At 38.8% G+C, this 72,089-nt stretch overlaps 1 long non-coding RNA gene across 1 annotated transcript; it reads right to left on the bottom strand.

The window, feature by feature from the left end:
- Positions 1–37,793: 37,793 nt before the first annotated feature.
- Positions 37,794–49,406, bottom strand: LOC309633459. Its single transcript, XR_014247547.1, has 2 exons — positions 49,100–49,406; positions 37,794–49,061 (listed from the first exon to the last, which is right to left on the bottom strand). It is a non-coding gene; the product is annotated as an uncharacterized lncRNA (long non-coding RNA).
- Between the last annotated feature and the right edge of the window lie 22,683 nt (positions 49,407–72,089).

Genomic DNA, 72,089 nt, shown 5'->3' on the forward strand with positions numbered 1-72,089 from the left:
GATGTGCTTGGCTGCTTCACTTTAAAAAGAATTAAAAAACTTAAAAAAAAAAAAAACCTTGGAGAAAATGATTTTTCCAAATTGCAAGCAACTAATGTTAAGGATGCAACCAATGTGACATTTCATTAAAATAGAAGGAAATTATAACAAGAAATGAAAATATTTCATGACCATGCAGAAAAAGATTCATGTACAAATACTTCCAAAACTAATTTTTATAAAAAATATTTTCTGGCCATTAGAAAGCAAGTTACGGTCTCAGTTGAAGAGAGATTGGAACAAATGGAGTCACACGCTGCTATTTTCAGTTTTCTGGATCATATCCCAGCATTGATGATTTTAAAGAGAAGAGTCTAAGAGATATTCTATGACTCTTGATACTACTTTAAAATACTTTGAAAATCCAGTAAGAGTGATGGACATGTATATCTTGTAACTAAACTCTTTTATCATGTTTTTGTGATAATAGTTTATCAACCAGCATTCTAATGTTTGAACATGATTTATTAATTTTCATACTCACTTCTGAATCTAAGTATTGCTTTAAATTTTGATGAAAAATTCCATTTGCTACTGTCTCAGAGCAAATGCTAATGAATAAAAAACGATTTAACAACTACAGGGACTCAAGAAAGGTCATGTGATTTGGCTGTCACTAGAGCCCAACCACGTGGAAACCATGACTAGAACAACATAATGAGTGAATCTGTAGAAAATTTATGAGATAAATATGTAATTTAAAAAATAAATGCTGGGGCTTCCTTGTTGGCACAGTGGTTAAGAATCCGCCTGCCAAGGCAGAGGACACGGGTTCGAGCCCTGGTCCGGGAAGATCCCACATGCCTCAGAGCAACTAAGCCTGTGCACCACAACTACTGAGCCTGTGCTCTAGAGCCTGCGAGCCACAACTACTGAGCCCATGTGCCACAACTACTGAAGCCTGCACGCCTAGAGCCCGTGCTCCACAGCAAGAGAAGCCACCGCAATAAGAAGCCTGTGCACCGCAACGAAGAGTAGCCCCCGCTCGCCGCAACTAGAGAAAGCCTGCGCACAGCAACGAAAACCCAACGCAGCCCAAAATAAATTAAGAAAAGAAATTAAAAAAAAAAGAGCCCTCTTTAAAAAATAAATAAATAAATAAAATAATAAATGCTGATATTTTTGTGTTTTATGACCCACCTAAACATTGCTGGCCCACCCACCGAACACCTAGATATGCACCATAAAATTTATTGATTTATTTTTATTTATTTTTTAAATTAGTATACATATTTTTATTGGAGTATAGTTGCTTTACAATGTTGTGTTAGTTTCTGCTGTACAGGGAAGTGAATCAGCTATAGGTAAACATATTGCACAATAAAATTTAAATTCAGTTTTCTTTGAGATTTTGCCCAGTCTTATTACAAACCACGGTTTTACATGTATTTTTCAATGTTGTTGTTAAGAAGATATACTTTTCTACATTTGTGACTCATTTCTGTTTTGTAAATAAGTTCATTTGTACCATTTTTTAGATTCCACATATACTGTACCCCTGAAACTAACACAACATTGTAAAGCAACTATACTCCAATAAAAATTTTAAAAAAGAGAAGATATACTTGTTAAAGTAGGAGAATAGAATATATTAAATGTTTTATTTAACAGCTTGTTAGCTTGCTGTCAAACTTAAATATTTAGACATGTGATGTGTGGGCCCCCAAGGGTCCCCTCAGCTCTCAGGGTTGCGTTGGCATGCTGACCTCATCTTCAAGGCTTATTATGAGGAACTTGGATGAGAGGAAAGTGGCAGCTTGTTGATGACGGAGGAAGTGATGTGCCTTCTCCTGCTGTTCCTAGGAAGTGGGGTTACTTCTCCACACTCGAACGTCTCACTATTTCCTTTCTACTTTAATGCTGTCTGCCTTCTTGACTGAAAAAGTGTGTTTTTTTTTTTTCTGATTTTTATTGGAGTCTAGTTGATTACAATGTTGCGTTAGTTTCTGCTGTACAGCAAAGTGATTCAGTTATACATACACATCTATCCACTCTTTTTTAGATTCTCATATAGGCCATTACAGAGTACTGAGTAGAGTTCCCTGTGCTATACAGTAGGTCCTTAGTAGTTACCTATTTTACATATAGTAGTGTGTATGTGTCAATCCCAGTCTCCCAATGTATCCCTCCCCCGCTTACCCCCGGTAAGGTAAGGGTTTTGGTCTTGAATGAACGCACCTTTGTAGAAAATCGAAAGAAATTTGCATGTGGATTTTTCCTCCATGCTTCCAGGGAGGATAAATGCCTAACCATCTAGGAGAATCAGCCCCCTGTTACCATCCAGACCTATTAAATTTAACAATTTATTGAAAAGAAGGCTATGCTGTTATATTTAAGCAGCTATTCCATATCTTACATGCAAAAGTTGTTAAAAATAACAAAGGACTATTATCTTGAATGTGACAAACCAAATCATGTCTTAAAATGTGATTAATTCCATGAGCTTGGACCTTTTAAGTCCATGTGGTAAGCAGTATTCCTTGGGAACTTTCTCCGCATGTGTCCAACGACGTAAACAAAAAGTTAAAATACAGCTTACACTCTCCCGGGCATTCATTAGCATAGCAAAGGAAGCAGGAACTAACCACATTTTACATAAAAAGACTTTAGCAATCTGTGTCTGCTTGCATTAGCATTATTCAATCTGCGGTGCCACTATAGAAATGATTTATTTATAGGCCTATCACCAAAATGTGTTCTTCATTAATTCATATTTTTCTCAGCCTCACATTACTTCTTGAACCCATCCAGGTGGTTTTTAAATGCTGAGGGTAATTTAAGACTGAGCAAAGTCACACACCCCTGTTTATCAGGGCTTAAGAATTATTGAATGGAAATGTCCTTATGGCTCATTTGATATTTTGTCCGTTTGTTTGCCTTTAATTAACCTGAAGAATACCACAAATGTGAGCTTGGCTGGACCGTGGGAGTTGAAATCCGCATTGGGAAGGGAATAAACCTTGAATGCCTTGCCAAAGATATTTAGAAGTGTATTTCTCTCAAGATTAAAGCTGAAAATCCAGAATAACTGCAGTTTATTCCAACAATACAGTTCGGTGAAACTGTGTTATATTGAACATTTCCTTCTGTATGACATTCATTAAAATAGAAAAGGCCTCATCTAAAGCCTCGTAAAGTGACGTTTCCTCTATATAATATTTTCCTGTATGTAACGTTCAAAAAGGGCCATGCCCTGGAAAACATTACAAAGGGCTTTTCCTGTAGAGTCTGTGCTTGTTGTTAAATTTATTTTGGGTTGCCCTTTCGGTTAGCATTTCATAGCTCTTCACAGATTCAGTCAATATATAATGGGGAAGAAAGCCCCACGGTTTGCCTTTAATTCTATTAATAGGAAGCAGCAGGAGAAAGTTGACATTCCTCGGTTGGAGGTTCTTGAGCACATTCTTTGCTTCTGATAAAGCTTGTCACATCTTCCATTTTTTTTCCAGGGAAATGTGTTGCCTATGCTGTTCTCTGCAACTCATGGAATGTTTGGAAATGATCTGATCACCAGAAAATCTTGTTCGTAAAAAAAAAAGTGACTCCCCTCCCTTCTGGAGAGCAACTTTACCCCTACCTGTGTTTCCATATTGCATTATACGAGCAAAGCCGCCATTTACAAGATGATAACTGATTTGGGTTGCTATGGTATGATTTATCGATATTTGTTATTTTTCAGCCTAGCAAATGAGTCCATTAGATGACGAAAATGTTTTTCTACATCATCAGAGCCCTCTGAAGTTTCTAGTAACATTATATACATATACTATAGTATATGTACATATATACAGCGAAATTTGTGCAGAGGTAACTTGTCCTCTACTACTCTAGTATTTTGTGGTTTGTTTTAAGCTGATGTTAACCCCAAAGTACTCATTTATTTGAAAATATGTTTTGAGTGCCTACTATGTGCTATGCTAGACCCAAGGCAGAAGAGTGACACGGATCTCATTTGCCTGAGTATTTGGACAGTTAACAGGGGCTTGCAATAGAACCTGAAGAGGGTCGACATCAGCAGAGGCACAGGTTGCTATGCGGACAAATAGCAGGGTGATCTGACCTCCTTTATGGGGGGATGGGTATGGTGGGTGGCGTTGAATCTGACACCTGAAGGATGGTAGGGACAAGCTAAGGGACGGGGAGGGTTGAAGGTTGGGAAGATTCTCAGACAGAGGGAACGGCACTTGCAAAGGCTCAGAGGCCAGAGAGAATGTTCAAGGAACCAACCGTTTGAGGCCAGGTGTGAGGGAGAAAGGGGCAAACACGATGCCAGGTTGTCTGTGTCTTCTCAGCATGTTTCAGGCAGAGCAAACGACCTCTACAGGGAGCTAAAGTAAACCACCGTGAAAAGGTACATCTGAGAAGCCAATTATAGATTTCGAATTTAACTGCATCTCGCACATACAAATTGATTGCGTAGGCAACCTTGCCAGGCCTGAAATTTAGACTTGCTCAGTGCAAGAAGAGATTTTTCCACGGTTTCTAATTGATAATCTGGGTGCCAAGAGGAGTTTATTCCTGCTAAAGGTTGTACTATTGAGTCTTCTTGGGGCTATGCTGGCCTGGACACACGTTTGGAAGCGGAAAAGGCGCCTTCAGGATAATAGCTCCAGGCCTGCCGCAGAATGTTTGTGCTCGCCTCCAGGCCCGGAGCGCAAGCGCTGCCCTGTGATCCCTGCTGGCCTCAGTCCCTCCTGCCAGGTGAGAGGGCTCCTACCAGCGGCTTCCTTAGTGAGGAGGGGAAGGGGGTCACCCAGAGATTCGGGGCTTCCTTCATCCCCAGGAAGCAGTGAGACAGAGAATAGAATCCATGTGCGTCCCCGTGTGCAGGTTTTATTTTTTCCCCTTTCTTGTAATTATTCATTATTTTTTTCAAAGTTAGCTATTTTTATCATGAAGCCTTTCTCTTTCAAAAATGACCTGTGATCTAAAAAGATGATACAAATGAACTTATTTACAAAGCAGAAACAGACTCACAGAGTTCGAAAACAAACTTATGGTTACCAAAGGGGAAAGGAGGGGAGGAGGGATAAATCAGGAGGTAGGGATTAATAGATACACATGACTTTATATAAAATAGATAATCAACAAGGACCTACTGTATAGCACAGGGAACTCTATTCAGTGTTCTGTAATGACCTATATGGGAAAAGAATCTGAAAAAGAATTGATATATGAATATATATAACTGAATCACTTTGTTATACACCTGAAACTAACACAACATTGTAAATCAACTATACCCCAATATAAAATAGAAATTAAATTTAAAAAATGACCTGTGATCATTTTTACCAGATGTCCCCTGTTGACATTAGTTTCTTTTTAAGGTTCTCATCACAAGAAAAAATATTTGTAACTCTGAATTGTGATGGTTGTTAACAGGACTTATTGTGGTGACCATTTCACAATGTGTACAAATATTGAATCGTTTTGTTGTACACCTGAAACTAATATAATGTTATATGTCAATTATACCTCAATAAAAAATAGCAGTGATAAAAGCAAATGCTTTCCAAAAACTATGAACAGAAAACAAAAAACCATGTTCTTCTAAATGTCCCCCGTCTTTCTTCCCATAGGTACCACCATTAACAATTTTTTTGTGTATATACTTCTAGAACTTGTTCCTTTCTATGCCCAGGTAGTTCTGTGGTGGGTACTGTGATGGGCCCAGATGTCCCCTTCAGGACTGAAGGACTTATTCCCTCACTTGTGGCGGGGTGCATCCGGCAGACGGAGAGTAGATTGGTGGTTGCCAGAGGCGGGATTGGGGGCCAGGGAGCGGGGAAAATGGGTGAAGGGGGTCAAAAAGTACAAGCTTCCAGTTATGAGATAAATTAGTCCCGGGGGTGTCACGTACAGCTTGGCGACTATGGTTAATAATACTGTATTGTAGATTGGGAAGTCGCTAAAGCGTAGGTCTTAAAATCTCTCATCACAAGAAAAAACATTTGTAACTATGTCAGGTGATGGGTGTTACCTAGACATTGTGGCCATCATTTTGCAAGATATACATATAGCAAATCATTATGTTGTACCCCTGAAACTAAGGCAATGTTATATGTCAATTATATCTCAATGAAACTGGAAAAAAAATTTAAAAATGAACAGTACGATGGCAGGAATCAGAAATGAAATTTTACAGCTTCTATTTTTCCTTTTAAGTTAAATGACTCACAATGGATACAACATCAGCAACTTGATGAACTGCAGGTTGGGGATCCTTGCAGGATGGATTTCCAGGGAAGCTGGCTCTAAAGCAGAGAGTAGTCCTGCAGGGTATTTTTTAAAGTGTGTCCTTCAGAGCAGCGCCTGTAGGAGGAGGTGAAGGAAGCAGACATGAGAGAGGACAAAGCTGGGCTGCAGTGAAATTCAAATGAAAGGCCTCAGCCGATCCCACGGGGAACCCTGGAGCTGTAATGCCCCACCGAGGTGGTCGCATGATGCTGGACCCTCACATCCTGGCATCAGATGCAGACCCCCTGGGAAGGGAACATGAACTTGGGCGAGCTGTCTCCTCTTTCTTTTAAGAGCAGAAAAGGAGTAGAGGTCATTGCCACTCTGGTCAAAAGCCCCGGAGGTGGTAGCCGCGACAGCACTGCTCTGGTGTCCACAGTGGGCGTATCACTTAGGGCAGTGCCATTGGAGACACTGTGACAGAAAAGGCTGGCAAGGCTCCTTGGGGACAGCTGCTGGTGACTGTAGCCCAGCAAGGAGAGGCTGTGTTATCTCGCCCATCGTGACCTCCAGGCCTTCCTCTCAAGGAGCTTGCCAGGAGCTTCTGCTGGCAGGACAGAGGAGGGGATTGATAACAAAAACAGCAAACAGACAACGTCTGCTGGGAGCTTTCGCAAGCCGGCTTCAACAGGCATTAACTCAATCCTTGCACCAAGTCTCAGAATAATAGTACTATTATTATCATCATATCCCAGATATGGAAACTGAGGCAAAAAGATGTTAAACTCATTCAAAGTCACAAAGCAAATATACAGCAGAGCTGGGATTTGAACACCTAAGCGCTCAGTGGCTTTATGCAAAAAGTCACTCTGGGGACATCATCCTTTGTATGGTTGGCTAAAGGGCTGAGCGTAAGAGAAATGACTGAAGATCACATTTTGATTGGACGGTCATGTCTGGCCATTGGGAATACATCTATGGCATAAGGCTAAGAATTTTATTGTTTCAAGGAAACAAAGGAATGGAGAAGGGGCTTTCTCTGTGAAAGCCCATGGTTTTCCTTTTATCATGTAATTTGGGCTGTGTGGATCTCAGAATGCATTCCAAGTAGTTTTGGATTTAGGGCTGACTTTGTCAGTGGGAATCATGTGCAAGGTCTGATGTGAGGGTTCTCTTGCCTCCAGAGGTTTCTACCCCTACCTGACAGTGCTTGAAATTCCAATATTAGGTACTCATTCCTTTGAATGTTGAAGAGTTTTTATTTTACAGGATGCTCTTTTAAAGTATACACATCCCTTTTGAAGGATACATTTAAATCCCTTGAAGGGATGGCAAATACATGTCACTATATCCTGAAGAGTGTTTCCACAGTATGGAAGGTTAAGGAAAGCAGGAAAGGGAAGAGAAATACAGAAAAGTGTTTCCCTAAGAGGGTGTCAGTGAAAAATTGCTTCTTCAAGTCCCTGAATTTATATGCGATGGCCTGATGACACATTCTCATAGAACTGTGATCAGTAATGTAAGTAAGTGTTACTGGGTGGGTTCTTTTATTCCAAATGATTCATTGTTTAGGATGGTGACTGGCTATTTCAAGAAAAGTTAATTATTTAAAAACATTGTTCACAATGGCTAGTATCTTCATACTTTTCTGAAACTGTCCTGTGTCCCAGATAATGGTGAAAAGAGAGCTTATTTGAACACTTATCAGGCAGCACATTAGATTATCATGGAGGATACAGTAAAACACCATAAGATAAAGTGTCTGTCTTTGAAACAATCAAACATCCCTTTAGATGTGGCAGTTGTGTTTGTAGGTCCACCGTGAAGACTGTTGATGTCTGATCGGTGCTGTATTTTCAGCAACGTTTGATGGATCACCGAATTCATTATTTTCTATTACTCTGATTGTCAAGTTACAATTAAGAAAAAAAATCACAGTTAAGATCCGACAGCACAAATAAGTATAAACAAATCACACCCAATGTGTTAGGAGCTCATATTCTGGGATAATTGATTAAGATGTGCAAAGAAAATAATTATAAGAGAATCATGGCCTGGATAAAAATAATATATCAAAAATATAAGGCCCTGAGTATTTATGAATAATGCAAAAAGTCTGTATTTTTGTATTGGCCTTTTGGGTTTTTCAAGAGGTGGTGAGAAATCACGAGACTGATAGCCGAGACCTTGAGTTTCCTCTTCTGTGAAACATGTGGGCTAACGGTACCTTTTGTACACGTGTCGGGGTTATTGCGAGAATCGAAGGAGGTTGTGTGTGCCAGGCCTTCTAAGCTATAACGGGTGAGATGTCATCATGGCAAGTTTGCTCAGAAAAGGTGGGTGGGGAGACAGAGGTTTCACGTCCTCATCACCTGTGTTCACGTGTCAGAAGACAGCGTGGTTAAGTGCACAAAGTGTGGGCTGTGTTGGAAAGTCACTTAATTGCAATGGGGACCTGCCTTTTTCCGTGCAGTGGATCCAAGTGCTTATACAGATTTTCAATCCTCCCCCACCCCAAAGTGTTAAGAACCACAGTCTGGGAGAAGGTATTTTCTGTATACTTTTCCAAATGATCTGAGAGTAGAAGAAACAGTTTCTTTACGGAAATTTCATCAATTAGAGTTGATGGAGCACAGACTAAGTACCGATGGGATGGAGCTCTGTTTAGAACACTGATCCTTCACCAGAATCTCATCCATCAGGGCTGCATACCTTAAGTTAACTGATTCACTTTAGATCTGACTTGCAATTTCAGATAATGCATTAATTGCATGTCATGGCATAAAGTGTCACAACAGTAATATTTGCATGGAATTTGGGCGTGTCTACATGGATCTTGGTGAAAAATTAATTCCATTTTCTTTGCATAATTATGATAGGGGAAACAAAATATAAAGAATTAAAAGAGCAGATATTAAATATTAAATTTTAAAACACTTCCAAGTGAAATATTTTCAAAAAATTTTAATGAGAAAATTGAGCTTGCTTTTATTCATTAGGCTTAACGCTTGAAATGACTACGTGAAATTGATCAAAACTTGTAGATGACGATCTCTTCAATTTTTAGTATTTCTCATGGATGAGAAGCTTATTTCAAAATAACTTGTGAAATGATTTATCAACCAATCAAAAATTTACGAGTTGAAATTATATTTTAAAGTGTCTAATAGATTTTGCTCTTTTTTTTTTCCTATTGAAAATATCTAAGGCTAATGTGCATGAATTCTAAATCTAATGGGACTTTTTTGTTTTGCTTTTATTTTATTTTATTTTGGCCCCGCCAGGCAGCATGTGCGATCTTAGTTCCCCGACCAGGGATCGACCCCGAGCCCACTGCAGTGGAAGCGCGGAGCTCTAACCACTGGACCGCCAGGGAATTCCCCCAATGGAACATTTTCATACCAAGTATTTCAAACTAATGAAGCTCTAACTTTGGGAAAGTGTGTGTGTCGTCAGAGTCGTCATCGTGCAGCCAGACTTGCACAGCCCTAAATGTGCATCAGCCAGCAACGGGCACAGGAATTCAATCCGTGTGAAGCTCAGCGTCAGGACCCCCACCTGTCCTGGAGCCTGCAGGAGCCCTGTCCTGCCTTCCTGGCCTGACATCTCCAGTGCCCATGCCGACTGGCTCCTGAGCCCCGTGCTGCTTCCCTGAGCCCTTCCACTTGGACAGAGGGATACGAGTTTCTCCGGCAGCTGCATGGCCCTTGTTCAGATGGCTGAAGTGGACATGCAGGTGGCAGAACACCCGAGGAGGGACAGGAAGTGCTGAGATGATGGTCATTCTCTGGCTGCCTCTGGGGACAAGTTGGGACCACGTAAGCTGCCAACCCTGGATGAGGCCCTTGATGCTGGAAACTGTGGCTTGGGGACTTTAAACACTCCAGGGGGCTCTGCTCCCCCAGGGCTGAGGGGACCAGTGTCTCCATTCAGGTCACACTAGCAGGAAAGTTCTGGACTGGGATTCTTTCAAACTTTGGTGTGCGTCAGAGTCACCTGAAAGTCTTGTGGGAGCACAGCTGCTGGGTCCCATCCCCAGCGTCTGGTCCAGTAGGTTTGGGGTGTAGCTTGAGAATCTACATTTCTTTTCTCTCTTTTTTTTTTTTTGGCCGCACCATGCGGCTTGCGGGATCTTCGTTCCCTGACCGGGGATTGAACTTGCGCCCTCCGCAGTGAAAGCGCAAAGTCCTAACCACTGGACTGCCAGGGAAGTCCCAAGAATCTGCATTTCTAAGATGCGTCCAGGTGATGTTGACACTGTTGGTGGGGAACCATACTTTGTGAACTACTGCTCTAGAGTATGGGATTTCTAACAGGATTTTATGTAATTCCCCACTTCTCTTCAATACATTTCTAGAATCCATCTTTTAAAACATCTATCCCTCTGTCTTTAAGAATATTTATAGTGTCCAAAAGTTTCTGGCCATTCACAGACTTTAAGATGTGCGGTTTTGAAAATCTGAGAGCAGCCCAAATAAAAGAATTCTTAATTTTGCCAAAACACAAAATTATGTTTCATGTTAAATAACCACTGTGTGTATGAGCTGGCAGTCAGGAGCTGGTGAGTGATTCCTCAAAGGTCAGTGTCAAAACTCAAACCATCCTTGTGTGCTACTCAAGGCTATTGTACCCTTTAAGTGAATAATTACATATTCTCATGCTGGGGTCGCAAACTCAAATGCCTGAAGGATTCAGGGAAGCAGTTGCACATAAGTGGAGAGAGCCGGGTGGGGAATGTGGTGACCTGATGGGCTCGTGTCCATCCAAGGACAGAACCTTCCAGAGCTCTAGCTGACGGATGCCAGGTAGGAAGTTGGGGCAGCTTTGAAATCCGGATCTTTACATGAAACCTCTCCCTGCCTTTTCATGTCAGCCTCTAGAAGGCCCAGTAAAACACATTTGTAAGCCAATTCTAAATTTACTTTTACCATCCAAAAATACCCCACCATTTGAGCAGTACTGAAGAGTTTGGAAACCTAGCTTTTATGAATGTCAAGGGCTCACAGTTCAACATTTTAAAAGAGTTTAGTTTAAATCTCTGCCTGCCCTTTACAGCAATTTTATTGTAATGAAGGAAAAGAAAGGTACTACGGACTTTCATTCTTGGGACAGGACGCTTCTCACAGGAAAACTCAAACGGACTTGAGAAAGGATGAATTCCATGCCACGAGTATGTGTTCTGGTGCCAAACAGAGACTGTATTCTCTGTGCTGTGCCTTATCATTAGTCACATTCTTTTACTAGCCTGAAAATCGTTTTGGGAAACAAACCTCCGGTTGTTGAAAGCAGAGATAATTTTCCTAAAGTGAAACAATTTGCCATTCAAATGTTTTTATCCGAGGACCAAAGTTACCGTATGACAGCTGAGGTGTTTATGACCCACTTCCAGTTATCTGGGACCAGGCTGCTGGATTTTCATATTAATTCTCCTCTCCTTTGCTTACCCTTTGACTATTTTGTTGCTCGTGCCCCTGCCAATCGTAAGCCCGGCCGATGGAACGGTAGGATGTGGTTTTACTAGCAATTCTTTTAAGAGTTAGGCTGAGAGGCTCTTGGAATCGAAGCCTTAATTGGAAGTTAGGGTTTTGGCATTTTTTCATTTGTACATTTTCCTGCCAATCCTGCTTTCACTGAAGTAGCTGGGGCTAACTAGGATTTGCGTTTCTTCTCTTTCCAAAACACCCAGGATTTTTGGTGTTTTGCCTTGAGAGGAAAAAATGTCAATCTTTTATAGGAAAAGGATAAACACCAGCCATCAGTGAGAGCTAAGTCAAGGGTTGGCGCATGGAAGAGCCAACCAGTGGCCTCCTTGATAAATCACCTCGCATCTCTGGGCCTAGAAAATGAATGGGTTGGATGGGCAAAATCAGTGATTTTCCCACTGTGCTTTGGGGAGCCGCAGGGTTTCTACCAGCTGCCTCGGAGGAGCCGGGGAAGGGGGGGGCATCACCTCTGCCACTTCATCGGGAGCAAGTCTGCTTCTATCTGAATGAAAGTTTATGCTGCAGACAGTTTGAAAACCACAATTGTCAATAACCATTTTAGAACAATTCAAGAAGTCCTCTTCACTCCTCACGGAACTGCCGTGCTCCCATCTTCCCGGGCCCTGTTTTTATGCCACATCCCCTCCAGGAATGCTCGCCTCCCCTTTGGCTGACCAGCCAATCCCTATTCATTTTGAACGTTAGGTAAACATGCCTCGCGTCTTAAATACGCTTAGTTCTTTGAGAGCAGGAATTCCGTTTACGCGACCCCAAAGGTCCTAAAGCACACAATAGAAACATACTCGTTGCTGCATTAAGATCTATTTTTATAGTTTAATCAATGAACAGATTGGTATTATTATTAGCCTACGCACCCAGGTAGGCAAGAGACAATTTTATTTTCCTCTAATGCGTATACATTTCTATTTAGAGTCCCCGCTTCTGCCACGGTGAGAGAAATTTAGCCTTAGTCATTCTGGGGTTCCTCCCCACCCAGGGCTGCATCTAAGTTCCTCGAGTTTACTTAGTGCTGACCGTGGGGAGGTGTGAGCGCTGTAGCCCCTGTACAGGTTTCAGGTTGTTACAGAGACAACCCCAGTTCCCACCCACGTGATCCTGTCACATGGTCTCCTCTTTCTCTGGTCGTATTCACGTCTGTACCCCCCCTACCCCCCAGAGATCATGTCTCTTCTCCCCTCAGGCCAGGCTTTGAAAATCAGGTTTTAGGTGGACTTCCTGGCGGTCCAGTGGTTAAGACTCGTGGTTCCGCTGCAGGGGTCGCGGGTTTGATCCCTGGTCCGGGAACTCAGATCCCAAAAGCTGCGTGATATGGCAAAAAAAAAAAAAAAAAAAAAAGAAAAAGAAACCAAAAGAACAAACAAAAAATCATTAAAATCTTGTTTAAGGGAGAAGCACTGTTCCTTTAAACTGAAATTTTTGCCGTGGAAACTCCCCCAGTACTTGTCTTTCTGTCCCACCAGCACTTCAGCTCACACACCAAAGCCATGAAGACTCCTCTGCTTCTGCTTTCAGCCCTGTGAGGCCTCCCACCCTAGTGACCAGCACACAATGTCCTGGATTCCTGAGTAAAGGATGGATGAGGTGTGGGTGGGGATAGAGAACAAGAAACATCCACCCAGAGCAAAAAACTAATTGGACCGCAAGCCTTGAGCTAAACAGCTTGCAAAAACTGTGATGGTCTTAGAGGCCAGGGTTTTATCTTAAATATCCAAATGAATTCTATAGTCATAAAACATTCATAAAACATACATACTCAATGTAAAAATGCTTCAAGATACTTTCAATAAAAAATTACACATGCCTACAATCTTGAAGCAAAAAGGAAGCATCTAGAAAGATGCTACGTGTTGCGTTATGCATCCCAGGGTGCCCTCGCGCATTTCAGACAGAGATATGGGAGCAATCTCAAGAAAACCCCAGTCCAGGTTACATGTGGCAATAGTGTTGGGAGGAAAGTGGTGAAATATGACACCAAACACATGAAAGAACGGCCATGATCGCCAGGAAGAGAATTAATAAACCATGAGACTAATTTTAGGAACGATATCAAAACCAAGATCATTCTTAGCTTCCAAAGATAAAAGAGAGGTACTCTTTTCATGTAAGCTTTTATTTTCTCTCCTCTCCATGAAACATCTTTGCTGCAAGCTGTCAGCGAACCTTCTATTATAATGAAAGTTACTTTATTTACTCTTGCAGTAATGTAAAAAAGCAAGCTTTTAGAAGAAAATTATACCTCCTGATTTTTAGTACAGAATTGAAATGAGATGATATCAATGAAGGAATTAAAAGTATTCCTGATTTCAGAATACCCAGATATAATATGCACTTGCCTTGAAAATCACAGTGAAAGGGAAATATAAACGAGGAGAACGGGACACTTTAAAAAATAATTAAGGCCTTACTCTGACTTGATTGCCTTTATCTTAAAACCACGTTATTTTCTAGCAAAGGATAATCAGACTTGCTGCTAAAAATAATGTGAAGAGTCCACATTCCAGAGAGTTTGCCTAAGACAGTGAGGAAGTTCTATGGCTTCTGAGACTTGTAGGCAGAGGTAAACCTAAGAAAGCGGGATTTATGTAACAAATAGAAACCAGCCAGCACTTACGTGTGGATGAGAGAGAAGCAGCTCATTAGTAAGCCTGGAACGTCTGGTTTCAAAGGCACAAAGAAAACAGTGAGACCCATTGCCTTCAGAAGGCTCCGAACTACCAGAAATAGTGATTACTTGTGTCCCATCGTTCTGGAGCAAGTAGATGGCTTTCTGAAAAAAAATCAACCAAGTCTATTTCATAAGTCTTTTCGTGCTAAGATAGAAGAGGAAAATGCCTTCCCAGGGTGAGTACTTGTAGAGGGAAGGTGGAGGCCTGGAGCCAGTCAAGCATTGAGAAGGCTGTGATGGGCGAAGACCCAGGTTCACTGACAGCTCCGTGGGACAAAACCTTCTCAGGCGCATTTCCATGAAGAAGACGAATATGAAAGAACCAAAGCATGGAGTTAAGCCTCTCTGTTTCAAAATAAAATGTTGAGTCTCCAAAAAGGCTAAAGTTTTCTTCTCTGAGTTGAGACAGACATTCACGTTACAGCCAGCCCGAAGTTCTCCTAAAGGTTTCTTAAACTGTATTTTGGTTAAGGACCAGCTCCAGCGATACTGGTGCTCAGGGGTTTTTGTTTGTTTGTTTGCTAGCAGTGAATAGACTTAGGTTTACGTCTCTGTCCTGACTCTCTCTGGGTGTGCTGTTGGCAGATGCTTCTACAGAGCGTGGAAGATGGAGGGCTGCCTTTACCAGTCAAATCTTTTCTAAACGAAACTGTGCCGAATTCAAACAACTCTCAGAGTTCAGGGCTCCACGAAGAGTTCTAGGTAGGTATCAATCGTAAATGGGGAAAAGAGTGAAGAAAGGAGTAAAAGGAAAAAAAAAAACCCAACTCTGAGGAGCTGGCATATTATCCCTTTGAATTAACCATAGCTAATAGAGCAGACAAATCAGTGTTTTCTCCCCACAGCTTGGGATCGCCTGCATCTTTCCTCATCATGATATTGTTTTGCAGTGAAGTAGTGTGACACGACACACTAGTTAAAAGCGACAACAGATAGGTTTTCCCAACTCTTCTCTTTATCACTGAATCATGGTAACCTGTGAGCTCAACCTCAGTTGAACATTAGCCACAAGCGTTGGGGATCCTAACGATTACTTTGTAAAAGGGATTTAATAACATGTTATCTAACTGAAGCCAGGTGACCGGACTGTACAATCACCCATGACCCCTTTTGGTACCAAAGGTCGGCATCTATTTTTTTCAAATGCTGTGATTAACTCTGTGGGAAGAAACTTAAACAAGAAAGGTCCTAGAAAGTAGTACATTCTTCTTAATACTTAAGGGTATGAAGCTAATGTAGGTTGCAGGGTCAGTGCAGGTGGAGGGGAGAACACATTTTTTCTTGTGTTCTAAGGGTTGGAGATATGGTGAACAAAACACAGAAACCTCGCTTTTACGGAGTGTACATCACACACACACATGCACACATGCACACACGTATTAAATACTCCAGAGATAAATAAATCGAAATAAAGGAATAGAGAGTGATGGCAGGAGTGATATTTCAGATACAGTGTGTGTGTGGGGGTCTCTCTCAGGAGGTGACATTTGAGCAGAGACTTAGATGAAGGGGAGGGGGAGACCGTCAAGTTCTAGGAGAAGGATGTTCCAGGCTGGAGAACTGAGATGTACAAAACCCCTGAGAAACCCTGCTGGGCTGGGGGAGCGGAACCATTTACTGATCCGGGAAAGGCTGGAAGAGGAGCAGGGCAGGCCAGGATCCAGGAATCAGGAGTCCTGCTGTTAACATCTGATGTTTGAGAGGCCCCTTAGGCATCCAAGGGAAGGTGTTGAATAGGCAGCTGGAAATCTGAGTCTGGTATTTGGGGGAAAGGCTGAAGCTGAAGATAAAAATTAGGGCATCACTAATGTGGAGATCATACTTCAAGCCACAGGATTAGATGATTTGTTGGGAGTAAGGCAGAAAGAAAACAGTGGAGAGTCCAAGACTGCGTCCCCAGGGGCACCCACATCTGGAGGCAGAGAGACAAATGTGTGCAGAGAAGACACAGGTGAATGGCCTGCTTTCAGGTAGTAGGTCTGTATAATCCAGGGGAAATAGCTGGGATTTAATCGTGAGGATTTCATTAGCAGTAGTGAATTCAAAACCTCAGAAGCCCTTTACAGGGATTCCTTTTCAAATATATCAATCAAATGATAACCTCATTAAAAACAAATCCCAAGTGGTCCACTGACCTAGCATGATATGACATAGAGCTATCTCAGAGTTGGAAAGAACTTAGCAGTAGTCTGCAGAGTTGCAGGATAACATCAAGATGACACTAAAAGCACTTTTTATGTGAATATTAAAAGATTAATGTATACATGCAAGTAATAAAGTTGGGATCCACAATTTCCCTCCTTAGCCAGGTGAGTTAAGATCTCTTGAATTGTGTTTTTTAAAATTATTTTTATTTTTAAGCATATATTTTTTAAATTAATTAATTAATTTTTGGCTGCGTTGGGTCTTTGTTGCTGTGCGTGGGCTTTCTCTAGTTGTGGCGAGTGGGGGCTACTCTTCGTTGCGGTGCACAGACTTCTCATTGCAGTGGCTTCTCTTGTTGTGGAGCACGGGCTGTAGGCTTGCAGACTTCAGTAGTTGCGGCATGTGGGCTCAGTAGTTGTGACTCACAGACTCTAGAGCACAGGCTCAGTAGTTGTGGCGCATGGGCTTCAGAAGTTGTGGCTCACAGACTCTAGAGCACAGGCTCAGTAGTTGTGGCGCACGGGCTTCAGTAGTTGTGGCACACGGGTTCAGTAGTTGTGGCTCGCGGGCTCTAGAGCTCAGGCTCAGTAGTTGTGGCACACGGGCTTAGTTGCTCTGCGGCATGTGGGATCCTCCCGGGCCAGGGATCGAATCCATGTCCCCTGCATTGGCAGGCAGATTCTTAACCACTGCACCACCGGGGAAGTCTCTCTTGAATTGTGTTTTGTTCCCATATTTTAGGAGACATTAAAAAGAAATTTACATAGAAAAATATTCTTTACCCCAGTAGAAACATAGCAAAGGATATATCCAGACCAATCACAAGGGAGAACAAAAGGAGTAATAAACTTCAGTAGTAATCAAGTAAAGACCAATTAAAATGAGAAACCAATTTTAATATTTTGGAGTCACAATGGTTTAAAAAGATAAGTGTATGTGCACTCACATACATTATTGGTGGGAATGTAACTTAGAACAACTTTTCTAGATTGAAATTCAGCAGTCTATTAAAAGCCTTAAAATACTTGTATTCTTTTTGAGAGTAATTCCGCTTCCAGGAATTTATCTTAAGAACGTATTTTGAGCTAGGTACTAAAAATATTTATTGCAGCAATATTTGTAAAGATGAAAAATTAGAAATAGCCTAAGATTACAGTGGTAAGGGAATGGTTAAATAAATTATGGTATGTTCATATGATGTGATTTCTCTACATGTTTTGGAAGACTACTTCATGACATGGATAAATGTAAATCGTCTGCTACAAGAAAATAGCAGGTTATGGAATATTGCACACATTATGATATTAATTATATGTGTATGCACATGCACATACACAGGAAAAACCTGAAAAAACTTCTACCAAGACATTTATAGTGATTTTCTCTGAGTGATGAAATAGAGGTGATTTTTAAATTCTCCAAATAACTTTTACATTTTATAAAGTTTCTACAATATTCATATATTACTCTTATATTTAGAACTTTAAAATTTATGAATATTTAGGAGGGAAAGATGCTCAGTTTTGTTTTCCTTTTAGTAACATATTACTATAAAATTAGTTCTCCTATTTACTGTTATTGGGCATTTGTAGTTTCAACCAAATAATTTTCATAAGTGAGTCATTTACACAGGGTTCTCTTTTCTTCTTTCAACTGGATGTCGTGACATTGACCCTGCCCGCTACTTGATGATAGCAATCTATCATTACTACATTACATCGTAGTCACACTTTAGACCATAAGAAGAAAGTGAAAAATGGAAATAAGTTCAGTTAGCAGAGCTGAATTAGGTGATTCTAGATTCTTGCCATTGTATACATGCTAAACAGTATGGGACTGAATAACTATCTTGAATCAATTATTTTCTTCTTTCTATGTAGGTTCTAATCTGACAGTGCATTATAATGCCGGAGGATTTCTTAGGCCCGAAATTTCAATTCTGCAAACTCTCAACTTCAATCTGGAAATTGTTGTGGTAGGGAGGACACTAATTCCTAAGCTAGGAATTTCGATGGAATAAAGTTCCTTTCCTTGAATTAATGAACGGAAACCATTTGAGGAAGTCATGGGAAAAATATTGTAAAATTCATTATGGATAGTGAAGAGGGTGATGATCTATATAGAAGAGCTCAAACTTCTATGATAAAAATACGTATCTGTGTATGCTTGTTTGTTTAAAGTAGTTAACTGGCTAAGATGATTTTTTTTTAGGTTTATAAATGGCATGTATGTAAAAGGACATTAAGTATCCTTTTTAAGACAGGATATTTCTGGCCTTAGAATAACTGTACAGAGACTCAGAAAAAAAATGTCAAAGTGGTAAAGTAATAGAAGCTACTCTATGTATAATTCAAGCAAAAAGAAAGCATCTTTTCTCAAATCACCACTAATGTACTGGTTTCCCTTGAATGACCCAGATAATTGCCATCATATTACATTCCATTTGGACTACGGAGACCTGACTTTTACATTTTGTCTTCTATGTAGAACACAGAGGGGGAAAAAAAGCATATACACCTCCCTTTACGGAATTTCCCAATGAAATTGCAAAGGAAGTAACTCACCCAAAAGTCGTAGCGTAAAGCAAAGACCTTAATTTCTGTCGGGCCTCTGAAAGAAGACTTAACTACATTGAAGGCAGGTTTTACTTTTTCTCTATTTACTGCCACACTATTTCCATCCATTTGGTGAGAGTCATCTGAGGGAAGCATTAGTGTTAATTAAACAAAAAGCAAAATATCTTTACAAGATTATAAATTAGTTTTAACACTTACCTGTTTTTAGAAGTTGCATTGCCAGGTCACTTTGATATTTCAGAAATTACTTCTCAAGTGTAAAAAAAGAATTTGAACCACACCATTGGTGTGATTTCAGAATGTTTTAGTGACTGAGGCTAAGGAAGAGTTATAAACTCTTTAAAGAGAACGCTGCAGCTTCAGACCTTGGAGGCGGGCTTGGTGCTGTGTACGTAACAAGAGTTATTACTCATGTCGGCTCTTCCAGGAAACACATGGGCCTTTTTTTGGCTGTCGTCACAACTGAATACTTGAATTACCCCTATCTGGTCTCTGATTGTTTACAATCTTCTCTTGAGGGTGCAGCACACTCCAATTGTACTTAAGACACATAAATCTCCCTTCAAAGTCTTGGGAGCCCTTGGGCTTCGGAGCCTAAAGTGCAACTGACATAGCGGCCTCTCAAATGTAGGTATTACACTTTGTTTAAATTATAGAACAATCTAGACTAAAGAATGAACTCCATGATAATTCAGCTAAAGAAAAGTATAACCACTGCTAAAAATAAACTCCTCGTAATCACCAGTGACCCTTATTTATTTGCGGCTTCCTTGAGGATACACTGGGGAGCAGTGATTTGCGATGCCACCCCATCGCCAGAAACAAACAGACAAAGCAAACTACAGATAGAACTTTACTTCTTAATCGCACTGGTTAATTGGAATTTTTCAGGTGGCTCCAACTTAGAGAAAAGTACAATTTGTGAGGTTCATGAAAGCTTACCCGCCTTGATTCAACCTTTAAATGCTTAAATTCCAACAGCTTCAAGTATTCCTTATTTCCGCCATGTATCTCCTCATTTCCCTAATGTATCATTTCCATCACAAAACTGCACATTTGGCATTTTTTTAAATCACAAATTATAATTCTGCACTAAAACTTGCAATAAATCAAACTGAGTTGAGCCCCATACATCTTTTGTTTGGCTGGAACTATTCTAGTGCTTAATGAAAGTTGCTTTGGCAGATGCCTTAGTGCCTTAATTTGTCTGGCCACAGTGGTTGGTTTCTGTCTTTTCCAGAAAATGGCTCTGTAGCCAGTGTTTTTTATTTATGTTGCTTCATAGCCATTGCATGCTTTGTTTTACTTGGAAGCTTATTTTCTTTTGGCTTTGCCTACCAGCAGATCATTTCTCACTTTCTGACTTTATCATCTTTATTATAACAGTTTGGTGGGGGGGGGATACATGTGTCTGTATACCATCATCAAAACACTTCTTTTAGTATTTGGATTAATGCCAAGACTTTTGATAGACATTTCAAAATGAAGCTAATACTTGAAAGAGCCTTTCACTTAGTTGATACAAATGTTACCTTTCGTATGAGTTAAGTGTGTCATGCTGAGTAATATGGTTAATTAACATCTGCAGATTCATGTCAAAAACTTACTGCTGTCTGAACTTTTCATTAGTCATTATTTCAAGAGAATTAGTGGCACCCTTGCACTCAAGACATAACTGCAGTAACAATTAATTCTGGTTTATTTTTTGTTGTGGTTGGCTAAATACTCGTTGTGTTGACACTTCTATTCCCAGCTTGCTGGCTTATGTATCTGAGCAAAGGTAGTTGTATGGGAGATGTCTGGGAGGGTATTAATGGCTGCTGAATTTAAGTGAAGACTATAATACAAAAACATAAGAAATAAAAAGACAACTTGTATACTGATTATCTTCTTTTTTCCCCCTTAACTTTAACAACACATTATCTTTTATATTTGGAATATAATTGAGGGGCAAGAAGCTACAAGAATTAGTAGAGAAATGCATGCTTAATAATTAATTTAGAATTTATAGAGAGATGCTTGCTCCCCGAGGCATTCACTTGGGACCTAAGAAAGGCTGTATTAAATCTAAAGCAAAACAGCTACTCTAGACTCCTCCTAACAAATCTTAAAAAGAACGTTTAACAAGGTCAAATTGATCCTCAAGGAATTTAACTACCTGCCCAAACAAAGTACAATACTTTTTTTTTGGCTGTAAGGCATGTGGAAGTTTCCCACCAGGGACTGAACCCGTGCCCCCTGCATTGGAAGCACGGAGTCTTAACCACTGGACCACAAAGAAAGCATACAATACTTTTTATTTTTTAAATTTTTTAAATAAAAAAATTTTTGGCCACTCCTCATGGCATGCGGGATCTTAGTTCCCCAACCAGGGATCGAACCTGTGCCCCCTGCAGTGGAATCATGGAGTCCTAATCACTGGATTGCCAGGGAACTCCCAATACTTTTTAAAGGAAAACAACAGAATTCAGACACTCAATGTATTAGTCAAGATTCTCCAGAGAAACACAACCAATTAACCCACTTGACCTAGTTCACATTTATAAAAGATTACACCTAACGATGACAGAACACACATTCCTTTCAGATAAGTGTAGAATATTCATGAAGTTAGGCATATACTGGGTCAAAAAACAAATCTCAATAAACTTTGAAAGACTGAAATTTTATAGAGTTTATGATCATAATAGAACTAAACTAGAAATAAGTTACAGAAAGATATCTGGAAAATACAAAAATACATGGAAATTCAACAACATACTTTAAATAATCCATGGGTCAAAGAGGTGATCTCAAAGGGAATCAGAAAAATTTTTGAATTGAATGACAATGAAAACATCCTATATCAAATTAGTGGGATGCAGCTAAAATGGTGTTTACAGGGAAATTTATAGCATTAAATGCTTGTGCTAGAAAAGAATACAGCTGTAAATCAATAATATAAGTTTTACTTTGAGAAACTAGGCCAGAGAAGAGAAAATTAAACCCACAAATTTTGCATACAATTTCAGGTGGTTTTTTTGAGTCCCATCATGCACTTTGGATTAAAATTCCCTGATCCTTAATGATATATCTTAGATTTGTATCCCATCCTAGACCTCTTTCTTGAGCCCCAGAATTTCATGTTTAAGTGCTTTCAGGACATCTACAGTTCAGTATTTCACAGACCCCTAAAAATCAATAGTTACGAAAGGTAGTAAATTAACTCCTTCTCCCTCCCCCTTTCTTCCTCCCCCCCCGCCCACTCTTCCTTTTTCCTCTTCTAAACCTAAACCAACGAATGGTGCCACTACCCACTCAGCTGCCCACATATCAAAATCTTGGGTATCTTCCCCCTCCCTCCCTCACACATCTAATCAGTCATGAAATCCTGCTTATTGCTTATTATTATCAATCACCTAATACTAAATCCACCTAAAACTCCTTCAGATGCACACATTTTTCTCCCTTTCTGCTGCTACTGTCCCAGAGCGGGTCACCAACATTTCCTGGGTAGATTATATAATAGCTTCTTCCTAACTTACCTCCCCCGAAGTCTGTCCTACACATCCACTTTCACTAGGCAGTCAGGGGGATATTTCCAAAAGGCTAATGTCACACCCTGTTTATAACCTTTCACTAGCTCCGCTCTGTTCTTGGGTTTAATTCCAGTGTCTTCCACATGGATTATAAGATCCTTCATGATCGGGACCCTACTTATCCCAAGGACCTTTCTCTCTCCTCCTGTTCTGCTGTTAACTTCCTGTTCTACCCATGATGGACTTCTCCCTGTCCCCTCAGTTTCATGCTTGCTTTTTCTTCCAGGCCTTCAAAGATGCTGTTCCTTCTGTCTGGGATATTTTTCCTAACTTTTTCCCTTTGCACCCTTATGTCCAATGCTCTCCACATTTTATTAGATCATCCCTATTCATTCTTTAGACCTGTAGTCTCATGGTTATTTCTCTGTCAGGTCTTCCCTGATCTTCCTTTTGCTGCCTTTCTGTCTTCGCCTCCAATGGATCAGTGTCCCTGCTGAGACTCTCATTACATTTTATCATCTGAACTGTAATTTCTTACTTGTGTATCTTCCCTACTAGACTGTGATATAATGTTTGTCCTTGTAGATACGATTGTGGTGCCTTCTTTTTGACAATCTATGGTCAGGCAGGAAGGATTCTGGAATTCTTAAAGTACCTGGGAAAATATATGACAAAAATAGTGTAGTATAAAGTAAGACTGGTAGACATTCAATGAATACTTGTACAATTAATATCCTTTATCTGTGATTACATATTGTCATATGCCACTATCAAAACCTATGCTCTTACAGATTTTTTTCCTCTATTTTATTAACAAGAAAAATATAACTTTTTTGTTAATAAGTGTTGGTGCTGTGTTGGGTAGATTAAGAAGAACAATTAAATGTCCATTGAGTTTTCTCTCAATTTTCTGTATATTTTATTATATTTTTCTTTCACTGAGAGGATTCCAAGCATAGAGTTATGGATATTTGCTTGAGAATCTATGATGCAAAGACCTCAGCAACCCAACTAAATGAAAAATTGATGGGTTTCATCTGTGCTAAGTCATTTTGCCCGTCTTTCATTTTTTTGTATTATTAAATTGTAATTGCCCATTCTCTCCGGCCTCTTTACCAGGAACATTCAAATGGTCAGTACTAAAATTACACCATGCCATCACCAAATGTCCAGTACCAGATCCTTATTAGGCTAATAACAGATCCGTTAGAGATTAGAAGGGGTCAGTGTGCCCTTCTGGCATGGCTCTTGTACACTGTACTCTATGTAGTGGAAAAACAAAATCATTAAAATACGGTTATACACAATTAGTCATTAAACCATGTTGTAAACATTTGGCTCATTTAACTAGTCTTGGTTGGCTGGATTTGTTTGCCAAGTTACACTGATTAAAGTGGCAAAGAATTATGGGATGATCTAAAATAACCAATAGTCATGTGCTCATAATTTTAGTTTTCTTTATAATACGGTAGGAAGGAAATCAACAGTAAAATCAATGTGGTCAGCGTTGATGAGCTGTATTATTGTATCAGCCTTAACCACAAATATAACACACTTAGAAGTGTTCTGTTCGTCCATAACCATCCAGCTCTAAGGAGGAAAAGAGGTGTCAGTCATATGGAAGACACGTGGCATTCAGGCATAATGATGTTTCACAGGTATTTAATTTCCCATACATATAGTATTCTAATAAGAGACTATTACCAACAGATTAAAGCTTTTATTTTTTAATAGATCTGAGCATTTTAGTCTGATGTGGCTTTTTTTTTGGTAGTTTTTTTGCTCATTTTGGTCAATGATCAGGTCATTGATGTTATTCACTCATTCATTTAATCCTTGAACTTTTATTTATTTAGTATACATCAGGGAAAGTGCAGTTGAGGCTCCAGAGATGAATAACACACAATGTATGAAGTCAAGGGGGTAGAGCTATAGGTTGAGGTGTGGTGCTCTTTGCATCTGTGTGTGTCTACGGGGCTCCCTTCTCTCTGAGAGGCTCCCTGGCTTCCATCTGAGGAGTCCCTTTGACCTGGTGTCTCTCTCTGGAGCCGTGCGGACATGGTAGGGGAATGCCCGAGGCAACTCTGGCTTCTCTGATTTGGATGCTTTCCCTTTAAAGTATTCAGAGGATTTCATGTCTGGCTCTGGGTTATCATTTTTCCTCAAATAAATATTCTAATTACCCTTAGGTTTCTACTGATCTTTTACTTATTTTAGAAAGAAGCTTCACTGATGCATTACATTTGTTGCTATGTAATGGCAAGCAATACTGTCATTATGATTGCTACCATCTGTAAAAAATGAGGAGAGGAAAAAACATACAATAGGGCTGAAGATTCAGAGCCTCTCCCCACAATCGACAAGGGCTCATATTGGGACATTGCCTCTAATTTGGTCCAACCCACATGCTAACAGGATAGCTAGATTTCTCTGGGCTTTTAAAATTTTGTTTTGTTTTGTGACTTAAAGGTTTTTTGCTTTTCCTTCTGGGAATAGAAATATGTTTTCTTCCATTTTACAGGCAAACCACTTCAATAGAACATGGCTGGCAGCCATATGGTCATATATGAATCCAACAATTAATTTAGCAAAGAAAACTGCTTGTAACAAGTTTTGAATTTGCCATACCAGGTAGAACTTTGATGATAAATGAGGAGACGATTGCCAAGAAAGTGACAGTAACATTAATAAAAAGGTATGTTCCCTTTACTCGTTTAATGATAATCAAATTGTTAGTTGCCATCTGTTTGAAGTGAAGTCCATGGCATTTGTAGGAGGTACTTAACACTTTTTACGTATAATTTTATAGCAAAAATATGGTGTTAATTTTCAAGCAGCTTACAGTCTAGTAAACTTTTGAATGAGGGCTTGTATTACCCTTATCTGGAACTTCTAGGTCTAGACTTTGGGTTGGCATGGCTTCTAGAACTGGCTTTATGACTGTATTTCACTACCAGTGATCTAGCCAAAGTTAGTAAGTGTGGAGTGGCTTAAAGATGGCAAAACAACACAAAGGAAAAGTCAAGTTAACTGAACACAGTAGAATCTCGTAAAGGGTTATTAGGAATCAGGGGGAAGTAGCTCATACCAGTTTTTGTTCTATCTCACAGATCGTCTCCTCCCTGGATGGTTCCTGCAGCTCTGACGTTTGTAGAATCAAAGCTTTTGCCACCCAGTCGTCACTTCCCACACTCAGGGAGCACAGATGGTGCACGGTTAAGCCCCTGTCCTTTTACAGTTCCTTGGCATCAGGAGTGGATAAAAGGGAAAGCAAAACTGTCAGGATACTGTGTGAATTTTGCTTACATTTTACTGAAAGATAACTGCTTAACCTCTGTCTAGGGAAATTAAATATTCCATAGCCTTGCATAGACATGTGAGGTGCGTATTTATAGTTACATGAACACTATGATGAATATTTCCTCTGGAGAAATCTGCAACAGTCTGTTTATATTTAATTTTATCAGCTATTTTCGGTAAGGTTACTACTTACACAGTTAGATATTTATTGCATGTATCATAAAAATTTTGGTTGAATTTATGAACTGAAACGTGTGGTCAGGTTCCAAAATTATACTACAATTCAAATTAATAGGCTATTATAGATATGATGATGGTTGCAGAACTATCCACAATGCACCAACAGGTCTGACTTCTGGAAGGAGATATGAACATGTCCTTGAAATATTTTACAAGTAGGGATAAGAGGGAATCCTAGCCCTCCCCTTCATTATATGAGAATGGAATTAGCAAATAAAGGTTTTTTACCACTAAAATGTATATATAATGCTATTACATATTTCCAAGTATGAAGCATGACAGCCAACGGCAACCAGTAAAGTTGTACAAACATGAGGTCAGAGGAAAAAGATCAGAAATGTGTCCTAGCCTTGTTTCCTTTTGGTCCAGCTTTTACATGCACACGATTAATGCACAGGGTCAAGTGCTAGATAGGGTTAAATAATGAGACTACCATTCTTTCAAAGCTGTTCTCCATGAATCTCTAGACTTTCAAACAGTTTGGCCTGGTGTGACTCTTTCAATATGCAGAAGTCATGACATGACCCAGGAAGTTTACCAAAACGTTTGTACTGTTTTATTTAGCCTGGTATCCAGTCTTCCAGGGCATTTACAAAACAGTATGAATTCCTTAGAGGATACCCAAAAGGAACTATTTACATCAAGAGAGAGAAACTTAGGAAAATTTTAGAAAAGGATTAAAATATGCAGTAAACATTAATTTCTCTGCAAAAACCTGTTTTTTACACTAATTATTTCATCTAACTTTGAATTTGAATTCAGACTTGGGGGCAAATAGTCAGATTTTATACTTCAAAACATAATCACTTTTTATGGCTACAGGAGAATTATTGTAATGGGAAGAATTTCTGATATGGAAGAAAATCACATGGTATTGTAATAGTCTTATTCTGATTTAACAGAGATACCCAAATTTAGACTCTGTTCTTGACTTGTACTTGGTTCAAACTCTTTAATTCTTTTATGACTATCTTCATGTATAAAATGGAAAAAGCAATAATTTCAACTTGTCTTTTGGAGCTTTTGTGAAAATTAATAAAATAAAAAGTAGAAAAATCAATCTTGGTTAATATTTGTTTTGAGAGGCTAACAGAACAATGTGATACCAACATTGTATCTAGTTGCAGCCCAAATTCTTCAGAAAGCAGTAGCTAATTTTCAGTGATACTCCTGGACTTGTCACATCTTGGTAGGAATTTGTATTGAAATGGGTTAGAAGAATAAACTTCAAAAGGATGAAGAAACATCCTTCACATGCCATCAGAGTGTTCTGTCTAAAATGCAAAGTTTACCATTTTACTTCGGCGTTAAAAATTCTTGAATTTTGAATCTTAATATGATGGCGAAATCTTTATGATTTCTCCATCATATTAAAGACAAACATAGTATTACATGATGCAGTTTTGATTATCCTTTTTCAGCTTTGGTTACCATCATCCCATTATGTAACCTGTACTTCACTTATACCAAACTTCATAGAGCTCCCTGAAAGCACCAAGCTCTCCCAAGCTTTCCTGTCTTCGTATATGTTGTTCCCTCTGCCATACCCTCCCCTCCGTCCATCACCAACCACGTGAACTTCTTTTCACCTTTCAAAGCTCAGCTTATATCACTTCCTCCTTGTACCTATTCCTGACCTTCCTACTGCCTGAAAGAAGGCCATATTTGTCTTATGTCTGTCTCCCAAATCCTGTGGGCTCCTGAAGTATAGATTACCGATTCTGTATACATTTGTGTCTCTAGAGCCTAGCTCAGTGTTGCTGATTGAACAAATAAATAAAAGGATGAAACCTTGGTATGGATTATACAGTGTCACTCTGGAAGCATCTGAAGTTAGGGACTCGTAATAAATTAAACCACTCCACTCTTCTAAGGGTTGGAATCAGTTGAGAGATGGATTGAAAGATGGAGCCGAGAATCAGGCACTTGAAGATCAAAGTGATGGCTTTGTTGCTGACAAAGGCTGGGTTCCGTGGTTTAGGTATGTGGTAATACTGGTTTTCCTAGTAGAACTCAAGATTAGACACAATACTTTCTCAGTCAAGGCAGCTCTGGACAACCACTGACCACCTTTGTATTGACCACCAACTTTACAGCATGACCAGCAGTAGAACAGAACACATGCATATGGTCAGATCTCAAAGAGGAAGAGGCGGAGAGCTGATTCAGACCTGCCTACTTTTTGTTCCAAAGCCATCAATCAGTTAAGTCAACCTCTCTCCCTTGGGAAAGAATTAGTGAAGGGGCAGAGCAGCCCAAAGTGTTGCTTGAATGAATGTCCTTCTACATGGGAACATGAAATCAGGGGAAAGTAAGCTTCCCTTATTTACCTTCTCCTAATGCTACTAAGGCTGTCTTTCCGCATGTCCTTTCTCTGTTAATGGCATTACTCTTCCTCAGCGATTCACATATAAGTAGAGACACTATTCTAGTCTATAGCTCACATCCCCCAAAGAGTAATTGACGATGATCTCCAGACTATATTCTCTGTCCTATAATTAATTGCTGGTATCTTTTAATTTTTTAAATATAAAAGAAATACCTGATTACTTTGAAAATTACAACAGATTTAGATATATAAAAATAAGCCTCCTTAAAAGTATCTTAATCTTCCAGCCTTTTTCCCTGTCTGGAGATAACTATTATTCATATATGTGTCTCCAGACATTTTTCTAGACATTTATTCATGCTTAGACATAAAGGTTTTTAAAAACCACAAATAATAATAACTGATAGACATCTTCTTATGTCATATTTTGTTTATATAATTCTTTTTAACATTCTATGAATGAATGTTTCATAATTTATTTCAGTGCTCCCCTCTTGCTGGATAGTTAGGTTGTTTCCAATTTTTTTACTACTACAAAGAATAAAGTTTCTATACACCCATCTGCCTTATTGTTCCTGTAAGAGAGATTCCTATAAGTAAAACTGTTGAGTCAAGAAACTTGTGCATTATAATTTCGACAGACATTTCCACATTGTGCTTTAAAAGTCTATACTAACAATATATTAAGTTTCCATTTCCCAAAACGTATGGACCCCGGATATTATCAGTCCTTGGAGTTTTTACCAGTTGAGCAGGTAAAACATCTTCTCATTTTAATTCCATTTGCTTTATTATTTATGAAGTTGTACATGATTTTGCAAGGTTATTAGTCTTCAGTACTTCCTCTTCTGCCAGTTCATGATTTTTGCCCATTTTTCTTTAGTTTAACTTTTTCATATATTATGAATTTTAATTCTGTTTCTGCTAAATATGTTGCAAATATTTTCTTACAGAAGTGGCTTTCTCTTCACTTTGCATTATAGTTAACCTTTTACTGACAGATTTTATTGCCAACATTTTCATAGACTAAATTCCTATATAATCATCACTCTCTTTTGGGAATTTCTATTTTGTTCCCCTGATCTATTTATCTATTCTTCATACTGTTTCAATTCTATAGCAGCAGTACTTAATAACAATAATCTCTAATATTTATTGAAACTTTAATAAGCACCTGGCATCCTTGTACTAATCTTCACAACTACCATATGTGGTAATTAACATTATTATCACCATTCTACATATTAGGGAACTGAGGTCCAAGTAGGCTAAGTAACTTGCCCAGGGTTACGAGCTAGTAAACAGCTGAGAATTGCCTATCCATGGTCAATTTTTTTTGTTGTTTTGTCTGCATTGGGTCTTCATTGCTGTGTGTGGGCTTTCTCTAGTTGCAGTGAACAGGGGCTACTCTTCATTGCAGTGTATGGGCTTCTCATTGCGGTGGCTTCTCTTGTTGCAGAGCACGGGCTCTGGGCACGCGGACTTCAGTAGTTGTGGCTCGCGGGTTCTAGAGCGCAGGCAGTAGTTGTGGAGCATGGGCTTAGTTGCTCCGTGGCATGTGAGATCTTCCTGGACCAGGGCTCAAGCCCCTGTCCCCTGCATTGGCAGGTGGATTCTTAACCACTGCACCACCAGGGAAGTCCCAGTCAGTGTTTTTAAACACTATACCATGAGCACTTTCATAGGTAAATAGAATGCATTGACAATTGGTATTGCAAGTTGTCCCTCAATGCTGTTGTATTTTACAATTTTTTTATGAGTTTACTCTAATGGGTAAATTTTATAATCACCTTGTCAGTTTCCATAAAAAGTTCTGTTGAGTTTTCAATAATAATTTTTTTGAAAGTTTAGATTACCTTGAGAAAGAAATGTCATGGGCTGAATTGTGCCCCCTACTCCCCACCAAATCATATCCTGAAGTCCAACCCCTAGTACCTCAGAATGTGACTGTATTTGGAGACAGAGCCTTTAAAGAGGTGATTAAGTTAAATGAGATCATTTTGGGGGCACTGATCTAACATAACTGGTGAGGAAATTTGAAACAAGCAGATTCAGAGGGAAGAACACATGAAGACCAAGGAGAGAGGCCTCAGAAGAAACTAACCTTGCTGACACCTTGATTTTGGATTTCTATCCTCATAACTGTGAGAAAATAAATTTCTGTTGTTTAGCTGCCCAGTCTGCAGTACTTTGTTCAGTCACATAATCATGTCATAATTTATTGTCTTCTCATCTAGTGGGGTGTTATGACTTTTAATTTATTCAGTCCTTTTAAAGATTCTTCAGTTAGATATACATGTTTTCTTCAAGACTACATGAACTTTTTTGTTAGTCTTGTCCCTATTCATTTTATTGCTTTCTGTTACTCTAGAAAATTGGATATTTCTTCCATTATATTTCTAATTGATTATTAATTGTTATATATTTATATTTTACCTGGCTACCTTACTGGACTCTTTTATTAGTTTTAGTAATTTTTCAGTTGTCCTTGTGTCTTAAGGCAGACAAACGTATACTATGCAAAGAACGGCAGCTTTGTTTTGATTCTTGATTTCCAACGTGTACAGTTCACTTTTCTTGTTTTATTGCATTGGCTGGAATGTTTCAAAATAAGCTTGAATAATAGTGATGATAGTGAGTGTCCTTGTCTAGCTCCTGAATTCATTTGGCAATCCTTAATTATTATATTTATCACAGGTTTTTATATAACGTTTAAGTTATAACTTTTCTAGGCGTCTTATTCTCTCCCTTTATCAACAAAAGTAATTACAGGACATGCTTTACCAGAAATTTTCAAAATAAACCTATGGGTTTTCTCCTTTTATATGTTAATATGGTGAATTGAATGAATAGATTTATAAATTTAAACCGTCTTTAAATTCTAAGAACAAGCCTGTGTGTTTATTGAGCATTCTTCTTGTAATTTACTGGGAGATTTGAATTATTAATATTTTACTCATGAATTTTTCAGAAAATGTGTGTATGGATAAACTTTCCAAGTCATTGTAGGACTGAAGATTAATTTGCCTAGATTAATAGATGTGAATATTTATTTATTTATTTATTATCAGTAAAGTTCTTTTAAGTTTACTAGTTGCCTTAATTTAATCAACTAATACTTCATTTCTTCTTAGTAAGCAATACGTTCATGACCTTCTTAGAAAACTAGTGTAATATACTCAAAGGGGAAAAACTGGGGTTTTAGAAGTAGTTGGAAATGCTAAGACAGAGTTCATAAAATTCATTAAAATTACCATAGATGTGAATAATAATTTAATTTGATATAGAATTCTAGGCTCAAAATAACTTTGAAGACATTGGTCCAGTATAGTCTGGTATTCAGTATTGTAGAAAAGGAATTAGAGGCCAGTCTAATCCTCTCAGATTAGAAAAAACTCACAATTTGATGTGAATCACAGCAAAAATGGATTAGTGTGGAAGCTTTTAGATTTTATATGAGCTATTTTGTTGTGCCTTACTTTTATACCCTATATAGTTTTCACTGTAATACATCCCTGCTAGGTAGGATGAAATGAGAAAATTAATGTTTCATCGTTTTATTCAGTTAGCATAATCTAATGAAAGAGCACTAAACTTGGAAAGAATAAGAAATTCTTACTAGTGAATAGGAAGCAGATTAAAGATTGTACCACTTTGTCAATGCAGAAGTGAGGCCAGAATCCAGGTCTCTTAATTATGAGATGTATGAGATTCCTGTTAGGAAGTTTGCTGGAGCAAAGAAAAATTGGAACTTTTACTCAAATGATAAAAGGGCCCTGGCAACCGCTAATCCCTAGAGGAAAAGCCAACCTGAAATGCACAGGTACTTTGACCTTTGCTCGTTCTGACTATGGCTTGGTTAGATTTGGAACTTTCAACCTTTAAAAATATTTACCCCCTTTTTAATCATTGTCTACATATGTTTAAACAGTATTTGTATACATAAGACTCTGGAATCTCTATTATTTCCTGGGGATATTTAAAGTACTGATTTACACTAGAAACTCAGTTTTCCCGTATTTGTTGCCTATATTCATTTTATCAATCTGGGAGTTATCTGTTGGACATGAATCTACTAAACTTGTGACAGAGATTACACCCACAGAATTTTTATTTATGAATAATTGGCTCCTGGATTTGTGAAACAGAACATGAATCTGATGGTCTTATTACAAGTTGCCCTGCAGGTTTTCATGAAAAAGAAACATGACAGTTTAAAGAGATAATACCTGTTTGATGAAACTGGTCATTTTGAAACCATATCTCTCATTGGCCATCCTGTTTCAGCTGTTATCATGTTAAACTTGCATGTCCATGTGAGAGTCTTGGGAAGAAAAAAACAATTCCAAGTAAAATAGAGAGTGCTCATCATTAGTTCTGTAAGGAAGTTAAAGTGACTACTTTAAAGGATTGAAATACATAATGTAGAAGAAAAGATCTGACTTTGAAACTTTAGTGTAATGAATAACAGAGTGTACAGCATCAGATAGAAATATTAATCCAGAAAAATGGCATATAAGTTTTGTTATGCACTAAGTCTATTTATTGAGTAATCTAGAGCTATACACCGGTTGACTCACATACACACTGAATGAGGTGATTTAGGAATAAGATGAATCATCATTTTTAGTTTGGGAAAAACCTTTTTCCAATGGAGGCAGGTATTTTCAGAATTCATTGAAGTATATTATAGTTCTGCTATTACTGGGTGATCAAGTGCATGTAGGCACAATATGATGTTTCAACAGTTGCTCAGAGTTAACAGTGACTCCTTTGTGATCAGCTAAGGTTATTTTTAGACCTAATTCTAGATAACTCAGAGAAGTGCAATTCTGTATTCCACATGGCGATGGCAGCAAAATTTGTCTTCGAAGACGTTGCAGGCCATTATGCAGGATTCCTTGTAAACCCCTTTCCCCATTTAAAAACCACTGAGAACAGAACCTCAAAGCAAAGGGAGGTCCATGGTATTTTCATTAGGAAGATCACACCTTATTCTTTTAGGAATTCTCTGTCTCTTGGTATAACTTGCTTGCCTACTAGTTTGTGGAGGGAAACATCTTCCAATCCTGAAAAAGCTTGAAGCTCCGGTGTAATTAACCACCTCCATCTCATACGCTGGCTTCTGTCCTTACTGAAACCACCCTACGTGTGAGCTTTTGGAACATTCCTGGGAGAACTCTGTATTTATTTAACTTGAAGGCAAAACAGCAACATGCTAAATAATGTGGTTAAAGTTGTTAAAAGCCAAAATAAACACTTATAATTATCTCAAGAAAAACGGTGTCAGGCCAATGCAGTCTCTATAAAGTGGACTCCGCTTGCGTCTTTCAGGCCCTGCTGCACAATAGATCATAGTTAAAGGTCTGTTAACAGACCTCTGACGGCTGAGCGGGGTAGCTTGTGGTTTCCTTCGAAGCCTATTGGCATAATGTGAATTTATGTGTGAGGTGCAAATTGGCAGGTGCCATCTATTGGTACTTTTGGCAGAACAGAAATCATACCGTAGGGCTACCAGCAGGAAGTGCATTGCTTTGAAATTACCCAGCAGGGTTTCTACTTGCTGCTCTTGCTGCTTCTGAGACAGAGGGCTTCCATCGTCTGGCCATGATTAAAATCAAAGTGGAGGCTTCTTTGCTGGGTGCCAGTAAACTTAGGTGAAAAACAGAAACAATCTGGAAGTTTAATTATTTTAAAATGCAATGTAGTCAAGAAACAAAGATGAAAGCATTTTTGACTAATCTACCCCAATTATTTCACATAAACGGATTTGCTAAAAAAGAGACCCATAGAGAGAGAGATTGCCTTTACCAGAGACTTCATAACCTAACTCATAGCCATAAAATACATCTATGCCACGTATGCCGTCTCATGAAACTCATAGAGAAAAGTGTCCAAACATTATACTTTGGGGTGAATAGAGAAAACCAGATGTGCCTTTACCTTATTCCCAACTCAAGATGCTACATTTATATGAAATAAGCATGGAATAAAATGTATTGGCTAATTACTTACTACCTTAAAATAATCCATCGGAGGGAGTATCTCTGTGCTATAAATAAGATGGGCGTAATTCCATAGTAGGCTGGACAGATAATTCCCATTACGCCTGTAGTTCCCAAAGCTGGCAGGTTCTGGATTTCTTCTTTTCAGCTTCTCTTTTTTTCCCACGAAGAGTACAAAAGCACTAGTCATGAGTTCAGAGTTTGCTGTCTCTAATAAGCCACTGGGAGAACATTTAACTCAATTTTGAACAAAAAAGAGGGAATGCAAACTTGCTATTACATTGAATCGACCAGCTCTCAAAAAGAAATAGTGGTTGGAATCAAGGGTTAATGTGTAGGTTCTTTGGAGAATACCCACGCATAAGTACTGGGAGTTCATGCTTTCAGTTAACAAATATTTACTGAGTACCTGCTATGTGGTAGACACTGTGATCTGGACTGGGGACAAGCCTGAAGCTAGAGAATTAAGTAGTTATTTACATCTGTCACTCTGGAGACGGCGTGCCAAGCAAAGGAAGTATAGTGTGCCAGGGAGTACACGGTGGGGACACCTACCCTGCAGCTGGGACTCTACCACAAGGAGAGGCGTGGAGGTTACATTTCTGCCACAAACGTCACATACTTTAAAAAGACATATAAGAAGAGGAAAAGCATCATTTTGATTGCAAGGTTAGAAATGGCTTTAGAAAAATGGGACATGCAGGTCTGTTCTCTTCCTTTAAAAGTTTTCTTCAGCGAACTCCAATCTATCATGATACTTCAAATCATCTGGCCACAACGGAGAGCAGGTGTGTAGAACCTCTCCAAATCCTACAGCCCAAATGCCGAAGGCCTGTATCTTATCTGATGACATTGCTCAAGGTCAAAGCTCTTGAGCTACCACACCTGCTGAGGCAGGGGGGGAAATCCAGATTTTAAACCTTCTTCCACTTTAATTACAGTATAAGAAAGAGAGAAATCATAATAGCATAGTTATGTTAAAGGGCATTTATGAGGGGGGAGGGATAAATTAGGAATTTGGGAATAACATATACACACTACTACATATAAAAGAGATAACCAAGCAGGACCTACTATATAGCACAGGGAACTCTACTCAATATTTTGTAATAACCTATATGGGAAAAGAATTTGAAAAAGAATAGCTACACATATATGTATAACTGAATCACTTTGCTGTACACCTGAAACTAACATGACATTGTGAAGCAACTATACTTCAATAAAAAATAAATAAATTTTTGAAAAGTCATTTTACTAATATGAAAAAAAGAGCATTTATGAGTATATTTTGCACCTATCTAAATTTAGAACCTGGCAGTTATAACTTGGTTTCGTTTGACAGATAGGAGCACAGAAGACTCAGGCTGCCTCTGGGTTTGAGAAATTAACACAGAATTTGATGGCTTTACATGAAAATCTGCTTACAAAAACTAGCTCCCACTGGTGGAAGTATCTTTCTGTTCAGTACGCGAAGTTGCTGGAAGCTTTTGTCTCTCTCAAATGCTCCTCCTGATCAGATTTTCATTCTGTTCCCAAACCAACCTTTAATTCAATAAGCATAGTCCTTTCATTCAGGAAGAATTTCCATGACATTGTGTTGAATCAAATGTACACGTTCAGTATCCATCCCAGCAGCACCACCTATTGTTATGTTGTAGCCCTTGTACTAAACTTCCCAAGCATCTACTTTGTTTATTCCTCTAGTATTTCTGTTTGGCATCCAATATACTACACATTTTGCAGGTTGTAAGGGTTAAGCATGAGGATTGTGGTGACGTTTCTAAAGTTATAAATCGGTTCTGTACAGAAAATACATTTTGTAGTACTTCAGACTTTCATTTTAATTGGTGAAAAGAAACTGAATGGAGAGGCTATATGCTTATAAAAATATTTATGGATAGTAGAATAAGGTTTGGTAAATCAGATCCAATTTGTATCTGTATGTTTTGAAAGTTACTACTATCGTATATTATTTATCAAATATAAGTGACCGTTTTTTCCCAAAGGGGTTTAAAAGCACTTGTAAAAAACATATATTATTATTTGCATTTACAGGTCAAAACAAACTCGGGAAGCAGCAAATGGGCTGCTATGGAATTTTGCAGCATTCTTCCCAGAAGAGACAGAGGTAGGATTGGAAATTTTACGTAGTCTTTATTTGATATTTATATATACATATATGAATGTGAGTCATAAACTATGTTTGCTGTAAGCCATGTTGATTCAAACCGTGTAAACCATGAAAAGGATGTTAGGAAGAAAACAATAGGTAACATAGAGGGTACTTGCATACACACTGTATCATTTAATCTTCCCCACAACTCCTTGGGGTGAGTGAGGTGGCCTTGAGTCCTTGCCCTCTTCTTCTCCTGCTATCTCCACTCTTTTCGAAATTTCATCCACTCTATAGATTCAATTACCATCTCTACGTCGATGGTTTCAAAATTTCTATTTATGTCCCTTACATTTCTCCCAACCTCTAGGGAAAAAAAAGGTCTATATTTGGAAGTTCCACAAATATCTAAAACTCACCGTAGACTTATCATCCTTCTTGCCAGATCTCCTCATCTTCCTTATTCTCCGTCCCAGTTAACGCCCGACCACCTGTCTCGTCCTCCAGCCGGAACCTGGACGTTATCTTAGGTCCGTCCTTCCTGTTCATCCTCTTCACTCAATTAGTCATGACAATGACATTTCCTCAATATCTCTGAATTCTCCCATATTTAGTTCAGGCCTTATCATTTCTCACCTGGTTCATTACAATAACTCTTCTGCTTCAAATTGGATTTTCTCTGCTTGCAGAGAGATGGTTCTAAAACTCAGGACTCAATGAATGGTTTCTCATTGCTTTTAGGATGAAGTCCAAATTTTTTACACAAATAATATGATGCCATTTAAAAAACAGGACCCATGACTAAGTTTCCAGTTTTTTATCCTACTGTTGAATGATGAGATGTTCAACCACATGAGATCTTTAGCGATCACAAGGGACCTGCCCTAGGGGTGCCTCCCTATTTGGAAATCCAGTAATAGAATTCATCATATTATTAGAACTAAGGATCAAAATCATATGATCATCTACAGCGATGCTTAAATGACATTTGAAAAATTCAACACCCATTCAGGTTAAAAAGTAATAAATTAGAAATTGACAGCTGCTCTAATATGATAATGTATATAATACTCATCTTAACTAATGAAGTGACCATCTTACCTAATGAAGAACATAATTGGAGGAATTCTTACTAAAGTCAAGACGAAGAAAAGACACTGAGTATCTCTACTACTATTTAACTTTGGGAGTATCAGCCAGTGTCATGAGATATGAGAAACTGGAGGCATTAAGAGTTGGAAACGAAGAGGTTAAGCCATCTCTATTGCTATTTGATTCCAAATTGGAAATAAATAAGGTGCAGAACAGCATGTAGAGTGACTATCCTTTGTTTAAGAAAGGCTGAGGGGGTGATAAGACTATATACATGTATCTTTTCAAATTAGTGTTTTGAACATTGCATTCTTTAAGCCAACAAATATTTTTTAAAGGTTTTTAATTCAACGCAGAATAAGAGATTAGGTAATACTATAATTGTAATCTGGAGTATTATTTGATGTACTAGTTTAGCATCACATAAAACCATCCTCAAGAGCTATATTTCATTACTTATTTAATTCTACTTACGCCAGGAATCTTTCAAGAAAATGCCCTATCTGGAAATTTTCATGGCTGAGGATTTTTGATAAGATTCTAAAAATTCAACATTCAGTCATTGAGCATTTGGCCACAACATGGAATAATTGTGCCTCTAATTTTCGGAAATAAAGGAAAACTCAAACTTAAAAAAGACTACATACCATTTTCTCATATTTTCAAAAGAAGTAATACAAGAATAAACTCAAAGCCAATAAAAGTGGTTACCCATTAGTGAGGGAAAGGAATAGGGTGGAGGCAACTTTGGAGCTATGTAAATATTTTACATAATTGAAAAATCAAAATGAATTCATGAAGGAAAAAGAACCTGTTGTCTTGAAGAAAGGGTGCTGTAGAGTGGAGACCGTTCTGAGGAGCGTGCAGTCCTGGCTGGGCTGTACCTCTGAGGGTGCAACGAGGCTGGTTCTGGGAGTGCTGGGGAAAGGCTGGAACCAGGTGCCAGCGTGGAGGTGGGTGTCCTGAGGCCACAGAGGGCAGACAGGATGTTTGCTATTTTACTTTAAATATTTATTTATTTATTTACGTGTTTATTTATTTATTTGGCTGCGTCAGATCTTCAGTTGTGGCATGCGAGATCTTTGTTGTGGCATGAGGGATCTTCTGTTGTGGCTCGTGGGCTTCTCTCTAGTTGTGGCATGCGGGATCCAGAGCATACGGGCTCAGTAGTTGCGGCACATGGGCTTAGTTGCCCTGCAGCGTGTGGGATCTTAGTTCCCTGACCAGGGATTGAACCCGAGTCCCCTGCCTTGGAAGTGGGATTCTTAAGCACTGGGCCACCAAGGAAGTCCCAGGGAGACAGGATGTAAACAGAAACAACTCTCTCCTCTGTTCTCTCTCTCTCTCTCTCTCTGTCCTTCTCTCTCTCCCTATTGGCAGAGCCTTAAGAAGCCTATGGCAAAGTAGAAATTTAATCTGCAGGGTCCCAGACTCAGCATCACAAAGCAGAGGGAGGTTTTGGGAGTGTGGACAATACCTTAGTAGTTGATATTGCTGGGAAAATTGGGACCAAGAGTTTCCTTAGCATGGGGAGAATTTACGAGGGCCCAAATGACCCTGTAGTACAAGGTCGTCTGCATACCAACAGGGGCTGACACATTAGGCAAAAATTGATTTCAAATAAGATATTGCAGGTGAAATGGTTGAGAATTAGAAAGTGCCCAGCAAATACACAAGATTAGTGTGTTATTGTTGGTGTGATAATTTCATTCTTAACTGTAATGGGTGTTAATAAAACAAAGTGTATAAAGTCCAAGGTAATCACAAGATAAATTGTGAAAGATGTCTAGCAGCTTTAGAAACAGAAATAATCATTTGTTATTACTTGTCTCTAATTGAGCTGATTTTATTTTACTTTGGAAGTTAGGTGAGTTGCAAGCTTTCCAACGGACACCCATTGTAATTAGCTTTTCTGTAATAACTTACACAGAGTTTTGTGGATCCTTACAAAAATCTGAATCAAATTTTTTTCTAGTGATGTGTCTATATGTTATACACTGACTACATAAGGGCACTGAATTACTGTACTATAATTACATGGCTGATCATATTAATGTGTATCTCTGTAGTGCAACAATTTTTGTGTTTGTTCATTCATCAAGGATAACCATGACTAATGCAATTATAGCTTCATTTTAAACTCATTATTCATGGTCATCAGTTAAGAGATAAGAATGGAATTATGTTGATAAGTTTATAAACTAATGGCTGGAGGCCAATCAGATTGCTTCATGCTCTTAAATTATTTTATGATGATGTTACTTATGGTAACATGTGGATTTGAAGCAAAGCTTTTGGGATTTGAGCAACACTTAAAGAGCTGTAAGTCATTTTTCATTTTTGTTCTCTCATATAGATACAGAAAAGGTACATTAAAATTATTTCGTGAGTTTAATTAACACCATTATAGATACTGCAAATACTTGTAAACTGAGAATAATCTGCAAAAAGAAGAAAATAATTCTGATGCTTTGTGCAAAAAATAGCATAACAAAATATAGCAAAGAAGTATGTGATAATTGGTAAGTCAGAACATTAGGAAAAGATTTTGGGAAACATTTATTTGTTTGGAGAACCAAAATAGTTGTAACTGGGCCAGATGACGTACTTAGTTTCTACGAGAAACATAAACTTATGCGGAATAAAAAGTTGCAAGTGGTCAATAGAATTTAAAAAGTACTGAAATCATCCAAGAACAAGGTAGGCCTTGGTATAGGACAACAGTCTCTAATTCAGGTGTTACTGATTTGCAAAGGAATGGATCATTTTTAATTGGAAACTAAAATCAATTGAACATTAAAATAATTTTAATCAAAAACTCATCACGTGTCTGTATCATTGTTTTTCTACCTGTAGAATATAGTTACAAGCCACAACTTTTCCAACTTAGTAAATATTTATTGAGCATCTATTTAATGTGCAAGATCGTTAGGCATCCCAGTAGGGGCGAAAGGTAGAAAGATATTGTTAAGGAGTTTGTAATCTGGCAATGTGAGTAAGAGAAGAGTGTACACATTTTGAGAGCAAAGGGTAAAGTGCAAATGCTGTAAGAATGATACAAACACAATGTGTGGAAGGTTGGTGGAAGGAAAGAGCATCTCCAGTTGGAAAGATGAGAAAAAGCTTAATGAAGGAGAGAATATGTGAGATGAACCATGAAGAATAAAAAGAACTTCCACTGGTTGATAACAGAGATATGTAAAAAAACACAAGCAGTGTTGATTTTGTGCTAGGTACTGTCTTAAGCATTTCATATGTTACCGTGTCATTTAATCCTCAAACAACCACAGGAATGGTGCTCCTGTGACCACTATTCCCAAATGAGGAAGCTTAGAGTGGTTAGTGGGTCTCATGGTACGTGGGGATCCAGAGTTTGGACTTGGATTCATCTAGCTCCAGAACCCAAACCTTAGTCACTATGTTATACTGCCTTGTAATGAGGAGTTGTCTATGAAGGTGAAAACTGAAAAACCTACAGCTCCATAACATTCGTGTTTTAGTAAAATGATGCTTGAGAAGTTGACGTTGACCAGTAAGAATGTGACAAAAATGTATGTTATCATATTCAGTTGAAAAAGTAAATACAAAACTGTGCATGTGTTTTGTTTATAACAATGTCAGCATAGAGGAGACTCAGTAAATGATTGTTGAGTGTATTAATGAATAATGTAGAAAATGTGCATGCACATGGGCAAAGATCGAGAGATCAATACATAAAATGATTAGTTGTAACAGGATTCTGGCCTTTTCCTCTTTCAAAGTCGTCTTTAATCAGTATATTTTCAGCTCTTCCAGGTTTGAGTACAAGCCAGCTGCCTATTTCGTTTTCATTAACAGAAGACTAATTCTTCAGCCCTAAAGAATAAATGCATCAATCTGTGATATCAATAATCAATGGAGAATTCTTTTTCGGGATATTTGTTAACATACACAATCTTTCTGAATATTTTTTTATTTTTTCACCTTTTAATTTTTTCCATAGTGAGGGATATAAATCCAGATAAAATGATGCATAGATAATTTAGACATGCATGACAGAGACCAGATGAGGCAGCGAGAGTTTGCATGTTGACTAATTTCTTTAATTTCCCCAAATTGAAGTCTTATTAATCATTTGCTAGTTCCATGAAATGCTACATTCTTCAAAAAATGCCTAATGATAAAAACAAGAGAAAAGATAAATGAAAGTGGTCAAAGTATTCAATAACATGTTGATGTAGTAAAATTTAAAAATAGAGCTTAGCATATTGTGGGATTTTGCCTTTAACTAGACTAAAATACATTTTGTTGAGTCAGAAGAAACTACTAAATACCATATACAAATTGCTTTATACTTATTTGATTAGGAAACAGCATTTACATATGTGTATGTACACATGCATTATTTACCAGTGAAACTGATTAACTCGTCTGAAGCACGATTTTTTTTTCATTAAAAAAAAGGGGCTTCTGGTAGCAACATAAGCTACATCTGAATGTGCTAAGTTGCCCATTTACCATGAAGCTGTCAGGTTTGAGTGGGTCCCAGAGCAAGAAAAGGCTCTGCAGATGGTCCAAGCTGAAGCAGAAGAAATTCTGCTACTTGGGCTTCATGACTGGGAAGATCCAATGGCACACAGAACGTCTGTGGAAAAATAGAGATGTTGTATGCAGCCCCTGGCCACCCCCAAGAGAAGACTCTTAGGGTTTTGGAAACAAATCCTTTCCCTCTTTGAGAAATAGCTACTGCTCCCAACTTGCTACTGGCCCCTGGTAGACACAGAACCTGACTAAGATGCACCAAATGAACATTTGACCTGAACTGCCTTTTTAATCCAAAACTTCGTAAAGCTGGGTTTGCTCAGAAGCAGTCCATCATCCAGCGACAGTGGTACCTAAGAGATGGGATTCAGGAAGTTACCGAAGGCGCATGTACACACATTGTGCCTACTTTGTGCCTCGGCTTATCTTGGCATCTGCTTCGGCTGCTCTAATCTCTTACCCTCAATCCACCCCGGGTTCCTTGAGGAGTTTCCTTTGATCAGTTGTCGGAAAAGGCAAAAATTCAGGTGTGGCCCATAGGTGGTTTTGCCTGACATGCTGGTTCCAGCTAGCATTGGACTAGTGCCGCGTTGCAGCCTTCCTCCGAGGTGGCCCAGGACCTCGGGGAGGGAAAAATCTCCCCAGTAGGAAAAAAATCCGCAAACAGCGCGTCTGATTATTTGCTTTGCTTGGAAGGAGAAAGGGCCAGAGATATAAACTTGGAGGAATTCGTGAGTAGTGGCTAACAGGTTGGCCGGAAGTTCAGGAGGAATACGAGAGACGGGTGAAACGAGGACCTGGGACAGGATGTGTCCGTGGGCTCCGTGATCCGCAGACGGGACCGCTTCAGTGTCACCCAGCCTCTCCTCCCCAGCTCAGAGCTGCTCCCTGGGCTCGTGAACAAAGGGACAGCGATGAAATGATTCCAGTAACACGGGCTCCCCCTCACCCAAGCTGATCTGATTACTGCCAATTGAGGTGTTCAACCTAGTGGTCGCCTTCAGATCTAGTGAAGACCCTGAGAGAGACAGCGATTGGTGGAACGCTGGCGAGGCAAGCAGGCGTCCGCTGAGCCCTCAGCAAAGTCTCTTTCCCCGCAGGGACTAGCCAGCTACCCCAGGGAAGCAGGTAATTTTGGCACCCCTCCATCATGAAGGAGCTGTGATTTATTATCACTGGAATCGACTCTCACTTTGTGTGTTGACTTGGCTTCCTTGCCCATACCTCTTCTGCAAGCCCTACCGTCCACAGACTTGGTCTTAATAGCCATCAAGTATCTTGTACAACATTCTTTATGAGTAAAGAACTCCTTTTTTTTTTTTGGCAAATGAATTATAACAATGGGCGTATGCCTCTACTCTTCACTGGTTTTACCCTGAATCCCCTCACCCTTGGCCCATCAAATGCCTTCCAAAGTAAGTGCAGTGGAGGTTTCCAACATCCTTATGCTGTTAGACTTACAGCTTTGTTATCCAAAGGAGTAATAGTGTAGGAATGAAATCATTAATTTGATCTTTATTATTTAGTGGAACGACTGGTAAGTAGTTATTTCCATATCCATTTGCCTTTTTATTTTTCTCTTAAAGTTATCCTCTTAAAATGAGATACAAAAATCCAGCATTAACTTAGTCAGTGTTTATTATTATTTTAAGGATTGTTTTAATGTGGTGTTCAACATGAGAATATTATATAAACCAGCATCAAGTGATTTTCGCTGACATTTATGAATGAGGTTAGTACTTTAATCAAATAAGGATATTAAGAGCTGGACTTAAAATCCCATTTAGATTCTGATTTTGTTTAGTATAATTTTTCAAGCCAAATAACTTCATGTATTTTTAAGGATTCTAAGTCAACAACCAGATATTAAAGTCGGAAACTTTTTCAAATGCCTTGCCAAAAGTCTTTAAGGTTATTTATGGAAATATTTAGTAATGTAATTTTAGGACTTTGGTAAATTTTGTATTGCTTTGATTACACTTAAAAAAGACTTAGTGTCAAAACATAACTAGCTAAAAATTTAAGCAAAAGCATACTTTGAGTAAGGGAGAGAACTTATATTACAATAGCTGAGAATTTTTTGTGAGATATCTTCTGTAAAAAACACATAGATCATTCGAGGGCAGCGTCAGCAAGATAAAGACATACTATTAATATAAACACTTAAATGTTCTGATCTAAACGTCGTACACTCAGGATAAAATTAGAGTCAAAAGTTAAACAAAATATAGCAAGTAACTTAAAAAATATGTAACCTAGAGGTTAACATAAGCTATTCTGAAATGAACATATGAAATGCACAGAAGGTGAGTGTTATAGGCATTTAAAAAATTTATTTTGCTTCACTCGAGGGGGGGAAAAAATGTAGTTCAGTATAATCTTTTCCATAATAGGAAATAAAGCTTTAAGGTAAAAAGTGTAGTGACTCTGATGCAGAAAACTTACACCTGTACCTTTTCATCTTCTGAGTTAACAATATATAACCCGGCAAAAAAGCTGCTTGTGCTTTGTCATTGATCAAATCAGGACAATTTTCCTGGCATGGAAAGCACAGTAATGAATGCTAAAACTCTCAGCACTCCAGGTACTGGAAGCCAGGAGCATTCGTTTGAAGTCCCAATGCTGCCAGTAACCATGTGACTTTGAGGAAATAGTCACCTTCCTGAGCGTTAGTTTCCTTGTATGTGAGGTAGGAATGCTGACTTGTGCCCTGACTCCCTGAATTATGAGAATCAAATAACTCTGGCACATACTGGTGAAACGAATAAATGAATGAAGATATATAAAGGCATTTTGTACATTACAAAGCCCTAAATGCAAGTGAATTGTCAACTGTTGTATTTCTCAAGCTTACGATCTGATCTAAGAAACATTTTTTTTAAATTGAAGGAAGAACGCCTGGTTAAAATATTTTGCTCTTTGGATGCAGGTTGTTTCATCCATCAATGAATGCAGCAGCAGTGGGTTAGGCTGGTTGTCACCTACGGGGTGACATTTGATGAGTGTACTTCATTTTCCTTTTCCCTAAAAAAGTATAATAGTACCTCGTGACCAAAGCTTCAAGATTGGGTAGGCATTGCTTGGCTTTTCTGTTAGCTAGATATGTGGCCTTGAATGAGCCACTTCAATGTGCTGGATTTTAGTTCCCTTCCTGGTAAAATAGAGGTGTAATAATACCCATCTTTTCCATCTCATCGCTGTCTAATATAGGGGCTGTTGAGGAAAGAAAGGACCACACGTGGTATTGGGGAGCATGGGGGTAAAACCTGCCCAGGCTCAAGGGTTTGGCAACCTGGGGAGCTCCAGATAATTCCAGGGCAGAGACATGTGGATGGGATATGATGTGGGGGTCCCCAGCGTACAGGTTGTAGTAAATCATGGGGGAGATTTGAGGAGCAGGCAGAGAGCTGGACTCTGGGGGAATATGAACACCGATATTTACCTCCTATCTCCAATAGGTAGAATGCAAAGTACTTTTGATTACCTCTTACTTACTGAATTATTCTGATGAAATAAATCAGCTTCTTCCCTTGGGGAGGAGGTATTTTAGGACTTCAGTAAAATTAGATGCAGGCACGGAATAATCTCACAGTCCTGCCTTTCAGTTCAAGTACGAATGGGCTCCATGGTGAGAGAAACCCCCCAAATTCCAGGGGTGGAAAAAGGAGTTGGATTTCCCCTGTCTGGGACCCAATAGGATAGGTCTAGCAGCTGCGGGAGAGGGAGGGATTTAGTAAGGACTTCAATTATATACTACGGGTGGGAGGGTTTGGTAGTCAATATCAGAAATGATTCTAAGCGTGCAAGGGTAGGTATGTATTTCTGGTGCTCCCCCACTTTATTCTATTTTTTAAATTTTATTTATTTATTTATTTATTGAAGTGTAGCTGATCCACAATATCGTGCTAGTTTCAGGTGTACAGCAAAGTGATTTGGAGATATATATATATATATATAGATATATAGATATATACATATATATTATTTTTTTGTTCTTTTCCATTATAGATTATTATAAGATATAGAACATAGTTCCCTGTGCTATACAACAAATCCTTGCTGTCTATCCATTTATTTATTTATTTATTTATTTATATTGTAAAATTAATTATTTATCTTTGGCTGCATTGGGTCTTCGCCACTGTGCGTGGGCTCCCTCCAGTTGAGAGCGCAGGCTCAGTAGTTGTGGCGCATGGGCTTCGTTGCTCCATGGCATGTGGGATCCTCCCGGACCAGGGCTCGAACCCCTGTTTCCTGCATTGGCAGGCAGACTCTTAACCACTGTGCCACCAGGGAAGCCCTATCCATTTTATATATGGTAGTGTGTATCTGTCTATCCCGTACTCTTAATTTATGTCCCCCCACCCACTTTGGCAACCCTAAGTTTGTTTTCTGTGTCTGTGAGTCTGTCTCTGTTTTGTAAATAAGTTCATTTGTACTATTTTTCAGATTCCGCATATAAGTGATATCATACGATATTTGTCTTTGTCTGACAGACTTCAGTGCTTCCCCCCTTAAAACTGAAAGGAGATGCATGTAAGCCAATTATCAGAGACTTTTCCTGTCAGCCTGCAAGCACATACTCGGAGTCTAGAATGAAAGCAAAGCACACCTTTAGGTTCCAGCTGAGCCTTCCAATCACCCAAGGCCCAGTGGGTCTTGGGACTTTGGGCTTAGTTCCTTTTTTACTGGATTTGGACTTCTCAACAGACCTGAGGCCTCTCCAGACCCCATGTCATAATCTCTGATGTGCTCTGTAGGGGAAGGGGAACCTGTTCGCTTTGGACCCTCCCTCTCTTCATCTTCTTCTTCGTTACAGAGATTTAGGCTCTTTAAATCTTTTTGTTCCCTCACTTGTCCTTCCTGGATCCTATGGCATTTACTTGGCTGACTTCAAGTTTTGGTTTTGGTCGGTTTTGTTTGGTATCACTGCCAGGAGGGACAGGGGTGAGGTAGGTGACCAACTGACCCTGATCGTCCTGCCCTGATGAGCTCCTGGCCTGTGAGATTTTCACCTTTCAAACCAAGAAAGTCCCAGGCAAACCGGGAGCAGTTGGTCACCCTGGGATCTAGGAGCGAGGACAGAAAGAGGAAATGCAGTATTCCGCAGTCAGCGTGGAATACTTGCATTAAAAACCAATCCTTTTACACTGAAAAGATTAACCTTCTCTTAGTGTATTTCCTGTGACCTTCAAGGAAACTGTTTGCCTTGAGAAATACATGTGTCTTAAATGAATATGTGCGTAATAAACCCCTCTCAGCTGAAACCAGCTCGAGCAGACTTGATTCTCACAACCACACCCTCCGCTTTCTTTCTTCAGGCACAGTGACGGTGCAGGCATTGGTGTGTGACCCAGCTCCGCTACTGAGGATTATCTCGTGGAAATTTGGCTCGAGCTCCTAAGATGTTTGTTTGTTTGTGATCTGTGTCAGACTGCAGAGACAACTTAAACTCAAGACTCACCAGTGGATACACGTCTCCCTTGAGAATGAAACCAGCAAAGAAGTAGGCAGAGTTGCAGGGCACAGAAAGGGACTGAAGGCTTCTCACCTGGTTGGAACGTCGGGGTCTGGTCACACCTGAAATGACCTTGCAGTTACAGGCGTGATAATACTCTCTATTTTGTTCCAAAGGGTTGGAGTTGTGTTTGTGTCACTAGGGACCTAAAGAATACTGAATAACTCAACATGATACAACGAAATTTAAATTTATAAACAGATAAACTTGGAGTACTATGGCCATAAGGTGGTTCACTTCATTAAATACTCAGTTTGCATTTAATGTATAATTCAATTTTAAAATGTTTGATGGGCATGTATACTTTCAGGAACACACATAATGCTTAAGGTGAAGGAAGATGGGTAGAGCTCTTTCTCTTAGCCTGACTCTGTTGTTTAACTAGCATGTTGCCTTGGGCAAGTTACTTAACCTCCCTGTGACTCATTTGCGCCATCCAAGAAATGTAGATAATAATAGTAACTAACTCGTAGAGAAATTGTGTGTAGATGGTGAAGCAGCTAGAACAGTGGTCTGGCACTTGAATGAGAGTTGGCTCTTATTGATAAGAAATAAATGGTTGTTAATTCATCCCTTTTTCTATCACGTTTACAATTAATATAATAGTTTTTAGGCAGTTTTTAAAATCTTTTGTAAAAATATTTTTATTGGAGTGTAGTTGATTTACAAGGTTGTGTTAGTTTCTGCTGTACAGCAAAGTGATTCAGTTATACATACACATACATCCACTCTTTTTTAGATTCTTTCCCCACAGAAGTCATCATTAGGCAATTTAGATAAGAACATGCAGCATGACACATACGTAAGCAAATACATCAACCACTCAAGCATTAAAAGAGGTAGAAGCAATTATGTAAATAAGTAGACAGAGGAAAAAGGCTGAAGATTTATAATAGGCCAAAGAGAAAACGTTATTTTTACAAGTCCAGGTTATGGCAATTTTTTTGCTCATTGAAAAATTTTACTTATTATATCAATTTTCCAGAAAAAGATAAATACACATGACGCAGACATAGGTTTCAGAGAGTCGGTTTGAAAAAGTCTTTGTTCGGGTGAATGCTGCTGCTTTGATAATAATAAACAATCGCATAATAAATAGTCTCATAATTAGCACGATACTTCGCCGCCTCTGCTTTGTAAAAGGAAACAAAAGGCTAGAACTGGGTCATATCTCCAATGTGAAATATAGGGCATTTCAATTAAGATTCAAGTTGACTTTTTAAAGTGTTATTCAAGTCAAATGCTACCCGATGTCAATTGCTTCCAGCTGCCGAATGAGTTTGTAAAGTTATAGGGCGTTTCAACAGCACGGCCTGCAACGCGCCTTAATCTCGAGTTACAACAGCACGACTTGCAACGCGCCTTAATCTCACGTTTAAAATGTAGAAGATAAATCACAAAGTGCGTAAAAGTGTATCACAATCATAGTATGTGATAAATAAAGAATAACAGTTATAAGTAATAAGTCCCTATTCCCCCCGTCTTCTTGCAGGAATATGCGTGGAACAAAGGCTACAACGTGTGTGTAAACTTTCAGAGGCAAATTACCAGTTACTTCCAATGTTAATCTTCTCTTACCCCTTTCCATTTTTTCAGTGGACAATTTTGCATATATTTAGGATGTGTTGACTGCTTTTTATTTTTTTCTACAGGTCATTTTCTTGGAAAAAGAATGGGGAAATTGTATTTCATACCAAGACATGTCGTGACAGTTTAATTCATGCTCTTGCCATTTCAGTGGAATCTCTCTGAATCTTCTGCATATGAATGAGAAAAAAAATAGTAGAACCGTTCAGTGGTCAGACATTACTCTTACTGCCTCATTCTGTAAATTCTTCAAGTCAAAATGAAAATTAAATGGCATTTTGAAACAAGTGTACACATATGAGAGTATCTTCCAGAATTCAGTGGTCTAAGACTGGATTAGAAAGAAAGAAGGTTCATTGCCGGCCAGGCGCTTATTCCCTATTTTTCACTTCTGTTTGTAATTCCTGTCATCTTTGTTTCTTATGCTTTGGCTAAAAAGGGAGAGTCATATTTATTGGAACTGGGTTTCAATAAACATTATGCATTATGGTGAACCAAAGAGTGATTTATTGATAATTTGTCACTTATATTTATGAAAATGTAGACCCCAGAGGTGCAGAGCTGGTAAATCATATTCTACAGCTTGAACGTGTTGGTTTCTCCCCCTACCCGCCCCATTTACTGCCAAAAGCACACCATCCACGCTGACTGCCCCGTACAACTCAGGTCCTGGTCATTACGCACTTACACAAAACAAGAAAGAACAACTGTGAGATATTTACTTTTTTGCTTCAATATGTTTTCAATTTAATTCTCAAGTCGAAGAAATAATAAATTGATAAAATGTAATTAGATGTGAGATTACAATTTAATGAGGCCAGAGAAGGGGCAAGAATGTAAATGGAACAGTAGATCGTGTGGATTTTTTTTTTTTTTTTTTTTTTTTAGTTTGTTTATTATGTTACAGCTGTAAAGAACTTTCGCACCGTTTCCAGATGCAGGCAGCTGTTAGTCCTTCCGGGAAGGAAACAAAGGTTCAGAGTTCATTTTGATCCACTTGTTCCGGACTAGTGGTATTTAAGACGACACTTGGCTGGGTTGCAGCCTCCAGCCGGACCCGAGGTTGTCAGGATGGGCTTTGCTCCTCTCATCTGGAAACTTCTCCAGCCACAGGAGGCCCAGTTTTCCTAATATGTTTATCTCCCATGGTGATGTCAGCAGAATTCAGCAAATCTAATATTCATGCTCAAGCAGATTTGCTGGTGCTCTTTCCTTATAAGAATAGGCCCTATATCACTCTTGCAGCTGCTTCCTCCAGATATGTGGACGCCCTTTGTGTTTCATGTTCTCTCAGACAGGGCTTGGGCAAGGAACAAAGCACCTACCTATCTGGCTGCAACCTGTTTTTCTGGGTTTTTTTTTTTGTTGTTTTTTATTCACAAAAATCTAATTCCAGTGTTTTTTCTGTTTTGTTTTCTACAGATGTGACTATAACCATGTCTTTTTCCATTTGGCCAAATCTTTTGAACATAAAATATTTACAGCAGGAAAATAGCACATCTTTTTTTTCTTTTTTGGAAGAATAATTGAAAGAAATAAAGAAGATTTCTGAACACAATGTAGGCAGAAAAATATTTCTTAAGTGTAATGCTCTATGTCTAAGGAATCAAACTCATGAAACTGTATATATGTTCCACACAGAAGTCTACAAAATCATGTTATGTGAACTGTTGTATAATATCTCAAGTTTTCATTATATGGTAACTAATCACTGGTTTTCAGGTTCACAGTGCTTTTTATGATTTGGTGGCAAATATATAATGAAAAGATGGAGAAACAAGCATAATTAGCTGCAGATTTCTCTTACACTTATGCAAATCTTTATTGCTTTAATGAAGAAATACTGATTGCATTTGAAATCTGCAACTACATGCGTCAAGATAGTTGGACGCTTACTAAGTGAAAGATGGGGAACTTATGTCTCCTCGTGAATTTAAGGTAATTTATTCCCACACGTCTTATTTACATATGAGCAGGTACATGTTAAAACTATTTCTAAATGAGTCTCAGTTTCAGTTATTTTTAAGCATGACAGTGTTGTAGCAACCTTAGTGGCTATCTTTGATACATAACTAATTTTATATAACTAAATTATATATAATTTCATATAACTTTGTAATTTTAAATGGTAAAATTACATGTATTTGTGTTATGTCACAGGATTGCTTATTTTTATAGCTTTTGAGAATCATAAATGTTGATTATATAATACTTAAAGTGCTAATTCCTCACCCAAAGCACTCTCTTTTTCAAAGCCATCATCAAATATGCCTCTTTTGCTAGACTTGCAGTCAAAGCATAGTCTCAAATTGTAGGTGAAAGACAAGGCTCTTTCGTTTGTGTTAAGGACTAGTTAAAAATATAGTATAGATGCTGTACACAAACTTATACAGTGCTGTAGGGCAATTATATCTCAATAAAACTGGAAGAAAAAACAGGATTGATGTTACAAGCATTTGTTTTATGGTAGTTTGAGCAAAAGTTTAATTGTATACGTGCTGATCTTATATGCAAAGATCTCCAAGTGTAAATTCTCATACAATTTGGCCCTATAAAATTCTTCATGTCCTCATTTTATAAATTTGTAAATTGATATTTGAAGATTTAGTATACACTGACCCAGGTCACATTGCAGCCACAGATAAGAGTAGTTTTATATCAATTCTTTTTTTGATATAAATTTATATGCTAAAAAGTTAAATTTTAAGACTGCCCACTTAAAAAAATTCCTGCAAAGAATGGAACATAAGATTGGTTTTCAAGTCAAAGGGACTGTCACCTTAATTTATCTTAACCAGAAGAGTTTGACAAAGAATACATTGGGGGCTTCCCTGGTGGCGCAGTGGTTGAGAATCTGCCTGCCAATTCAGGGGACACGGGTTCGAGCCCTGGTCTGGGAAGATCCCACGTGCCGCGGAGCAACTGGGCCCGTGAGCCACAACTACTGAGCCTGCGCGTCTGGAGCCTGTGCTCCGCAACAACAGAGGCCGCGATGGTGAGAGGCCCGCGCACCGCGATGAAGAGTGGTCCCTGCTCGCCGCAACTAGAGAAAGCCCTCGCACAGAAACGAAGACCCAACACAGTCATAAATAAATAAATAAAAGAACGTGAATTTCTTAAAAAAAAAAAAAAAAAAGAATACATTGGAAAAGAAAGCTAATAAAGGACAATATCAGAAACCACCAAAGATATCTATTTGAAGTTATATTTTTAACTCTTATGTTTATAAATTCTAATCACATAGAATGTAAAACCAGAAGATTTGGAAAATACTTTCATTCGCTGTTATTTGAAATGTGGAATTTTTTTTACGTGAAGGTAAGGTGTATGGCAGAAGGGATCCTGCAGGTGTACTGAGGTCCCTGATCAGCTGACTTCAGTAAATCAGAAAGGAGGCTGTCTTGTGTGCGCCTGACCGCAGATGAGCCTAGAAGGGGCGGTGCCCCCCCTGAAGGCAGGCGACGGACAGAGGGCCTACGGAGGAGGTTACCTAGCAAGGACTGGACGAAGCCTCTAGATGCTGAGATCATTCCCAGCCAAGAGCTGGCAAGAAACCAAGGCCTCAGTCCAATAGCCACAGGATCAGAATCCTGACTGCAGGAGGACTCTGGGCTCCAGGTGAGAACCCAGAAGCGGCTGAGACCCTGAGCAGAGAGGCCAGCCACACCACCCATGCCCGGACTGCTGACCTGCAGAGCCACCGGTGAGAGAAAAGGTGACTGTTTCAGGCTGCCTAGTTTGTGTGATTTACTGCGCACCGGAGAAAACGAATAAAGCTATCGACTGGCAAAGCCAAGGTTCTAACTCAAGTCTGTCCAACACCAGAGCCTCTCAGCAGTTCTTCACGTGGACACGTATTATTGTACTGCCCTGCACGCTCATTCTCTGCATAGTTCTTGTTCTAAATCATCTTTGACTCTGGGTTCCAGATTAAAGGTAAGCAAAAATACCATGCAAAGACAGTTTGCTGGGCTTTGAGTTCCTGGTCCAGGCTGATGCGATGAGGAAGAGAAGGACTGGAGAATTTGTGGATATCCCCATCCTTGGTGTCAACTGAATGACGCTAATAGCAGTCTTAACACCTTATGCTAAAGTCACTGCATCTGTAGAATCATGTGTGAACATAGCTGATGGCACCAGCTTTGGTTTGTCATTGAACATGTCACCCTGTGTTTCTTTATAAAATATGGGATTAGTCAGACCTAATTTTATCCCTACCAGACCAAATAAAGATTCCATAAGATAGAACGAATTGAAATACAAGCAAGACAGCTGAGGTTCTGAAGTGCTGCACCAGGACTCAGTTGTATGGGGTCATGAGATAAAATCCAGTGTGGGTTTCAGGGCTCCGAGGGCATCAGGGACTTGCTCTTTGCCTAACCATTTGTAGCAAGACAAGTTCTCTGGTCCATGTGGCAGAGGGCCAGGAGAGCAGGCATGGCTGCATCAGGGTGTTCAGACATAGGAGTCAGATGAAGATTTCCATATGCCCCCGTGAGATGTGAGAAAAGCCCATGATTTTACATTCCCAAGAGAAACACATACAGCCCTGAGACAGACCTCGGGTGATATTTGGAGACTGGGCCGGGTTTGTGTGAATCAGGAATTGGAAACCAGATGAGAGTGAGGTGCCTTTGCAGGTATCAGCACGAACAGATGAGGTACAGACACCAGACCTTCTGCCCCTCTCTCCCACAAATGACACACCTCTGACACTTGGGGGGGCCCTGGAGCTTAGGTACAATTCTAGGAATTGGGTGAAAGGGAGTGAGTCACCCTGAAATAACTATATATATAATTATAATTATATGTGTGCTATTTATATTTATATAAAACTATAATATATAAAATACCATATATAATATATATTATAGCTTTATAATAATAACTATATTTTAGGGTTATATGTAACTATATGTTTTCCTCCATCCAGTGGGACTGGAGCTTAAAATAGAAATTATGTCTTGTGAAACAACAATAAAGAAAATTCTACTTCCTGAAAACCTAGGTTTGGGACCTATATATGTGTAACTATCCCATTTCATTAATAACAATGAATTGGTGTCAGCAACATCATATTAATCGCCAACACCGTGTGTATTGGAAACTGGAACCCACCGAGGCTGTGATCTGTCCAAGGTCATATAATAAATTAGTGGCTAGCACCTCACTAGACTCTAGACTTTCACCTGGTCTTTGTTAGTGCTTGTGTTGGAATAACACTTTCCTCTGATATCTAGAAAACTGAAGGCTCAGCCCCACTTTTATCTCAGGTTTGCGGAATGTCATTCCTGGTTTATACGTCTCCCGATGCCACTTAACTCTAGGGAAACCTGTGGCTGAAGAGTAATGGATGAACAGTTGGTATCGCAAAGTTTTGAGGGGGTAGTGTCCTGAAAATAAATGCCCATGACCTGATGCTTATAAAAATTGGTGAACCCTGGGCAGGGATCGGAAGAGTCTTGGAGAAAGATGGTTGAAATATGTTTAACTTCAGTAGAAAAGCCAATCTGCAAAAATATACTAGTTCCTGAAGTCTTAAGCATTTCATGACCAGCTGGAAGCAGAGGTTCATTCCAACATCCCTGTCCCAGAGCCTGGGATGTTAAAATACCATTTAGATCCTTGAAGTAAGCTGATATTTTCACCTTATAAAAATACCTCTGCCTGTTCACCTGAGAAGAAAAAAAAAAAAAGTGACATTTTCTGGTGACTTTCTTGAAGAATCCCGGTACTCATTTTCAAAAGGGAGAAATGGAAAAGTCTTCATTTCCAGCTGCTTGGAGATGGGAGGGAAGGAATTAGTATCTGCAATTCTTACAACGGTCTGTTGTTTTCAGAAAAGTGTAAAACGCTATGTGTACACGTAGGTACAGAGGAACAGGCATGGTAACATTCTTTGACAATAACTTGAAAGTCTTTTTAAAAAAAATTTTGATTCTCGTTCTGCCTGCAGGATATCCGAAGGCAAAGATTTCGGCAGGAGTTGGATTCATTCTCGGATGTCAATGAACTACCCTGAACTTCCTCTCTGTACGTTCTCTGCTTTTAAATCCAGGGAAAGCTGTCAGCTTTTAAGCGTGTATATGGGACATCCCTATTTTGTCACTGCTGGAAGTTACCAAAGCCCTGCCATCTAATTTGCTGGGTTTTTTTTTTTCTCCTCTGTTGAAATTAATATTTGAAATTTGAAAGCCCCGCATTAGCACCGAACATTGGAAACATTTTATGGCCCTTCAGCGGTTCTGTAGTGCCAGCTTGTTTTCCATCCCTTCCTCGTCTCAGGATGCTAAGTGCCCAGGGACGGCCCGTAGAGGTTTCACCATAATCCACCTTTATCCATTAACAGACACTCAATCACTAAAGTGCTTACTAGACTAAACATATTTATCCAACCGAATCACACTTTACAATGCAAATCTGCCAATCAGACCCCAGCTATTAACAAGAATCTGCTTTAAGGGGATTTTGGTGTTTGTGCTGTGAAGAGCCCGCTTACCTACAACAAACCACTAAACCAAATTAACGTAGCTGTATCCTCATAAAAGAAACCAGATATCCTGTTGTGAAAATGGAGAGCTTGGTGGGACAGACCTCCTTTGATGGCTTCGCAGTGTGGCAGACAGGGCTTCAGACTTCCAATCTGGCCACCAAGTCATTATGAACCTCCACTGTTCAGCTCTCGATAACTTTAAAAGCAAAATAAAAATGCAGCGTCCAGGTAACTCAGTTAAGTCGTCAACGTCCTCAGTTACTATTATAATTGCCGTTAAGTGCTGTAATTGTTGGATAAGGCTCCTTAATTCTAATTGCTCCTTCAACCAAGATCATGTTGTAAAAGTGCTTGCATTAGCCAAAAATAGAATCCAAAAGACACAAATGTGGTAGTAATAATAATTCTTTTTATTAGCCTGGCAGAGAGGAAGAGAACAGAGCTTTAAAAACTTCAAAGTTCTGACCAAAAAAAAAAAAAAAAAATCAGAATTGGAGGGACTCATATATTCTTTGCCCCATTATTAGAGCAATACTTACTAAGTGTCATCACCACAAGCTAAGGGTTTGACAACACTTTTTTTCTAGTCTGCGGGAAAGTTATGCCATCTGTGTTGCCACACTGATTTAAGATTTCTGTCACAAGCTACATGACACAGCCTTGAATGCCCTCACTCAGAACTCTTAATTGCCCCAGACTTATTGGTATTATACCTCTTTTAAATACCAATATTTTAAGGCAGCTTTGACACTTGGTAGGGTTTGAGGTAATTTTTTCCCCCAGTTAGCTAGCAAGAGAAGAAAGGTAGAATTTACTCAGAGTTAAGCTACCGACACAAAGTAAATAGGAATTCGTAAAATAATAGGCCATTATACTGCACAGAAAAAGTGTACTACTGTATCTCAACTCCACACCTCTGGTACGAAAATGAAATATGAATTTCCAGTCTCTACTGTTTATCAAAAATAACGAGCACTTTCTTATTTTAGTCGACTTTATAGGCACTTCTGGGGAAAATATTATGTGCAGCTAGAGCCAGCTTCGTTTTGGAGGGCACTCTTCACTCTGGAATCATTTCCAAAGTGAATAAACCACAGTGTGCATTTTCCCAAAGATCAGCCGAAGAAAGACTTCAAGCCAAAATAAAAATTAAATTGTCATGCAGCAAAATGTCAGCAGTTTGCTAGAAATATTTCAGAAACATGGGTATGTTCCTGAAATAGGAATAATAAATATAAATTCTTGTTTCTATATGTGTTTAATCTTTGTCTCCCCCTCTCATCTCTCATAGTGTAGGAATGAATTACAAAAGAGCTGCCAGATGAATCATGACATATTTTGAGGTCAGGTTTTTGCTGTAAAATGTGTGAAAAATAGTCTTGATGGCCTACTTAGTTAAAAAAATGAAATAAGAAAAAACACTAATGTTTTTGTACATGTGTTAAGAAGTGCAATTCTTCTGACATTTGAAGTAATAATGTGAATATCCTATAGTTATGTAAATATCCCATTCACGTCAATGTGCACCAAATAATGTTCTTATAAAATTACCTGCCTTATGTTTATGATAATAATCTGGGATTTAGATCTGGACATGATAAATGTTATGTTTATGGCAAGCATGGAGTAGTGAAAATACTGAGTAAAATATTGAAGAACAATATTGGAAAGTTTAGCTCTTGGCCTTGAAACCGTTTTTTTCCAATTTAGCTATCACAGAGGACAGCATTTATAAGCATAATTATAATGTTGCTGTTTTTTCTTCCCTGATGGCTTTTTAATTTCAATTTTCGATGGGAATATTCATTAGTTTTTTGATGGGAATAGTAACCATTCACTATTTCATGCTGGATTTTGAAACTGCATTTTTCTGGCAACAATATGTATCTATCATCCCAGAGAAGTATGGATAATGTATAGTCAGTAAAAACATTTAACGATATGGGTGCTGTGTTGGAAAGATAGAAGAAGCAGGAAACACCCTCCAGTTTAGAGGGGCTCATGAGATAGAATTATGAAGAATTTTATAAAATATCTCCAAGAAATATACAACAGTGTCTGCAGGATTCCTGTAAAGGAAAAAGGAGATAAAGAGAGAAGGTTTCCAGCATTGGATTGTAAATTCTTCCTGAGGATGACTGTCATTTTCATTTCTTAATACCGATTAGAGCCTGACATTGTACAGGTAGGAGATCAATAAATGTGTGTTGTCTTAATGAATAAAAGGATTCCAACAACAGATTTTGGGGGAGCGAGACTCATGGAACAAGAAGGTAGCTGTTCCCCCCAGGCCATGGAAAGGTGAAGGCGGCCGGGAGAAGCAAAGGGGCTGGTGGAAGAGGGGCACCTTTGAATTCTACATGTCCTCTTGGGCTTTACCCCAAGGCAAGGCAGACAAATAGCACATTTTCACAAATCCAAACTTCAGAACGCATCACTGTTTTGAAACATCAAAGACTCTGCACTAGCGTCCCTTTGTGGTACAGAAAGCAGGACCACCTCTTACAATCAACCTGGGAAGAGATGTAGTTTTTATTTAGCTCACTTCCTTGTTGGTAAAGGAGTTTCTTCTGCAGCCTCCCGGCCACAGATCTAAGGAGAAACTCACTTGTTACTGTAGAAGAAAGTTCAGATGTAAGGTCTTGTTTTATTATCTCACAAGGGAAGATAAACATCTTGGAAGAAGATGCCCAGGATCTGGGATGAGAGTCCCTTGAGGAAACCACTCACCACTGCGATCATGTGTACTTATATGGCCTCATCAGTTCTTTGTGTCTAAGTAGAACATTATTGTCACCCGCCCAACCCCCTGCAAATGGAACTATCTGTAGTAGACTTTTTAAAACTGTTTTAACTAATTGTTTTTCCTGTCTCCTAGTAGTTCAGAAGATTCTTTCCATATCCGCCTGTTTCCATCAGTACCACCTTAGACCCACATTGAAATAGCTAGATCGTTTAGTGCTCACAGCCTCGGGGATGTGACAGAGCAAAAATCTTTTTGCTTTTAGTTTACAAAAGTCAAAGCCAGAGGGAGAAGAGAGAAGGTATGAGGGGTAGTCAAAAACTTAGAGATTTGGGGAATGAGGGATTTTATTGTCACACCAGAAAACATTTCCCTGGATGGAGTGTGGGAGGAGAGGAGGAAGAGAAGTGCTGAGAGAGAGCTTGGTGAGTCCTGGGAGAGGAGCCCGGACCAGATCTAGTTAGATCCGTAAGGATTTGTAAACACGCCAGATAGATCTGTGAGCTTTGTGAGCAAAGGGGACGCAGAGCTCCTGAAGGCGGCAGGACCCCAGAGCAAGAAAGGCTGCCCAGTGGGTCTGGGAGACACGTACAGACAGCCTCCCAGAGATTCCCGAGGGGCAGGCTGACCAACATGGCAGCACATGGTGACGGACCCCAGGGACAGAAATGTCGTGTGGAAAGGGATGGCGGCCACCTGAGTGCCTGAGTGACTGATGAATGAAGACCAGCTGGGACATGCCGCAGTGGATATCTGACAGCAAAGCGCCCATGGCACCCCCTTCCCAGGTCTGGGTTGGCACCATGGACTCACCTAGACCTTGACCATAACAACAATGGGTGATGATCCCAATTAACTGAGATTTGGGTTATGCCACCAAGGTAGAGTGGGGAAGCAAAATCTAAACGGTGCTGAGTTACGGAATGGAAAACTGTCAGAATGTTCTACTGCTCGTCAACGGTCAATTTGTAGACTGTAATGGACACCATCTACATATCATTAGTGTTTCTAAAACTGTGAAACTGGCAAAACAAAGAAAAAATACTCAGCCCCCCCCCAAAAAAAACCCAAATGGATCTAGAAATGCAAATGGGTGTGAGAATAGAGTGAATGTTCTCTGTTACCTCTTCCCCCACCAACTGGCACATGAATACCGGTTCCGCTCCACACAGATGACAACTGTTGATGAGTATTTTTCAACCTTTTAGAGCCCATTAGATCATAACAGGCATCTTCATTTGAGGTTGAAAACACAGAAGAAAAGAAAATTCTACTTTCACGAGGTTAATTTTTATATTAAGATTTTATCCTTATTTTAAACAAACTATGAAGCCTACAGAGTTTGCCCATCATGACTGGCCTCGGCAAAGAGACAACGTCTTTGCAGAACCCTGACCAGAAGTGATGTGGATTTTTTGTTTGAATATGACCCAAGCAGCTCCAATGACGCATGAAGTGACAGAAATCTCAGGAGAAGGCCCAGGTTAGGTTCATTCAACAAGGGGCCATTCAGGGTTGGCCGATGGCTGAGAAGCCATGGTAAGGTAAAAGAAACCATGGGCTCTGGTTCCAAAGACAGTCACAAGCAAACTGGAATCCCAGCATGGACAGCGTTTCTCCCAGCTGCCTAGATTTTATCTTTTCTTGGAAGAACTCGCTAGACCTTTAATCCTTGGATTGTGGTGGAGTTTGAAAATGAGGAAAAGGGAACGTGAGGCTGTAAATGGATTCTGTTTACGGTTATTGCATTTAAAGGATTTTTCATTCATTTTCTCTTGGAGAAATAATACTTCTATCAGTGTAGATATCAATTTTGAAGGAATTCTGCAAATTGCAAATATATGGCAGGTAAATTACTTGTAATAGATTTCACAATTAATAATAATAATAATTTTCATTTATAAAATAAGAATTTTTGAAAATAATTGGATCACCGAAAATGGAGGGCCTCCTGCCTTTATTATAGGCTTTATCTTCTATTATCACCCAAGGCACTAACATTAAATAAAATTATAAATTTAATTCTTTAGTTGCACTAGACACATTTCAAGTGCTTAAAAGCCATGTCTGGCCGGAGGTTACTATTTGGATAATTCACATAGAGAACATTTCCTTCATCACAGAAAGTGCTATTGGCCAGTGCTGCTGTAGAGCTAACAGTCGTGTTATCAGGAGGAGAGAAAATCTGAAATATTACTGCCACAGTTTCATTCTTTATCTACTGTGTAAACACAAAACTTCTGTTTAGAGCATGTTTATAGTAACACCATGGCTAATATCCTACTAATTCCAGTTCTCACTGACTGGCTGACTGACCAACTGAATGAATTTTTCCTGATTTTAATGTAATATGAGATGAACAACTAAAGTAAAATAATGGTTTATTCTACTGATTGGAGGTTAATGAGTGTTTTTACATGAAAATTAAAATACCGATGACATGATTATTCTTATCTCAATCTTAGCCTACAGATACAAACCACATCGCTAAGGAAGAAAACACACCATTTGGTTAATTCTGCGCCAAAATATTTGCTGTTTGGTTGTTTTAGCATTTATTTCTTCAGTGCTTAAAAAGAATTGGTGGAGACAACATCACAAATATTTATGTATATTCAGTGCGGTGCAAGCGTCTTACACATTTTAGAATTAATCCTGAATGCCCTTGTGTACTCATATGAGGAACCCTGAGGGCAAACTTGTTTGGAGTTTTCACATTGAGTTAGATGAGGGAATCAGTTCATTTGAAAGACTAATCTTTAGGTCTGTAATCTCTACCTTTTCCTGTGTTTATTTTTGAAATCCAGTTTTGTTGAGAATTGTGGAATAATGGTTTACACTAAGGAAGTGAGTCAGTGTCACCATGAAGTAAGAGGATTAAATTCGGGGAACAGTAATGCCCAGTAGGGTTCTATGTTGTAGAAATGGGTGGTAGGCAGGGAGACTAAGCAGATTGTTCTGGAGGAAACACGTATGGATCCTGGGAATCCAAAAATACTCTTAAATTGAAGGTGACTCCTTGAAGATGGTTGAAAAAAATAAGATGCAATTTTTCAGTGACATAAGAATCCATATGTAAGGTGATACCCATGTGTATCCCTCTACTTAAGCACGTAGAGGATTTTTATTTATAAAGAAGATTTTGTTAGGTCTTGTATCTACTTCTAAGTCAGATCTTTTTGAAAGGAATAGTTTGTCATTCCTTTGAGTGAGTGATGAATGAAGTTTTCACTTTTTGGATTAAATGTACTTTCATCACTTTGGATTTTTAAAACATATATTCAAAATACAGGAAGCAGCATTTAAATTGGTACCAGTGTTCTGGTGGTTTCTCCACACACACAAAAGAAGTCTAGCCACATATATACCTAATTCCAGAAAAGATGAGAAGAAACTTTGGGTATCACAAATGGAATATGTAGCTGTTGGCTTTGCTACTTTTTTTTCATTCTTCAGTAATAGAGATGAAGGCAAAAGATAGCAGTTTTTGAACATTACTATTTTGAACACAAAACATATGTACTATTTTATAAATCCTTAAAACCCTTTCAATGCTTGGGAGCTTTCTTATGAGGTTCTCACTGCATTTGGAATCAAGAAATATTTATTAAGTTCCCACTTTGTGGAGAGCAGTGTGTTGGTTCTTTTGGGGGATAATGAAAAAATACGACATAATCCCTGCTGTAGGGGGGGTTTGGAAAGCAGTGGAGAGAGAAAACTCTCAAACTCTCAAAGCAAACAGAGGAAGGAGTAATGCAAGATAGCTTATTTTAATGGTATAGACATTAAACATAATGAGGCCTAGAGGAAAGGGCAGGTTCCCTGGAGGAAACGGGACTGAAGTTAGGTTTTGATGGATGGATGAGGGTTGGAAAGGAAGATGGGCAAAGGAGATGCCTTTGAGGTAGAGGAGCTATAGGTGGGGTTTTGGAGACCCGAAGAGCATGCAGCGTTGTTGGGGCAGCTCTTGATGCAGCTGGAAAACAATTTTGAAGACTGGAGTGTCTGAGGTTGTGTGATGAAAGTGAAGCTTCCTGTTATAGTCAGGCTTTGTGTCTGAGCCCCTTGAGGGACCATGGAAACCACCAGCGATTCTGACCGCCGTTAAAGAACAAGAGGGGACGGTCTCTGCGTTCTGGGCTCTCCTCGAAGCTAATATTTCATCAATAAAGAAGTGAGTAGCCAACCCTTCAACACTTCTTTTACCTAAAGGTGATTGAATTTCCTCTATTAGTCTGCCGTCCACGTTTAAATGAAACACAGTATTTTGAAATTTTTACTTATGGTTAAAAAGTTTCTCAGTGGTTTGGAAGCTTGGGTAGTCCTAAATTTCTCTCAGATTTCCCCTCCTTATTAGTTTGTATAAATATTGATTCACCCTAGCAATGAGTTATGGGTAGGAGGGATTTTCCTCCTCTTTTGTGCTATAGAACACAGCATTCCAGAAAAACCTCATTTCCGTTGATGAATGGCTATTGGCATACAGAAATCTGGCATGTGGTTGAGGAGAAGGGATACAGCTGACATGAGAAAAGCTGGAGAAGGAGACCATAATCCCCCTTCAAATTCACTGCTTATTAGAGGAGCTAAAATGATTAAGCAGCTGGAGGTTTTGATGTATGAGGAAAGATTAAAAGAATTACATGTGTGTAAGTTGGCCGTAGAGCTAAGGGGTATGTGCATGTGTGTGGGGTGGACCCTGATAGCTGCTTGCAGATAATTGAAAGTATAAGCTCCACAGAGGGAGAGGGATTGTGGAGGTGGTCTTTAGGGGATTATCTAAGGGCAATGAATGAACTGAAGAAAAGGGGGAAAAAATGGCTTCATCAGGAGGACTTTCCTAATGGGTGAGACTTAGGAGGCCATAAAAGAATCTCCCACAAGGGGTGGTGAAATTCCCATCCCTTGAGTCATCTGGAGGAGGCCTATAAAGTGTTGGAAGCACACCATGCTGCCCTGTGGGGGACAGACTTAGTAAGCAAGACCATCCTTTGTCTTGATGTTTTACAGCTCAATTTCGAGGATGAATCAATTGGTAAACAGTAAATCTGGAAACTCCCCAGGAACGGAGTCTGTCTCATCTCACTGATAACTTTCTCCAAGTAAAAGAGACATGTCCCACACCTCTTCCTCCCCTGATTTCCACACATTGTCCTTGACATTATATCATTTCTTAAGGGACATAATGGTCCAATGGTAGAGGGATTGCAAGATGGAAAGTGTAGGCAGCATGTAATTCATATGAACGAACCCTCCCTGCACTGCAATCTCTTCCCCTGAACACGCCTGCCATCTGTTGTGTTAGGAGGATGTGCTGTATTGTGTTCCTCATGGTTCCTCAGTGTTAATGAGCGTTTGGACCACGCTACTCCTGGAAATGAAATTGGTCAAGGCTAGCTTTTCTCCAGTACCATGACAAGGCAGAAATTCTTTCTGGTGACTTTTGATAATGAAAACCAGAGTATGTCTATTTTTATAATTTGCAAAAACTGAAAGAGGTAGGATCTCAGAGCTCTTCATTTCAATGCAAATGGAAAAAAGAAAGAAAGAAAGAAAGAAAGAAAGGAAGAAAGAAAGTAAGGAAGAAAGAAAGGAAGGAAGAAAGGAAGGAAGAAAGGAAGGAAGAAAGGAAGGAAGAAAGGAAGGAAGAAAGAAAGGAAGAAAGAAAGAAAGAAAGAAAGAAAGAAAGAAAGAAAGAAAGAAAGAAAGAAAGAAAGAAAGAAAGAAATCCCATAACCTTGTAGGATAATATGCTTCAACTTCATAGTTTGCCTCTCAGGTTTTTCCCCTGTGGGAGGAATAATACATGATTCTCACACGAAGATTTACATCCAAGTTTTTCTGCACAGTGTTATTTATACAACTAATAACTAGAAATAACCTAAATATTAATAGTAGGTTAAAAAGTTTTTATGTCTTTATGATAAATTGTCACAGCTGCAAAATTCATGGTTTTGAAGAATACATAATAATATGAGAAAATGCACATGATGTGTTGGAAGAAGTAAGCAAGACATACAAATACAGGGGCATTTAAAATGTATTTAGATAAGAAGATGGGTGGATAAATGGAGAGACATTTATATCAGCCTTGTTATCTCTGAGCGGTGGGATTATGAGTGATGTTAATTTTCTTCTTCATACTCTTTCATGTGTTTTGCAATGAATACATATTACTTATCACACTGTGGTTTAAACAGATTTTTACATTTGAAAGTAAAAGAAATTTTTTTAAAAACACGGGTATTTGGATAAGAATATTTTGCATTAAGCAATAGACTAATCAGAGCTCAGAGTGGACTTTTCTGCATAAAAAAATAGATTAGGTGGAAAAAATTGTGGTACTTCTGTACAATTTAGAAAGAGAAAAATTAAATTTTGTATTTTTTATCCAAAATATTTTTATAAGCTGAAACAAACAGAAAGTTGAGCATTGGTTTATGTCAGCATTTCACAAACTCCTCCCAAGTAACCTAGTGTATCAAAATATTTTATTATGTTTACTTCCAAAAACCTTTCATTGGGGTACAACGTCAGACATTTTATTTATTTTTAATTTTTTTTAAATTTTGAACTCTTCAAGTTTAATTCCACCAAAATTACATCACAGAATTGGGACATAATGGAGTATTTCTAATGAAAGGAATAAACAGAACTTGCCTAAGCACTGGTTCATATTTGTGACATGTTATGTACACACCAGGCCTGGAATTTCACCACTCCTGTCAATAGAAATTCACAAAGCTCAATACGTTGTACATTTTAAAAAGTACTAACAAAGATAAACATGTTTCTGTTCTTCTGGACTTACTAGAATCTTTATATAGTGATATGTATTTCTGACTCTTCAAGAGATAGATATTACGACATCATTTTCTACAGTAAATCAATAGAGGAATTACTATGAAATGTAGCATAAAACGTTTTCTGTTATTATCTTTAGTATTAAGTTTTCTCCTATTACCTTTATTATTTAGCATTGTTGTAGAATATCAGAATTATGAAAAAATTAAAATTATGAGAATCAGAAAGAAAAAAATGATCAAATGAAAGCAATTAAAACTATAAAGAATTCATGAGACCATCACAAGTAAAAAATATAAGATTTCATTCATTCATTTTACAAATATTTATTGTGTGCCTTTGATGGCTCTGGTGCTCTTCTAGAGACAATGAATAAAAAAGGACAAAGATCCCTGACACTGTGAGGTTTTCATTACGGCAAACTTTAAATCTTCCATGACACACTAAATATTGTGAAAGTAATATTTATGTGAAGTTTTGCGCTTGTTTGTTTTTCCCTGGAAGTAGAAGCACTGACTAAAGAAGTTATACTTTAGAGATCCCTGACAGATATTGTTAAAATGGTCTAAATGATTTGATGTTTTTCTCTATTAGTGTAAATTATTGTCTTAGCATCTTTTATTAATTTATCTTTAATTTATTCATCAGTCTGACATGCCACATTCAATGGCATACAAAATATATTATATATACATATATGCATATATATTCTATTTTATTAATCTACCTATTCTACTTTCCATATGAAGAAGCAGGGGACAGACGTATTAATTAACTTTCCCATCCATTAATTAACTTTCCCAACCAAAATATATTATATATACATGTATACATATATATTCTATTTTATTAATCTACCTATTCTACTTTCCATATGAAGAAGCAGGGGACAGACGTATTAATTAACTTTCCCAACCATTAGAACAAAAATATGAATTGTCTAAATTATTTGAAGACATATATTCAAAACAAAATAAAACAAATAAAGCAGACTATATAGTAAATAAAGAAAGCAGTGAAATTTGAAGCATAACAGAACATGTGATGGCAGGGACAAGACCAAAAAATTTATTGATAAATATGAATGGGCTAAGTGAACCCACAAAAAGAAAAGACTCTGATTGAATCACAAAGCAACACACAACTAGTAATTGCTACTACATGAGATATTTCTTTAAAAAATAATTTAGTAATGTTGAAACTAAAAGCATAGGAAAAGACACAGCACATACACACTACTATATATAAAATAGATAACCAACAGGGACTTACAGTATAGTACTGGGAACTCTACTCAATATTTTGTAATAGCCTATAAGGGAAAAGAATCTGAAAAAGAATATACATATAGATATATAACTGAATATAAAACTGAATATAACTTTATATATATATATATATATATATATATATATATATATATAAAGTATATATATAACTGAATCACTGTGCTGTACACCTGAAACTAACACAACATTGTAATTCAAGTATACTTCAATAAAAAAAAGAAAATACAAACAAAAAGTGAAAGGGTTGTCATCCTCACTAAAGACTGGAGTGAAATAAGATGAAAATGTTACATGAGATAAGCAGGATAATTTATTAATTATCATACACCAAGTTATTTTTTTTTGGTTATAAATTTATTTATTTATTTATTTTTGGCTGCGTTGGGTCTTCGTTGCTGCGCGCGGGCTTTCTCTAGTGGTGGCGAGCAGAGGCTACTCTTCGTTGCAGTGCGGGGGCTTCTCATTGCAGTGGCTTCTCTTGTTGTGGAGCATGGGCTCTAGGGGGGCGGGCTTCAGTAGTTGTGGCACGCGGGCTCAGTAGTTGTGGCTCATGGGCTTTAGAGCACAGGCTCAGTAGTTATAGTGCACGGGCTTAGTTGCTCCGCAGCATGTGGGATCTTCCCGGACCAGGGCTCGAACTGGGTCTCCTGCATTGGCAGGCAGATTCTTAACCACTGCGTCACCAGGGAAGTCCTACCTAGTTACTTTAACTTAGACAAGTTTATTAATGTTTTCGTCCCCCTGCTTCTTCACATGGAAAGTAGAATAGGCAGATTAAGAAAATAAACTGGGCAGCCAGCCCTGAGACCAAGCAATCTTGCTTTCTAGCACCACTCCTTACCTGGATCAAAAGTCAGTGCATGGATTTTCCCTCCTTCTCTGACTCAAGAATGTATATATGGCAGACTTTCCTGACAGTGTAATGCCATTGAAGGTAGAAGTTACATCCAAGGGCAAGAGTCAGTAACTTACAATTGAACCATCGGTAGTTCCACCCTTAAAAATTCTTTAGCCATTAAGAAATTTCACGCCCCTCTTCACAGGGACCTAGCTATCACGTTTCTTGTCTTCTTGTTCTTTCTTTTCTCCTTCAGGCTGGTCAGAGACCTTGACAGTTATTCCCTCTGTATTGGTTAAGTGTGTGGTTCTCTTTTCTCACTTCCAACCCACAATGGTCATGCTCTGAGGTCATCCTACGACCAGAAATGCTGATCAAGGTGCTGCTTTGTCAATGGAGGGCATTTTCTTTTCTAACAGGGATTCTGACATCAGTTGTTAAGTTACCTTTTCTTTTTCTTCTTCTCATTGCACACTTTTTGTTCCATAGTTGAGTTTTTTTCCCCTTAGCTTTACTGAGGTATATTTGAAAATAAAATTATATATATTTAAAGTGTACAATGTAATGATTTGATCTATGCATACAATGTGAAATGATCACTACAATCAAGTTAATTAACACATCCATCACCTCACATAGTTACCATTTTGTGTGTGATGAGAATGATTAAGATCTACTCTCCTGCCAAATTTCTAGTGTATAATAGAGTATTATTAACTATAGTCACCATGCTGTACATTAGATCTCCAGTGCTTATCTATCTTATAACTGAAAATTTTACCCTTTGGCCAACCTCTCCCCATTTCCCTCACCCCTCAGTCCCTGGCAACCACTTTTCTACTTTGTTTCTATGAGCTTGACTTTTTTTTTTTTTTTTAAGATTCCACATATATGTGAGATCATACAGTATTTGTCTTTCTCTATTTAACCTATTTTACTTAGCATAATGTCCTCCAGATTCAGCCATGTTTTTGCAAATGGCAGGATTTCCTCCTTTTTAAAGGCTGAATAATATTCCACTGTGTTTATCATCTCTATCATCTCCCACATTTTCTTTATGCATTCATCTGTTGGTGGACATTTAGGTTGTTTCTGAGTCTTGGCTGTTGTGAATATGCTGCAATGAACACCAGAATGCAGATATCTCTTTGAGATACTTAGTTTCCTTTGAATATATACCCAGCAGTGGGATTGCTGGACTGTACGTAGTTCTACTTTAAATTTTATGAAAATAATTAAAATTATAGTTGAGTTTTGATGGATCACTGTAAATTATGTCAAATAATTTCATTCTCTCTTTTGCTTTTTAGCTAATACACATTAGCTGATCTTGTCCATGTTTAAAATTTTGATACTTTGTTCATTGTAAGGTTTTTTGCACTCATTTTGATTTCTAAAAATATTACTTATAAAGATTATTTCTCTTATTTATTGAGTCTTTTTGGCACCCTCTTGAACTTTGCGGCCAAGGCAAAAGCCTCACTTACTTAATCCTGGTCCTGGCCCTGCCCATTTGTCAGAACTAGCTATTGGGAAATCCCAAGAGAAAGCAAAGTCATAGCAAAGGGTTTAGCAACACTATTCCGATAGACGTAATTAATTTTCTTCCCATTTTTCCCTCATAGAGCTAAGATAGCTTGCCAGTTTTTTTTTATTATCATTTTCAAGTCATCTTAGATAACAGTTGGAATGCAGTCCATTTCTTGATTTATTTGCCCATGTGTCAAGCACACTAGCAATGCTTGTTGACCAACAAGACGAACTTCTGCTCATGGTTTAAGTCTGTTGCAGTTTATTTGAGAGAGTTTCTGGAATTTGGGAGACCACATAGCTCTGAAAAAAATCAAATAAGTTGGTGCAGAATATATTGGTAAATTCTCAAATAACAAAACACATAGTCATTTTAATGTTTTCATAAATTATCCTTCCCAGAAAAATGCTCTCCTATTTTATGTAAATGAGCAAATGATAGCTTTTGTTAGAGAAGAGTTTTGGACGTCTGAAAATATTGAGTTATTTAGTATCAAGGGGGGCAAGAGAGGAGGGCAGTTGTGAATAGTTTTGGAGGGGGCAGACCATTGGGTCTGTCATTTAAAGATTGTGAATATTTACATATATTCTTCTGGATTTGAAGAAAAAATTCTTATGAAAATAGTGTAATTAAGCTTTTGGAGGAATTGGGGCATCAGATCTAAGAGACAGGCAGAGCAGGAAGAATGTAGATAGAGCTGAAGGCCAGTCTGAGGTCCAAGGGTAGGAGATTTGGGGACTCTGTTTTCTATGTTGAGTCATATATTTAAAAGAAAGAGAGGGAGCTTTTGGTAAAAGAAGTTCAAGACAAAATATTTTTGTTGCCTCTCTGCACCCAGTAACTGCAGCTTATGGGCGACCAGGATGGCAGGGAGCCCAGCTCTGCTCAAGCAGTTCTTGGTTCACCTCCAAGTGACCATTGGTGAACAGGGTCTCCTGACTGTGTTACTAATTAACCCTGGCAGACCTTCAGCGTTTTCATTACCTTGGCAGAACGTGGGTTTCTTCCTCAGTGTGCTGTGCTAGCCTCTGGGACCACACTTATCTCTACGCCAGCTCCCCTCTGAAGGCATGAAAAACCATGACATTCCACCTGCTGCTAACTGCCGATGTCGAGACAGACCTGGGAACAGGGACGCCTCATTTAGGTGTCATTTGTTTCCTTTAAAAAGTGCTATCCAAGGTCCTGTTTTTACTTCCTGTTCTGAAATAATTATCAGAGTTCCTTGTTTCAGTTGATCCAATTGATTTGGGAATAGAAAAATCATAGGCTAATGTACCATGATTTCTGCCTTGTTAATTACCTGAAGAAATTAGATTTGTGGTTTGTAATTAACACAGGATCAAAGGATGAGAATCACAGCATGTTTAATTGTATGGTTCAGCCCCCACATGTACACATGATTGTCTTTATAACATCCCTGGACATCTTGCCATTCAAAATCTGCATGAATTCTTTTCATATAGTCAATTTCATCTTTGGGAAAGAAGCTTGGTTCAAAGACCAAACAGAAGCTTTTCAGCTGTATAACTCAACCTACAAGTTAGAGTTGATATTTAGGAACCATACTGTTTTGGGGTAGGAACTTAGCTCCCCAAACCTCAGTTTCCCATCTATGAAGCAAAATTTACATACCTACTTCAAAGGACTGTTATGATACTTAACTACCGGAAACTAGTGTGTATGATGTGCGATTTCAGTCTAGAAGTCACTAGACTGAGGTCACATTTCTCTTTTATGTACAAATTGCAATAGTTTGAGTTGAACTTCTACTTCATAGCAAGCGGTTTGTCTTTTACCATGTTATCTCATGTTCTTATCATGAATATTTTGGGGAATCCAGTAGGTCTGGGTGTTTCACAGACCCAATCTAAGATTTGTTTTCCGGGGTTCTGCTCTGCTTCTCCCTTGAGCCTTTCCTGCTATTTCAAGGAATCACACTGGCTTCCCTCTGGCTGCTGTTCTGTCTCACATGTGGCATCACCACCCACACGGGATACATGCAGACGTGACAAAGGCAGGATGAGGCTACAACTTGCAACAGGACGTTATTAGAGGCTTGGGGAAATGCAAGGAAATTCCAGCAATAAAAATTCTGAAACTGACTACTAAAGGTGGATGTTCTCAGATACAGGAATGAGACTGAGTCCCATTACAGGGCTCCCCTACTGCTTGCCTCACTGGGGCAGACCTCCAGCTTCCGCCTCTGTTCCCAGCCTATTGCCATGTCACAGCAAACACCTTACCCTCCCAGCAGGGCAGCCCTGGTGTGATTTCACCTACTTCAAATTCAGTCCCTTAACTCTTTGTGACCTTGAGATGGGAAAACATTTTCTTTCTACCTCCACCTCCAAGCCCTCAGCTCTGCTCCAGAATTTAACTGTACCCAGGAAGATGGGCCATGGCAACTTCTACGACATCTGCGGAAAATTTTCTTTCGTATCTCCCCACAATATAGGGTATGTTCAACCATAAGATTTCTAGCAGAGTATAACAATCTAACATCAGTGTTTTCCCCAAAGTTGCCAGCCTTTCCTCCAACTCAAGGTAAACACCAGGCCTATATTTTTTCCTGCTAATTTTATACACACACACACACACACACACACACACACACGCTGCTATCGACTGAAAGTTTATATTCCCAGAAAATTCTTATGTTGAAACCTAACCCTCAAAGTGTTGGAGGTGGGACTCTGAATGGTGATTGAGTCATGAGAGCAGAGATTAGTGCCCTTGTAAAAGAGACCCCAGAGAGCAAACTAGCCCCTTCCTCCATCTGAGGACAGAGAGAGAAGACAGCCGTGTCTGAACCAGGAAGCGGGCTCTCACCAAACACCGAATTTACTGGTGCCTTGATCTTGGACTTTCAGCCTCCAGAACTTTGAGAAAGAAATTTGTTTTGTTTACAAACCACGCAGTCTATAGTATTCCATTATAGCAGCCCGAAGAGACTAAGACAGAATGTATAGACACACATATACAAATACAGACATAGATACCAAGACACATATGAATCAGTGTAGGGAATTCTATCAAGACGCATATGAATCAGT

The sequence above is a fragment of the Balaenoptera borealis genome, assembly GCF_965194805.1.
Source record: "Balaenoptera borealis genome assembly, chromosome: 8".
Lineage (NCBI taxonomy): Eukaryota > Metazoa > Chordata > Mammalia > Artiodactyla > Balaenopteridae > Balaenoptera > Balaenoptera borealis.